This window comes from Oncorhynchus keta, chromosome 16, assembly GCF_023373465.1.
Source record: "Oncorhynchus keta strain PuntledgeMale-10-30-2019 chromosome 16, Oket_V2, whole genome shotgun sequence".
Classification (NCBI taxonomy): domain Eukaryota; kingdom Metazoa; phylum Chordata; class Actinopteri; order Salmoniformes; family Salmonidae; genus Oncorhynchus; species Oncorhynchus keta.
This window is the reverse complement of record NC_068436.1, coordinates 5,353,160-5,425,248: the sequence shown is the minus strand read 5'-3', so window position 1 is coordinate 5,425,248 and position 72,089 is coordinate 5,353,160. Positions and strand designations below refer to the sequence as shown.

General features: G+C 43.1%; 1 protein-coding gene across 38 annotated transcripts; it reads right to left on the bottom strand.

Annotated features, from left to right (window-relative positions):
- Positions 1 to 12,042: 12,042 nt before the first annotated feature.
- On the bottom strand, positions 12,043 to 49,917 carry LOC118382080 (mucin-5AC-like). 38 transcript variants are annotated; one of them, XM_052464527.1, is made up of 23 exons: positions 49,777 to 49,917; positions 49,343 to 49,428; positions 36,970 to 37,439; positions 36,304 to 36,365; positions 35,944 to 36,104; positions 33,726 to 34,027; positions 33,060 to 33,121; positions 32,700 to 32,860; positions 30,674 to 30,786; positions 27,286 to 27,537; positions 26,621 to 26,682; positions 26,262 to 26,422; positions 24,287 to 24,350; positions 20,765 to 21,065; positions 20,097 to 20,158; positions 19,737 to 19,897; positions 16,720 to 17,273; positions 16,058 to 16,119; positions 15,698 to 15,858; positions 13,489 to 13,835; positions 13,286 to 13,347; positions 12,985 to 13,139; positions 12,043 to 12,641 (listed from the first exon to the last, which is right to left on the bottom strand). In XM_052464527.1, the coding sequence occupies exons 2-23, from the start codon at positions 49,392 to 49,394 to the stop codon at positions 12,541 to 12,543; spliced, it is 3,888 nt and encodes a 1,295-aa protein (XP_052320487.1). In that variant the 5' UTR covers positions 49,395 to 49,428; positions 49,777 to 49,917; the 3' UTR covers positions 12,043 to 12,540. The 38 variants fall into 38 exon arrangements, with proteins under 38 accessions (XP_052320487.1, XP_052320488.1, XP_052320492.1 ...); XM_052464528.1 differs by having other exon boundaries at positions 49,801 to 49,818; XM_052464532.1 differs by lacking the exon at positions 24,287 to 24,350 and having other exon boundaries at positions 20,765 to 21,108; positions 49,777 to 49,883.
- Positions 49,918 to 72,089: the final 22,172 nt, after the last annotated feature.

The window sequence follows — 72,089 nt, the reverse complement described above, 5'->3', positions numbered from 1 at the left end:
TATCCCTCCCTGGCTCAGTCAGACCGGAGCAATCTCTCTCACATGAATGGAATGTGGCTGTTTGTTTTATCACCAAGGCATCGTAAATCAACCCTCAGCGAAACCTTCAGAGGCACAACTCAGATGAACAGATTGTGAAAGTACTAATATAAAAGTAATGTGATTAACATCATGTTGTAATTCAACGACATTTCCACAACTTGAGACTTAGTCTCAATTTTAAATTACAACTTTAAAAAAACATTCGCACAAAATGAAAACAAACAACTTCTAACTAAAACATATAGGAAAAAAAGCTTCCTTGCACTAGTATATTACCATTGTAAATTACCATCCGTTGGTTCATTGAGTTTTTTAACTTTGACATAGTTCATACATTCTTCATAAAACAAGACACATAAAAACGATAATGAATTGCCTTTGTCCCTGCATGTGACTTACAGCTATATCACAGACTCAGCCTCCTCCCCCCAAAATGTGCACTGTCTCCCATTTCAACCTCCAACACATAGTCTAAGCATTCTATCAACTGGTTTGAAGAGGTTATGATACCCAGTCACCTGCATGACCTGCATGAACCTTAAAGAAAAACAAAACATACATACAGTTTATACGATTTAAGGCTATATCTTCATAGACAGTGAAAATAAATTATTTAATGGACAATGCAGGGTATGCAACAATGGAGTTCATCACCTTCACCATTATAACAATTGTTTGGCTACTCATTCAAATTAGGGTCCTTATCCTCGGTTCCATCGTCCTTTGCTAGCAGGGGCATCATTAAGGATTTGTCAGGCTCTAGAGCAACCCCAACCCATTTCAGCAATACAGCTCTCATACATGTTATCAAAATAGCACAGGCACAAAACACAAGGCATAACACAATTGCTACTGGGAGGAGAACTTGTAACACCAAGGGCCTAACGTGTCAAAAAACTCCAACGATGCTGAACTACCCCTCACTATCTGAAGGGGCAAATGAATTAGTTAATGCCTCCAAACCATCCATTAATGCTGTTAAATCATCATATGGATCTGGCAACATAGTACGGCATGCACAACCCGTCAGGTTTAAAGCGCCACATACCCCACCTTGTCTTGCCAAAATATAACCTCGTATCCATCTGATGCTGTAACAGCATTATCCTGTGATTTTGCTGGGATTACTCAAGGTTTGAAACGGTGTACAGTGAGATTAGAAAACTGCCATATAGAGTAGGTTATGTTGTCGTTATGCTCAGCCAAGAATACTGTCCCATACCAGGGGAAAATACCTATAGCCCACTTCTCTTCTAGTGATGCATGCCAATGAAAATATTCAAGATTATTGAACAACATAAAGTCCCTTTCATTTCTATGATGTATTTCCCTTCTGGGAATTTAACAGAAACACGGCTATGCCAGCAGTAAGATTGGATAAATGGAAACAGCCAGCATAATCACGAGGAATAAAAGTATAAGCATTTGTACCACATACCATAATATTTCCCCACCGGCGTACCTACAGTGGGGAGAACAAGTATTTGACACACTGCCGATTTTGCAGGTTTTCCTACTTACAAAGCATGTAGTAAGTATCCATTTTCTAATAATTGCGGCAACAGTTGTTGCCTTCTCACCAAGCTGCTTGCCTATTGTCCTGTAGCCCATCCCAGCCTTGTGTAGGTCTACAATTCCATCCCTGATGTCCTTATACACAGCTCTCTGGTCTTGGCCATTGTGGAGAGGTTGGAGTCTGTTTGATTGAGTGTGTGGACAGGTGTCTTTTATAAAGGAAACAAGTTCAAACAGGTGCAGTTAATACAGGTTATGAGTGGAGAACAGGAGGGCTTCTTAAAGAAAAACTAACAGGTCTGTGAGAGCTGGAATTCTTACTGGTTGGTAGGTGATCAAATATGTATGTCATGCAATAGAATGCAAATGAATTACTTAAAAATCACAATGTGATTTTCTGGATTTTTGTTTTAGATTCCGTCTCTCACAGTTGAAGTGTAGCTATGATAAAAAATTACAGACCTCTACGTGCTTTGTAAGTAGGAAACACTGCAAAATCGGCAGTGTATCAAATACATGTTCTCCCCACTGTATACGCGGTGCTATCTTGACTACAGACATGTTTCTGTGATTGGGGTTTCTCATATTCACCTTGAAATAGCAGCTTTTGGTATTACACACCGGTTAACTGACTATTTGCTTTGCACATACAGATGTTCCCAAATATACTCTCTAATCTGAAGATGTGGTGTTACATTTAATTGCAGTCTGAATACTGCCCTTGCAGATACATAATGCTGGTAGGAATTCTTTTATCAGTGGAATTATCAGGAAATACCATTCATTGTCACACGTTTTTTAACATTCACTCTCATAATGGCCACCAACACATGAAAACACATCAGTTAAGCTTTGTACTAATTCTAAACAGGAACCGTTGTTCAGTACTGTGGGTCCTGGCAATATCCCAGCATCTGCCCAGTATGTCATCAGTAACACAACACATCTAGTATTCGCTTCACTTTCTGGGTTATCATACAGAGTGAACATAGACATTGAAGTAGTAGGGGCGGGAAGGCTTGCTATACACGTCCCGTTTTCTGACGTGAAACGTCAGCATATCATACCATACATTTTCTTTTCATGGTGTTGAAATGTTCAGTGTTTCTGGGTGATACTGCCAAGGTGCTGAACATTTATTTCTGGTTGCGTCGCTGTTAGTTAATAAGTCCCGCAGTAGGACTGCACTGGAATTAGTTAGACTGGTAGCATTCTTTTCATCACTTCCTGGGGTCTGCTCTGCTCCCTTCAGGGTCCATACAGCAGCTGCAATAAGGAGGCTAGTCAGAAAAGCTACAAACAAGATAGTCTGGTCCTGATCCTCCCATGGCCGTCTAGGTCCTCTGCGGCCATTCGTCCTCTGGTACATCTTGGACCGGTTTGTATGGCACCTTCATGCAGTGGCTGTCATGAACCCACATAGATCTCTCAGCAACCTTCACAGCAGTCTGGATTGTCAGGGGTACCTTAAATGGACCAGTCGAACGCTTCTGGTGCCATGTCTTTCTGCTAAGGCCGCAATGTGTCCGCAGGTCAACCTGCAAACTCAAACTCAAACTCAAATATTTTGAATAACACTATTTACAAAATGTGTGCCATTGTCCAACGTTAATTTGGATGGCAGACCCCACCTAGAAATGATTTCCCTCAGTAGGTTCTTGACTAAAGTCATAGGTGTAAAGGAAATGCCTCTATCCACTTTTTTAAAACGCTAAATGGCATATATATATAAAAAGCATCAATACAGTACTTACACACCTGACATGGATTGAGCTCAATAAAATCCAACATAATGTGTTCAAAAGGTCCTTCAGGCCTTGGGTGGGCTGACATGGGCATAGGAATGCCTCTGTCTGCATTGTTAGTCATACAAATCACACACTTTGCACAAAATTCCTCCGCAAAAAACAGAAAACCCAGAAGCAAACCAAATATGAAGTACAATTCCCACAAATCCCCCCTTTGACACACGATCTGGACCATGAGCAAACTTTGGATAACAAGAGGGGGCAGAACCGGCAGGCCATTAGGTCCTGTCTATAGGTTCTGACCAGCATCAAATAAACACTTTGTATTCCACATGCAAAGCTCCCCAGGACCTGCACTTGATTGCAGATCAGACACATCCTGTAAAGAAAGCATCTTTTTTCACAGAAATAGGAAATGAAACCTTCAGAAGTGTGGCGAGATAGTTGAGGTGGCTCCCGCCCTTGCAGCCAGATCGGCAGCAGCATTCCCTTTAGAAATGGGATCAGATAAATGAGTGCAATTTTGACATTTACAAACTGAAATGGAATTGGGTAACAAAATAGCCTTCAACAAGTTATCATCCAATTTACAATGTGAAATCGTCTTACCAGAGGAGGTAAGACCACCCTGCTTCCATAGAGTAACATGCACAACCCCAAATGCATACCCGCTGTCTGTGTAAATAGTCACAGTTTTATCCTTTGCCAAAATGGAATGCTCTAGTCAAAGCAAACAGTTATGCTGCTTGGGAAGATACATGAGATGGTAGCTTTGCACTTTTTAGGGTGGTGGCAGCAGTAGTTATTGCATATGCCACCAATGGCTCACCTTTATTCTGACCTCTGGGGAGAGCCATCAACAAACAGTTCCAAATCAACATTCATTGATGGCACAACAAATAAATCAGGGCGTGTCTTAAAGACCTGTTCCAACAGGGCAGCACACTCATGTGGTTCAACATCCTCCTCTGTCGGCAATATAGGATGGCTGGAATGAAAACTGTACAACGCTAAAGGGTGACATGAGACATTGTTAGTAGCACGTTCTCATAATGCAACAGTCTGGCAGGAGTACGGTGTACAGTCTTAGCCTGAGAGATACTGTGTGAGAAACATGAACGGTCAATGGGCACATAGTCACAATATCAGCACAAGCCAGCACAGCCTCATATGCAGAAGCCACAGCTCTCAGACAACATACCAATAGAATAGTAAGCAACAGCTCTTTGTTTACCACCATGATCCTGAGTAAGAACTGAGGACATAAACCCATCATTTTCAAAAACAAAAAGATTCAAAACTTTCTCACCACTTAATGAGGTCTTGCACCGCCATCTTGTGGCCGTATATTAAGATCAGCAAGTGGTTGTACTCCCTGAGCATAATCGAGCAACCATGGCCTGCAGTGCCCTGCCATCCCATTGAGGGTCATCAAATGCTGCTTAAACCTGTTAAGTCTACCCCCTACTTTTTCGAACATTCTGTTAAAAATCGCGCAACATTTCAGCGTCCTGCTACTCATGCCAGGAATATAGTATATGCATATGATTAGTATGTGTGGATAGAAAACACTCTGACGTTTCTAAAACTGGTTAAATCACGGCTGTGACTATAACATAACGTGTGTTTCATCGAAAAGCGGAAGAAAAACTGATCACCAAAATCTGAAAAATATATCAATGCGCCACTTGCATGTATTGTCTATTGGAAAGCAAATTAGATGGGGCTGAGATTGCAAGTCCTACAGCTTCCACACGATGTCGCCAGTCTTGTCAATTGCCTGCGCTTTGTTTCTTGGTCAAATGAGTAAGAGAGAGCCCATTCCTTCCGGTCTCCGACAGGATGTTTTGGAGTAGAAATTTCTGAACATGATTTCAAGACGTGGAGCTATTGAATACGCATCGCCCCGTGATCAATTTGATAGATTATTAACGTTTACTAATACCTAAAGTTGGATTACAAAAGTATTTCGAAGTGTTTTGTGAAAGTTTATCGTCAACTTTTTTAATTTAAAAAAATGACGTTGTGTTTTAAAACAGTGTTTTTTCCTTGATCACACACTCTTCATAGATCGATATTTAGGGTATATATGGACCGATTTAATCGAAAAAAAAGACCCAATACTGATGTTTATGGGACATCTAGGAGTGCCAACAAAGAAGATCGTCAAAGGTAATGAATGTTTTATATTTTATTTCTGCGTTTTGTGTAGCGCCGGCTATGCTAATTATTTTGTTTACGTCCCCTTTGGGTATTTCGGGGTGTTGCATGCTATCAGATAATAGCTTCTCATGCTTTCGCCGAAAATCATTTTAAAAATCTGACTTGTTGGCTGGATTCACAACGAGTGTAGCTTTAATTCAGTACCCTGCATGTGTGTTTTAATGAACGTTTGAGTTTTAACGAGTGCTATTAGCATTTAGCGTAGCGCATTTGCATTTCCAGATGGCTAGATGGGACGCCTGCGTGTCAGGTAGGAGCAAGAGGTTAAACAAAGTGGCATAGTTTAAAGTGGCTAGTGATACATGTATTACATAAAGATGCAGTAGATGATAGAGTACAGTATATACATATACATATGAGATGAATAATGTAGGGTATGTAAACATTATATTAAGTAGCATTGTTTAAAGTGGCTAGTGATATATTTTACATACATTTCCATTATTAAAGTGGCTGGAGTTGAGTCAGTGTGTTGGTAGCAGCCACTCAATGTTAGTGATGGCTGTTTAACAGTCTGATGGCCTTGAGATAGAAGCTGTTTTTCAGTCTCTCAGTCCCAGCTTTGATGCACCTGTACTGACCTCGCCTTCTGGATGATAGCGGGGTGAACAGGCAGTGGCTCGGGTGGTTGTTGTCCTTGATGATCTATATGGCCTTCCTGTGACATCGGGTGGTGTAGGTGTCCTGGAGGGCAGGTAGTTTGCCCCCGGTGATGCGTTGTGCAGACCTCACTACCCTCTGGAGAGCCTTACAGTTGTGGGCGGAGCAGTTGCCGTACCAGGCGGTGATACAGCCCGACAGGATGCTCTCGATTGTGCATCTGTAGAAGTTTGTGAGTGTTTTTGGTGACAAGCCAAATTTCTTCACCCTCCTGAGGTTGAAGAGGTGCTGTTGCGCCTTCTTCACAATACTGTCTGTGTGGGTGGGCCAATTCAGTTTGTCTGTGATGTGTATGCCGAGGAACTTAAAACGTACTACCCTCTCCACTACTGTCCCATCGATGTGGATAGGGGGGTGTTCCCTCTGCTGTTTCCTGAAGTCCACAATCATCTCCTTAGTTTTGTTGACGTTGAGTGTGAGGTAATTTTTTTTAGCTTACACTGTGTGTCTGTGTTTTTTGTGTGTTGGTGTGTTCCTCAGGGGTTAACCTCGCAGGTTAAAACAGCTATTTGCTCATGAAGCATTGCACAGCCACGTTTTTACCACTATTGTTGGAAATAATAAGTTATAACTTTTATTTTTTGCCTACTTGATGTTTATTGTACAGTGTATAAGGGGGATGGATATTGGACTGGAATCCATAGTCTTGTATTATATTATTCTAAATTGTTTACCCATTACAATGGGTAATGCACTTTCATATGAATCAACATTCCAACGACTTCAACACAATCCATTGCAACAAACAGAAACAGATCGAATGCTCATTGAGACCACACTAGATGCAGTCAAAATCACTGCCTCAAAACATTTCGAATGGCAACACAGCTACAGAACAAAGCCACAAACAGATGCTACTAAGTATTTAGGTAAACATAGAAAACAAAACCACACAAAAAAAACACACCTTCATTCAATTAATTGCCACTTGTGGGTGGTGTGATTTCAGGTTGAATATGACTCTACTGCCACCAGATACCAGCAGTACTTAAACACTTGGAGAAAATAGTTGGTACCTGGAGAACTTGCCCTATCTTTGCATGCAAAGTTCCTGGTTTACTTTGGGTCCAACTTAACAATAAATGTCCCTAATACCTTTGCATTTACATTGTAGGTATTTGTAACTGTACTACCGGTTTGTCGTTTGTAAGCAGTATCTAGGTTTGCAAAGGGAGGGAATATTCCTAGTTTGTTTTGCAATTCACCAGCAATTTACCTGTACTTTAGGAAAGTTTCAAGAATTGTCATAACGTGTCAAACATGTCAAAGATACTGTATACAATAAATAATAAAATATGATGTATTTTATTTCATCAAGGGTTCTTATGCTGTATATCCTATAAGGATATCAATTAAGTTGCAGGCTCACAGAAAGGGAGAGATCATAGAAAGTGAATCTCATTCTAGTTCTGTGAGAGATGCAGGTGTCCTTCTCTTCTCATCACAGCAATGGCAAGGCATTGGTCTATAGGCTACAATGTTGCACAAATCATCATCAAAACAAATACATTCTTAGAATATCAGGCACATATTCACGTTACGTTTTTTTAGAGAGAGAAATACAGAGGAGGAAACTTTTCATGCCACAAGAGGTACTGGATCCTGGCAAATAGGTTCCGGGAAACGAAACAGTCCAAAACTGAGAGGTGGCAGATCCTGTTCCAGCAGGCTCAAATGAAGAACTTGCACACCACCACAACCAGATACCAACACAGCTTCATTGTCTTGAAATGTGACAACACGTCAACCAATTAGCAGCATCCCTTCTGTGCCATCCAATATGACTACATCAAATCAAATTTATTTATATAGCCCTTCGTATATCAGCTGATATCTCAAAGTGCTGTACAGAAACCCAGCCTAAAACCCCAAACAGCAAGCAATGCAGGTGTAGAAGCACAGTGGCTGGGAAAAACTCCCTAGAAAGGCCAAAACCTAGGAAGAAACCTAGAGAGGAACCAGGCTATGTCGGGTGGCCAGTCCTCTTCTGGCTGTGCCGGGTGGAGATTATAACAGAACATGGCCAAGATGTTCATAAATGACCAGCATGGTCGAATAATAGTAAGGCAGAACAGTTGAAACTGGAGCAGCAGCATGGCCAGGTGGACTGGGGACAGCAAGGAGTCATCATGTCAGGTTGTCCTGGGGCATGGTCCTAGGGCTCAGGTCCTCCGAGAGAGAGAAAGAGAGAAGGAGAGAATTAGAGAACGCACACTTAAGATTCACACAGGACACCGAATAGGACAGAAGAAGTACTCCAGATATAACAAACTGACCCTAGCCCACCCGACACAAACTACTGCAGCATAAATACTGGAGGCTGAGACAGGAGGGGTCAGGAGACACACTACATTGCCACCAGATACGAATACTACATTAACACTGAATGTTACCGTTTCCCCACAACCACACACCGATACAACTTCATCACCTTCCAATGCAACAATTACTTTGCAACCAAACTTACATCACCCAGAAAATATACCTCTCTTGATATCACATACATTATCAAGCATTTTCACACATGTTGTCCAGATACTGACTGTCAGCACTTGGTGGTCTATAGCCGCTTCCCACCAGAATGAGCTTCATGTGAGGCAGATGAACCTGTCGGCATATTACTTCAACAGTATTTAACATGAGAGCATCTCTAACTTTTACAGGAATGTGGTTCTGAATAACAGCAACTAACTAAATGCGTGCTCTTCAACCGATCACTGCCCCCACCTGCCCACCCGTCCAGCATCACTACACTGGACGGTTCTGACTTAGAATATGTGGACAATTGCAAATACCTAGGTGTCTGGTTAGACTGTAAACTCTCCTTCCAGACTCACATTAAGCATCTCCATTTCAAAATGAAATCTAGAATCAGCTTCCTATTTCGCAACTAACATCCTTCAATCATCCTGCCAAACATACCCTCGTAAAACTGACTATCCTACCGATCCTTGACTTTGGCAATGTCATTTATAAAAAAGCCTCCAACACTTTACTCAGCAAATTGGATGCAGTCTATCACAGTGCCATCCGTTTTGTCACCAAAGCCCCATATACTACCCACCACTGCGACCTGTATGCTCTCATTGTTACGGTTTTCTTCCGTCAAAGGAGAGTCGGACCAAAATGCAGCGTGGTTAGTTCGATACAGCTTTAATGAAGAAAAAACCACGAACAATACAAAAACAACAAACGGAATGTGAAAACCTATACAGCCTATCTGGTGACAACTAACACAGAGACAGGAACAATCACCCATGAAACACTCAAAGAATATGGCTGCCTAAATATGGTTCCCAATCAGAGACAAAGAAAATCACCTGCCTCTGATTAAGAACCGCCTCAGGCAACCATAGACTTTCCTAGACAACCCTACTCAGCCACAATCCCAATACCTACTAAAACCCCAATACAAAAACACACCACAAAATAAACCCATGTCACACCCTGGCCTGACCAAATAATGAAAGAAAACACAAAATACTAAGACCAAGGCGTGACACTCGTTGGCTGGCCCTCACTTCATATTCGTCACCAAACCCACTGGCTCCAGGTCATCTATAAGTCTCTGCTAGGTAAAGCCCCACCTTATCTCAGCTCACTGGTCACCATAGCAGCACCCACCCGTAGAACACCCTCCAGCAGGTATATTTCACTGGTCACCCCCAAAGCCTATTCCTTCCTTGGCCGCCTTTGCTTCCAGTTCTCTGCTGCCAACTACTGGAATGCATTGCAAAAATCACTGAATCTGGAGACTCATATCTCCCTCATCAACTTTAAGCATAAGCCGTCAGAGCAGCTCACAGTTTACTGCACCTGCACATAGCCCATCTGTAAATAGCCCATTCAACTACCTCATCTCCATATTGATATGTATTAATTTTTTGCTCCTTTGCACCCCAGTATCTCTACTTGCACATTCATCTTCATCTTCACCACAGTGGTGAGTAGCGTGTCTTTGAACAATAATGCTGAAATTATTGATTGAAATTATTAATACTAATAGATTTATTTTTTACAGGTGAATCGTGGTTACAAAATCATTTACCTTTTAAATTACCTAAGGTGTAAGATCATTGAATTCACGTAAGTAACAATTAATTGTATTCTGTAACTGTATGAATGTCGACAGTTAAATATAATTATTTAGAAATAGCAAGTTTGAATAATACAGTAAGATTTTTTAAAAATAATTACTATAAACATTGTCATCTTTCTAAATACTTTTTGGGAAACAACTGTTTAAGTATCTGACCTCAAAAGAAATACTAAATATTTATATATTTATTTGTTTACAGTAGTAGCTCAGTTATCAACATAACCCTTATTTTCATAAGGGTTCGAGCAAGCTGACATTCTTTACTTTACAAGGGTTATAGCCAGCTGGACAGTCCTGTTAGCATAGTGAAACTGCAATCATCATGGTGATTTTCAAGGTGTTGGCGTCTGCGACTGCAGCTGCTGTAGTTGGTGCTGTGGTGGTAGTGGTTGTCAGGGTTTAACAGCGGAAGAGAATGACATAACACTAAGATGTATTCCCTTGTATAAAGCTCCATTCGTTTTCATAATAATGGTAATAATGCAACAGCTACATCGGAAACACTATAACATCTTAGAATAACAGATGGAATTACTTACTTGCTCTAATGGTGTTTGTATCAACTGTTAGGAAGGTGTGCCCCTGAGCCAGAGATAGAGCCAAACCCTGCTCTGCACTCATTGTATTGGGAACCGCTGTCTGGTTCTTGAAAAAAAGGACATTAACCGAGGAACACAACAATTGTTATGAAAGTGAGTACTGGAGGGAATAGAAAAAGAGAGGAAAACTAGGTGTGCCATATACATTCTTTCTAGAGGGGAGTGACTTTCACATTTAAAGTGGCTCAACATGTTTTATCTGCAATAATGATGAATCAGGAGAAGTTGTGAATGACAAAATTCACATGCAAACATAATCATGGCCAAAACACCAGCTAAACACTGACATTATTTCATAGGAAGAAAACAAAGTAAGCTTTTGAAAAGTTGTGCTATGTTTACATGCTATGCTACTGCAAGTCATATGGTGGGCCGGTTGCAATATGCGAAAAAATACTAGGATTAAAACAAGAATGATACATTCTGTATATAACTTATGAAGCAAAACAAATGTATTGACCTGTCTATTGTTGTTTATGCTTTAGGTCACATTATCTGACTTTTTATTTCATATTAGTATTTATGAATACATTATTAATAGGCATATACAGTATATGATCATTTGTGTTCACCCAGGACTTCTTGAAGACTTTTCAGAATTCATAATTAAATTGACAAATCATCCATCCTTGGTATGGCTAAAATTTGAAGAAAAACACTTAATAAATTACTTCGGAATTCTAAAATTTTCATTCTTTCATTACTTAATGTCAGGAAAATATACACAGTTCGTTTTTCACATGGAATGGATGCCATAATTTTCGACTTCTGTAATTGTCCCGCCCTGATCTTAGAGAGCCTTTTTATTCTCCATTTTGGTTAGTTCAGGATGTGACTAGGGTGGGTACTCTAGTTTTTATTTTCTATGTTGGCCTGGTATGGTTCCCAATTGTTGTCTCTGATTGGGGATCATATTTAGGCAGCCTTTTCCCACCTGTTGTTTGTGGAATCTTGTTTTTGGTACTGTGCCGTTTAGCCCTACTAGACGTTACGTTTCGTATTTGTTGTTTTTTCGGTGTTCATTTAATAAATTAAAATGTACGCCTACCACGCTGCACCTTGGTCCGATCCTTCCATCGACGAACGTAACAGTAATAACGAGTACATTTCTAGATTTCTCTTGGACCAGTAAAAAAAAAAGAATGACAAGTGAAAGTTCTTCCAAAGTTTCCTTTTTATTTTCATCAAATCAACAGTAAACACAAGGGATAATTGTATTAACGCAGACATATTCTCACAATAGTGATAATGGGTGATTTTGATGGTTGGGATTATCTTCAGGTCGGGTTTCATTGTTTGCCCTGCCTTCATTAACTCCATGTTGAAATTCATTCCACTAAAAAGGTTTACTCTATGAATACACTCAATGTATTATCAAACGTGCTCTACATCATATTTTACTATGGGCTATAACCAAACAAACGAAATCTGCTTACGCATCCATTCCTGTACAATAGGTTTAACATTACGTTAAAGAGCATCTAGGATTAAACAAACATAATTTCATGTGAATGACAGAGCTGGATCCTAATATGCATATGCTATAGAGATATTTCACTGGAAAAAGAGGGCTATGTGATAAAAAAAATAAAAAATAAAAGAGTTACATGTGTAGTCAGGTGCAGGGTTGCAAATGAGTTGGTTTGTCCTGGTCTTAAAGTCTGTGCATTGCAGCAGACAGCAGCAGGAAAACCAGGGTCATTCCAAAAGAGGAAAACACACTGTTTACCACTGGAGACATGGATGAGCTTAGAACTGTGGACATAAAAATGGGATTCCCGTTAAAACACTTGAAACACATGTACAATTTATAATCATCATCACTATCTGAACAAGAGTTGCCTGGGTGAGTTTAAGACAAAAGTGACGGTAAAGAACACTAGACACTAGTCCTTTCTGCCGTAATTGGTTTATTTATGTTCAACTGTGTCCCTGTCTGACTTGCTATGTGTTGCTCTGAATAGAGTGACATTGTGCCCCCTTATGTCAAGTGCATGGTATAGTGAAGTGACGCAGAATGAAGATGGGCAGCTATGATTGTGGTGAAATGTTGAGCGTGACATGTCAGAAATATCAGTAGGTGATGTGTTGAACTGACCGCTGACAACGATGGAGCTGGCATTGATACGGATATCTATATTCCCTTTGTTGACTGCTTCCACCAGAACATCTTTCACCGAATTAGCAGTGGGTGCAGTCCCGTTACCAGTAGGTCCAAACTCCATTCTGCATTCTGTGATGACGGACCCACGTCTGTGAATGCAAAACAAGGAATAGAGCTAAGGTTAAAAAAAGTGGCACAGTCCCTAAAAAGTGGCTGAAGTAAATTGGAAAAAGGACAATTTGTGCATCTATTAGAAGAACACCCAGATCATTATTGAACTCAGGCTGCCACTCACCTGAAACTCAACACAACAAGCTGAATGAAACTTCTAAAGAATTTGCGATAGAATGGCTCAATCTGAAAAGCAAAAAGAGATGGTATGAAGACTTCAGGATCAAGACAGAAATCACAGACCTTAGAAGGTTCATAGCTCGGAAATTTGAAATCAACGAACTTTACAAACTCTATTTGGTGCTTGATTGCAAAAAATGACCTTACCGCGTTTTTTATAGTAGTAGCCCGATCCCGGAAAGCTTGCGAGGTGTTGTTTGAGAGAGTTTCGGTGAAGGTCTCATCTGAACTGAACACTAGAAGCAAAACATTTGGGGCTGCGGTGGTTGTCGGGGCAACGGCAGCTGTGGTTGTTTGTAGGGCAGCTGTAGTTGTTGTTGGTGCACGTGTGGTTGTTGTTGGTGCACGTGTGGTTGTTGTTGCTGCACGTGTGGTTGTTGTTGGTGCAGCTGTGGTTGTTGTTGGTGCAGCTGTGATAGTTAAGGGGGCAGCTGTGATAGTTATGGGGGCAGCTGTGGTTGTTGTGGGAGCTGCTGTCGTTGGATTAGCTTGGACTGAAAAACAAATCAATACATTCATATAATAAATCAACATCTGTATTTAATTTGAATGTATACCATTTCTAACATCTTGTGCATAATCTTTTTCTCTGTGGATACAAATTCCTTGCGGATTACCACACACAGTTTTGCAGCACAGTAGTGCATAATTGTATGTGTTGATGTGCCGTAGTCAGGGCACAGGCCTTTCAGGGGCAGACGTCCCAAATGTAATTTGTTTTTGTTTTTGCAACGTCACACTCACTCATCATAGGAGGCATTTAGGACGTCTCCTAATGCGGATGGCTACATTATCCTAATGGCTAAAATATCCTAATGACTATTTTGTATTGTTTTAGTGAGTATTTGTATTGTGGCTGTGTAATTGTCCTTAGCTGCCTGGGTGCAAATTTGTTTTTGGCTGACACATTTACATGGATGTTACATTATTGTAATATTGATGTTGATTCATGTGCATTGTCCCCTGTAAATAAACAAATACAATTAATGTTGCTGTGATCATTATAAAAATTCAGAAAACAAAACATATTTTAAATAGGTTTAAAGATTAACTTATTGTTTAACCAACCACAGTGTCATATTTAGAAAATGCTTTTCGGGGAAAGCATACCTAGCCCAGAACATACCTAGCCCAGAACATACCTAGCCCAGAACATACCTAGCCCAGAACATACCTAGCCCAGGACATACCTAGCCCAGAACATACCTAGCCCAGAACATACCTAGCCCAGGACATACCTAGCCCAGGACATACCTAGCCCAGAACAGTAACCAGCCAAGCAGAAGCGTTACAAAACTCAGAAATAGAGATACAATTAATCCCTTACCTTTGATGATCTTCATATGGTGTTAATCAGAATACATTAATTTACTCAATAAATGTTCCTTTTGTTTGATGAAGTCTCTTTATATCCAAAAAACTAACTTTTGTTAGCGCAGTTTTCTTCAGTAATCCACAGGCTCAAACTCAGTCAAAACAATCAGACAAAAAAATCCAAACTGTAGCCGTAAAGTTCATAGCAACATGTCAAACAATGTTTATATTCAATCATCGGGTTGTTTTTTAGCCTAAATAATCTATAATATTTCAACCGGACAATAACGTCGCCAATATAAAAGGTAAACAAGAAATGTACATGCGCCTGAAAAAATGCATCAAAAATTACTTCTGGTCCAGCACTCTTGCGCATCAAAACTTCCAATTTACATATTGTCGATTAAACTGGTCAAACGATGTGCAAAATCGAGCTTTATGATGGTTTTAGCATGTAGAACAAAGAGCAGCGCTAACAGACAAACCAGCTTCAAATGCTGGATCATGGAAAAAGACGTACTCCAAATCGGCCGCGCGCAATAGAGTGCATGTTTTTCAGAGGGACACGAGCAATTTCGCCCGCCAAACGTGCAGGGCTCGTGGGATTCTCACAATGAACGTGCCATTTGAAATCTGACATCGCGCTGAACAGATAGAGACTGTTCCTGGATCGGTAGCTGCCTGGGAAGGGTGGGGGCCATGACGTCAAAGTTGACCCAACTTTTCTCTTCACAAGAGAGAGTTTGGGAGAAAGGCTGCCCTGAGAGTTCTGCTTTACATACAGACATAATTTAAACGGTTTTAGAAACTTTAGAGTGTTTTCTATTCAATAATATTTTTTTTATATGCATATATTAGCAATTTTGTGAAAAAATATTTTCAGTTTACTATGGGTATGCACTTTCTCCAACGGGGGCAGTATAGAGGGGTAGCTCTAAGAGGTTATTAAGAACAGCCCTTAGCCGTGGTATACTAGCCATATACCACACCCTCTCATGCCTTATTGCTTAAATGTATAATGTTGAAGTGTGCAAGAACTGACCAGTAATATTGAAATTGGCTGAGATGTTGATACTCAAACTTCCATTGGTGATCGCAGCCTTCAGAGTACTAGCCACGGCATCAGCAAAAGGTGTGGTCGCATTAGCAGTTGTGTTAGCGGCAGCAAACTCCAGCTGGGTGTCTGTGATGATGGAACCATTCCTGGGGTGACAAAACAAGGCATAGACCGAATATTTTATTTTTTATAATTAGTTTGGTGGTTATTGATAGCAGTACACTGTTGTACTAGATATTTAAAACTGTTTAATGGTAATACTGATTTAGAAATAAATGACACTGGGTATACAAAAGGGTTATAAATGTTACTGACTTTGTATATTGAGTGTTACAGCTTACTGACCTGAAACCCACCACAATCAGTCTTATGAAGTTTGGGAATTGTGCCTTAAACAGAGGCTCAAGCTGAAAAACAAAAATGATAAAGAGTTATTCAGTGACATGTGGCAGACAGTAAATACTGATATGAATATGAAACTATTGTTCTATTTGCTCAAAACAAATCCCAGAGCAACATTTCTCCATTATCCATAATAGCTATCATTGACTAAACAGCATTCCTCTAATTAATGGGCAACTCATCCGCCTGGTAGAGGATATTTTTCAAGAAATTCTAAAAATATAAAACAATATTTCAATAACTTCATTATTCTAAAATGCTGTTTTAGAGGTCAACCACATTTTACAGTCTTGTAATTTCCCATGTTATGCACAATTGGTACTGTTATCTGTGATAAATGATATTCTGTTTTAGCAAACTTTCACTTTCTGCTATGAATGTTTGAATGTGTGTTTAAAAAATACAGGAGCCCTATAATGAAATCCACACGATCATTTCACTAAAAGTAATTAGTTGAGATTATCAAAATATGCCAAACAAAATTGAAATTTAATTTGAAATTGGTTGTCAAAGCAAGCTCAATGGCCCAGATGAGCTGCCTTTAATTTAAATCATTACTGTGGATACCTGGTACTTTCCTTTTGCATGGTAAACGAGGATCTTACCGCTTTAATTGTCTTCGTTGCCAGACTCTGGAACAAAGGTGAAGAGGTATTTGTCAGATCAGGACTGAAAACCTCATCTGATCTGAATACCAGGTTCAAAACAAATGCGAGCGAGGGTGTTGTAGTTGGAGCGGCTGTGGTTTTTGTGGGGGCAGCTGTGGTTGCAGTGTTGGCAGCTGTGGCTGTTTTGTGGACAGCTGTGGTTGTAGTGTTGGCAGCTGTGGTGATATTGTTGGCAGCTGTGGTTGTGGTTTTGGCAGATGTGGATGTAGTGTTGGCAATTGTGGCTGTTGTGGGGACAGCTGTGGTTGTAGTGTTGGCAGCTGTGGTTGTGGTTTGGGCAGCTGTGGTTGTAGTGTTGGCAGCTGTGGTTGTAGTGTTGGTTGCTGTGGTTGTAGTGTTGGCAGCTGTGGTTGTGGTTTTGGCAGCTGTGGTTGTAGTGTTGGCAGCTGTGGTTGTTGTGGGGACAGCTGTGGTTGTTGTGGGGACAGCTGTGGTTGTCGTTGTTGCATTTCCAGTTGTGGTGGGAGATGCTGCAGATGGAGTCTGTTTTACTGAAAAACAGTGAATGCATTTATATAATGAATCAACATCTGTATTACATTTTCGTATACACCATCTCGTGCATAATATTTTCTCAGTAGAACACTAATTTCTTGCTGATTACAACACACATTGTGGCTGCATAGTGTTGCAATCTTGTGGTGCTTTCGGAAAGTATTCAGACCCCTTGACTTTTTCCAGATTTTGTTACATTTCAGCCTTATTCAAAAATGGATTACATAGTTTTCCCCCCACCCTCAATCTACACACAATACCCCATAATGACGAAGTAAAAACATGTTCTTAAAAATGTTTGCAAATGTATTTAAAAAAAATGAAATATCACATTTACAGAGGTATTCAGACCCTTACTCAGTACTTTGTTGAAGTACCTCAGGCAGAAACTACAGCTTCGCTTCTTCTTGGATATGATGCTACAAGCTTGGAACACCTGTATTTGGGGAGTTTCTCCCATTCTCCTCTGCAGATCCTCTAATGCTCTGTAAGGTTAGATGGGGAACTTCGCTCTACAGCTATTTTCAGGTCTCCCAGAGATGTTCGATCGGTTTCAAGACCGGGCTCTGGCTGGGCCACTCAAGGACATACAGAGACTTGTCCCGAAGCCACTCCTGCATTGTCTTGGCTTTGTGTTAAGGGTCGTTGTCCTGTTGGAGGGTGAACCTTCGTCCCAGTGTGAGGTCCTGAGTGCTCTGCAAAAGGTTTTCATCAAGGATCTCTCTCTAGTTTGTGTAACAGTATAACTTTAGACCGTCCCCTCGCCCATACCCGGGCGCGAACCAGGGACTCTCTGCACACATCGACAACAGTCACCCTCGAAGCATCGTTACCCATCTCTCCACAAAAACTGCGGCCCTTGCAGAGCAAGGGGAACTACTACTTCAAGGTCTCAGAGCAAGTGACGTAAATTATTGAAACGCTAGTTAGCGCGCACCGCTAACTAAGCTAGCCGTTTCACATCCATTACACTCACCCCCCTTTTGACCTTCCTCCTTTTTCCGCAGCAACCAGTAATCCGGGTCAACAGCATCAATGGCGACAGAATAACTTTACGTCCGTCCCCTCGCCCATACCCGGGCGCGAACCAGGGACCCTCTGCACACATCGACAACAGTCACCCTCGAAGCATCGTTACCCATCGCTCCACAAAAGCCGCGGCCCTTGCAGAGCAAGGGGAACTACTACTTCAAGGTCTCAGAGCAAGTGACGTAACCGATTGAAACGCTAGTTAGCGCGCACCGCTAACTAAGCTAGCCGTTTCACATCCGTTACATTTGCGGCGTTCAACTTTCTGTCGATCCTGACTAGTCTTCCAGTCCCTGTCGCTGAAAAACATCCCCACAGCATGATGCTGCCACCACCTTGCTTCACCTAAGGGATGGTGCCAGGTTTCCTCCCGACGTGACGCTTGGCATTCAGGCTCCAATGCCATCATTCAGTTTGCTGATGATACAACAGTGGTAGGCCTGATCACCGACAACGATGAGACAGCCTATAGGGAGGAGGTCAGAGACCTGACCGTGTTGTGCAATGACACAACCTCTCCCTCAACCTGATCAAGACAAAGGACATGATTATGGACGACAGGAATAGGAGGACCGAGCCCGCCACCATTCTCATCAACGGGGCTGTAGTATAAGCTGGTATAGAGCTTCAAGTTCCTTGGTGTCTACATCAGCAACAAACTAACATGGTCCAAGAACACCAAGACAGTCGTGCAGAGGGCACGACAAAACCTACTCCCCCTCAGGAGACTGACAAGATTTGGTATGGGTCCTCAGATCCTCAAAAGGTTTAACAGCTGCACCATTGAGAGCATCCTGATGGGTTGCATCACTGCCTGGTATGGCAACGGCTCTGCCTCCATCCGCAAGGCACTACAGAGGATAGTGCGTATGGCCCAGTACATCACTGTGGCCAAGCTTCCTGCCATCCAGGACCTCTATACCAGGCGGTATCAAAGGAATAACCTAAAAATTGTCAAAGACTCCAGCCACCCTAGTCATAGACGGTTCTCTTTGCTACCGCATGGCAAGCGGTATGGAGCGCCAAGTCTAGATCCAAGAGGCTCCTGAATAGCTTCTACCCCCAAGCCATAAGACTCCTGAACAGGAAATCTAATGGCTACCCAGACTGCTACCATTGCCCCCACCCCTGGAACAATGCTGCTATTCTCTGTTATTATCTATAACTCTACCTACATTTACATATTACCTCAACAACGGTGCCCCTGCACATTAACCCAGTCCCAGCGCCTTACAGCATTTCACTGTATGGCGCATGTGACAAATGCAATTTGATTTGATTTTGTTATACCACAGATAAGGGCAGTGTAAAGGCAATCCACGATGCGTTGTGCTTAAGAACAGCCCTTAGCCGTGGTATACTAGCCATATTCCACACCCCCTCGTGCCTTATTGATTAAATGTATAATGTTGAAGTGTGCAAGAACTGACCAGTAATCTTGAAATTGGCTGAGATGTTGATACTCAAACTTCCATTGGTGATCGCAGCCTTCAGAGTAGTAGCCACAGCATCAGCAAAAAGTGTGGTCGCATTAGCAGTTGTGTTAGCGGCAGCAAACTCCAGCTGGGTGTCTGTGATGATGGAACCATTCCTGGAGTGACAAAACAAGGCATAGACCGAATATTTTATTTTTTATAATTAGTTTGGTGGTTGTTGATAGCAGTAAACTGTTGTACTAGCTATTTAAAACTGTTTAATGGTAATACTGATTTAGAAATAAATGACACTGGGTATACAAAAGGGTTATAAATGTTACTGACTTTGTATATTGAGTGTTACAGCTTACTGACCTGAAACCCACCACAATCAGTCTTATGAAGTTTGCGAATTGTGCCTTAAACAGAGGCTCAAGCTGAAAAACAAAAATGATAAAGAGTGATTCAGTGACATGTGGCAGACAGTAAATACTGATATGAATTTGAAAATATTGTTCTATTTGCTCAAAACAAATCCCTGAGCAACATTTCTCCATTATCCATAATAGCTAGCATTGACTAAACAGCATTCCTCTAATTAATGGGCAACTCATCTGCCTGGTAGAGGATATTTTTCAAGAAATTCAAAAAATATAAAACAATATTTCAATAATTTAATTATTCTAAAATGCTGTTTTAGAGGTCAACAACATTTTACAGTCTTGTGATTTCCCATGTTATGCACAATTGGTACTATTATCTGTGATAAATGATATTCTGTTTAGCAAACTTTCACTTCCTGGTATGAATGTTTGAATGTGTGTTTAAAAAATACAGGGGTCCTATAATGAAATCCACATGATCATTTCACTAAAAGTAATTTGTTGAGATTATCAAAATGTGCCAAACAAAATTCCTATTTTTAATTTAATTTGAAATTGGTTGTCAAAGCATGCTCAATGGCCCAGATGAGCTGCCTTTAATTTAAATCATTACTGTGGATGCCTGGTACTTTCCTATTGCAGGGTAAATGAGGATCTTACCGCTTGAATTGTCTTCGTTTTAAGATTCTGGAACGAAGGTGAAGAGGTATTTGTCAGAGCAGGACTGAAAACCTCATCTGATCTGAATACCAGGTCAAAAACAACTGGGGGTGAGGGCGTTGTAGTTGGAGCGGCTGTGGTTGTTGTGGGGGCAGCTATTGTTGTAGTTGTTGCAGCTGTGGCTGTTTTGGGGACAGCTGTGGTTGTAGTGTTGGCAGCTGTTGTTGTGGTGTTGACAGCTGTGATTGTGGTGTTGACAGCTGTGGTTGTAGTGTTGGCAGCTGTTGTTGTGGTTTTGACATTTCCAGTTGTGGTGGGAGATGCTGTGGATGGAGTCGGTTTTACTGAAAAACAGTGAATGCATTTATATAATGAATCCACATCTGTATTACATTTTCGTGTCCACCATCTCGTGCATAATATTTTCTCAGTAGAACACTAATTTCTTGCTGATTACAACACACATTGTTGCAGCATAGTGTTGCAATCTTGTGGTGCTTTTGGAAAGTATTCAGACCCCTTGACTTTTTCCCGATTTTGTTACATTTCAGCCTTATTCTAAAATGGATTACATAGTTTTTCCCCCACCATCAATCTACACACAATACCCCAAAATGACGAAGTAAAAACATGTTCTTAAAAATGTTTGCAAATGTATTAAAAATAAAAAATTGAAATATCACATTTACAGAAGTATTCAGACCCTTACTCAATACTTTGTTGAAGTACCTCAGGCAGAAACTACAGCCTCGCTTCTTCTTGGATATGACGCTACAAGCTTGGAACACCTGTATTTGGGGAGTTTCTCCCATTCTTCTCTGCAGATCCTCTAAAGCCCTGTCAGGTTAGATGGGGAACTTTGCTCTCCAGCTATTTTCAGGTTTCCCAGAGATGTTCGATCGGGTTCAAGACCGGGCTCTGGCTGGGCCACTCAAGGACATACAGAGGCTTGTCTCGAAGCCACTCCTGCACTGTCTTGGCTTTGTGCTAAGGGTCGTTGTCCTGTTGGAGGGTGAACCTTCGTCCCAGTGTGAGGTCCTAAGTGCTCTGGAGAAGGTTTTCAACAAGGATCTCTCTCTAGTTTGCGGCGTTAAACTTTCTGTCGATCCTGACTAGTCTTCCTGTCGCTGAAAAACATCTCCACAGCATGATGCTGCCACCACCTTGCTTCACCTAAGGGACGGTGCCAGGTTTCCTCCCGACGTGACGCTTGGCATTCAGGCTCCAATGCCATCATTCAGTTTGCTGATGATACAACAGTGGTAGGCCTGATCACCGACAACGATGAGACAGCCTATAGGGAGGAGGTCAGAGACCTGACCGTGTTGTGCAATGACACAACCTCTCCCTCAACCTGATCAAGACAAAGGACATGATTATGGACGACAGGAATAGGAGGACCGAGCCCGCCACCATTCTCATCAACGGGGCTGTAGTGTAAGCTGGTATAGAGCTTCAAGTTCCTTGGTGTCCACATCAGCAACAAACTAACATGGTCCAAGAACACCAAGACAGTCATGAAGAGGGCACGACAAAACCTATTCCCCTTCAGGAGACTGACAAGATTTGGTATGGGTCCTCAGATCCTCAAAAGGTTTAACAGCTGCACCACTGAGAGCATCCTGGCAGGTTGCATCACTGCCTGGTATGGCAACGGCTCTGCCTCCATCCGCAAGGCATTACAGAGGATAGTGCGTACAGCCCAGGACATCACTGGGGCCAAGCTTCCTGCCATCCAGGACCTCTATACCAGGCGGTGTCAAAGGAATACCCTAAAAATTGTCAAAGACTCCAGCCACCCTAGTCATAGACGGTTCTCTTTGCTACCGCATGGCAAGCGGTATGGAGCGCCAAGTCTAGATCCAAGAGGCTCCTAAAATAGCTTCTACCCCAAGCCATAAGACTCCTGAACAGCAAATCTAATGGCTACCCAGACTGCTACCATTGCCCCCACCCCTGGAACAATGCTTCTATTCTCTGTTATTATCTATAACTCTACCTACATTTACATATTACCTCAACAACGGTGCCCCTGCACATTGACTCCGTACCGGCGCCTTACAGCATTTCACTGTATGGCGCATGTGACAAATACAATTTGATTTGATTTTGATATACCACAGATAAGGGCAGTGTCAAGCCACTCCACGATGCGTCGTGCTTAAGAACAGCCCTTAGCCGTGGTATACTAGCCATATACCACACCCCCTCGTGCCTTATTGACTAAATGTATAATGTAGAAGTGTGCAAGAACTGACCAGTAATCTTGAAATTGGCTGAGATGTTGATACTCAAACTTCCATTGGTGATCGCAGCCTTCAGAGTAGTAGCCACAGCCTCAGCAAAAGGTGTGGTCGCATTAGCAGTTGTGTTAGCGGCAGCAAACTCCAGCTGGGTGTCTGTGATGATGGAACCATTCCTGGGGTGACAAAACAAGGCATAGACCGAATATTTTATTTTTTATCATTAGTTTGGTGGTTGTTGATAGCAGTAAACTGTTGTACTAGATATTTAAAACTGTTTAATGGTAATACTGATTTACAAATAAATTACACTGGGTATACAAAAGGTTTATAAATGTTACTGACTTTGTATATTGAGTGTTACAGCTTACTGACCTGAAACCCACCACAATCAGTCTTATGAAGTTTGGGAATTGTGCCTTAAACAGAGGCTCAAGCTGAAAAACAAAAATGATAAAGAGTGATTCAGTGACATGTGGCAGACAGTAAATACTGATATGAATATGAAAATATTGTTCTATTTGCTCAAAACAAATCCCAGAGCAACATTTCTCCATTATCCATAATAGCTAGCATTGACTAAAAAGCATTCCTCTAATTAATGGGCAACTCATCTGCCTGGTAGAGGATATTTTTCAAGAAATTCTAAAAATATAAAACAATATTTCAATAATTTCATTATTCTAAAATGCTGTTTTAGAGGTCAACAACATTTTACAGTCTTGTGATTTCCCATGTTATGCACAATTGGTACTATTATCTGTGATAAATGATATTCTGTTTAGCAAACTTTCACTTCCTGGTATGAATGTTTGAATGTGTGTTTAAAAAATACAGGGGTCCTATAATGAAATCCACATGATCATTTCACTAAAAGTAATTTGTTGAGATTATCAAAATGTGCCAAACAAAATTCCTATTTTTAATTTAATTTGAAATTGGTTGTCAAAGCATGCTCAATGGCCCAGATGAGCTGCCTTTAATTTAAATCATTACTGTGATGCCTGGTACTTTCCTATTGCATGGTAAACGAGGATCTTACCGCTTGAATTGTCTTCGTTACAAGATTCTGGAACGAAGGTGAAGAGGTATTTGTCAGAGCAGGACTGAAAACCTCATCTGATCTGAATACCAGGTCAAAAACAACTGGGGTGAGGGCGTTGTAGTTGGAGCGGCTGTGGTTGTTGTGGGGGCAGCTATTGTTGTAGTTGTTGCAGCTGTGGCTGTTTTGGGGACAGCTGTGGTTGTAGTGTTGGCAGCTGTTGTTGTGGTTTTGACAGCTGTGGTTGTTGTCGTTTCATTTCCAGTTGTGGTGGGAGATGCTGCGGATGGAGTCGGTTTTACTGAAAAACAGTGAATGCATTTATATAATGAATCCACATCTGTATTACATTTCGTGTCCACCATCTCGTGCATAATATTTTCTCAGTAGAACACTAATTTCTTGCTGATTACAACACACATTGTTGCAAAATAGTGTTGCAATCTTGTGGTGCTTTTGGAAAGTATTCAGACCCCTTGACTTTTTCCCGATTTTGTTACATTTCAGCCTTATTCTAAAATGGATTACATAGTTTTTCCCCACCATCAATCTACACACAATACCCCAAAATGACGAAGTAAAAACATGTTCTTAAAAATGTTTGCAAATGTATTAAAAATAAAAATTGAAATATCACATTTACAGAAGTATTCAGACCCTTACTCAATACTTTGTTGAAGTACCTCAGGCAGAAACTACAGCCTCGCTTCTTCTTGGATATGACGCTACAAGCTTGGAACACCTGTATTTGGGGAGTTTCTCCCATTCTTCTCTGCAGATCCTCTAAAGCCCTGTCAGGTTAGATGGGGAACTTTGCTCTCCAGCTATTTTCAGGTTTCCCAGAGATGTTCGATCGGGTTCAAGACCGGGCTCTGGCTGGGCCACTCAAGGACATACAGAGGCTTGTCTCGAAGCCACTCCTGCACTGTCTTGGCTTTGTGCTAAGGGTCGTTGTCCTGTTGGAGGGTGAACCTTCGTCCCAGTGTGAGGTCCTGAGTGCTCTGGAGAAGGTTTTCAACAAGGATCTCTCTCTAGTTTGCGGCGTTAAACTTTCTGTCGATCCTGACTAGTCTTCCTGTCGCTGAAAAACATCTCCACAGCATGATGCTGCCACCACCTTGCTTCACCTAAGGGACGGTGCCAGGTTTCCTCCCGACGTGACGCTTGGCATTCAGGCTCCAATGCCATCATTCAGTTTGCTGATGATACAACAGTGGTAGGCCTGATCACCGACAACGATGAGACAGCCTATAGGGAGGAGGTCAGAGACCTGACCGTGTTGTGCAATGACACAACCTCTCCCTCAACCTGATCAAGACAAAGGACATGATTATGGACGACAGGAATAGGAGGACCGAGCCCGCCACCATTCTCATCAACGGGGCTGTAGTGTAAGCTGGTATAGAGCTTCAAGTTCCTTGGTGTCCACATCAGCAACAAACTAACATGGTCCAAGAACACCAAGACAGTCATGAAGAGGGCACGACAAAACCTATTCCCCTTCAGGAGACTGACAAGATTTGGTATGGGTCCTCAGATCCTCAAAAGGTTTAACAGCTGCACCACTGAGAGCATCCTGGCAGGTTGCATCACTGCCTGGTATGGCAACGGCTCTGCCTCCATCCGCAAGGCATTACAGAGGATAGTGCGTACAGCCCAGGACATCACTGGGGCCAAGCTTCCTGCCATCCAGGACCTCTATACCAGGCGGTGTCAAAGGAATACCCTAAAAATTGTCAAAGACTCCAGCCACCCTAGTCATAGACGGTTCTCTTTGCTACCGCATGGCAAGTGGTATGGAGCGCCAAGTCTAGATCCAAGAGGCTCCTAAAATAGCTTCTACCCCCAAGCCATAAGACTCCTGAACAGCAAATCTAATGGCTACCCAGACTGCTACCATTGCCCCCACCCCTGGAACAATGCTTCTATTCTCTGTTATTATCTATAACTCTACCTACATTTACATATTACCTCAACAACGGTGCCCCTGCACATTGACTCCGTACCGGCGCCTTACAGCATTTCACTGTATGGCGCATGTGACAAATACAATTTGATTTGATTTTGATATACCACAGATAAGGGCAGTGTCAAGCCACTCCACGATGCGTCGTGCTTAAGAACAGCCCTTAGCCGTGGTATACTAGCCATATACCACACCCCTCGTGCCTTATTGACTAAATGTATAATGTAGAAGTGTGCAAGAACTGACCAGTAATCTTGAAATTGGCTGAGATGTTGATACTCAAACTTCCATTGGTGATCGCAGCCTTCAGAGTAGTAGCCACAGCCTCAGCAAAAGGTGTGGTCGCATTAGCAGTTGTGTTAGCGGCAGCAAACTCCAGCTGGGTGTCTGTGATGATGGAACCATTCCTGGGGTGACAAAACAAGGCATAGACCGAATATTTTATTTTTATCATTAGTTTGGTGGTTGTTGATAGCAGTAAACTGTTGTACTAGATATTTAAAACTGTTTAATGGTAATACTGATTTACAAATAAATTACACTGGGTATACAAAAGGTTTATAAATGTTACTGACTTTGTATATTGAGTGTTACAGCTTACTGACCTGAAACCCACCACAATCAGTCTTATGAAGTTTGGGAATTGTGCCTTAAACAGAGGCTCAAGCTGAAAAACAAAAATGATAAAGAGTGATTCAGTGACATGTGGCAGACAGTAAATACTGATATGAATATGAAAATATTGTTCTATTTGCTCAAAACAAATCCCAGAGCAACATTTCTCCATTATCCATAATAGCTAGCATTGACTAAAAAGCATTCCTCTAATTAATGGGCAACTCATCTGCCTGGTAGAGGATATTTTTCAAGAAATTCTAAAAATATAAAACAATATTTCAATAATTTCATTATTCTAAAATGCTGTTTTAGAGGTCAACAACATTTTACAGTCTTGTGATTTCCCATGTTATGCACAATTGGTACTATTATCTGTGATAAATGATATTCTGTTTAGCAAACTTTCACTTCCTGGTATGAATGTTTGAATGTGTGTTTAAAAATACAGGGTCCTATAATGAAATCCACATGATCATTTCACTAAAAGTAATTTGTTGAGATTATCAAAATGTGCCAAACAAAATTCCTATTTTTAATTTAATTTGAAATTGGTTGTCAAAGCATGCTCAATGGCCCAGATGAGCTGCCTTTAATTTAAATCATTACTGTGATGCCTGGTACTTTCCTATTGCATGGTAAACGAGGATCTTACCGCTTGAATTGTCTTCGTTACAAGATTCTGGAACGAAGGTGAAGAGGTATTTGTCAGAGCAGGACTGAAAACCTCATCTGATCTGAATACCAGGTCAAAAACAACTGGGGGTGAGGGCGTTGTAGTTGGAGCGGCTGTGGTTGTTGTGGGGGCAGCTATTGTTGTAGTTGTTGCAGCTGTGGCTGTTTTGGGGACAGCTGTGGTTGTAGTGTTGGCAGCTGTTGTTGTGGTTTTGACAGCTGTGGTTGTTGTCGTTTCATTTCCAGTTGTGGTGGGAGATGCTGCGGATGGAGTCGGTTTTACTGAAAAACAGTGAATGCATTTATATAATGAATCCACATCTGTATTACATTTCCGTGTCCACCATCTCGTGCATAATATTTTCTCAGTAGAACACTAATTTCTTGCTGATTACAACACACATTGTTGCAAAATAGTGTTGCAATCTTGTGGTGCTTTTGGAAAGTATTCAGACCCCTTGACTTTTTCCCGATTTTGTTACATTTCAGCCTTATTCTAAAATGGATTACATAGTTTTTCCCCCACCATCAATCTACACACAATACCCCAAAATGACGAAGTAAAAACATGTTCTTAAAAATGTTTGCAAATGTATTAAAAATAAAAAATTGAAATATCACATTTACAGAAGTATTCAGACCCTTACTCAATACTTTGTTGAAGTACCTCAGGCAGAAACTACAGCCTCGCTTCTTCTTGGATATGACGCTACAAGCTTGGAACACCTGTATTTGGGGAGTTTCTCCCATTCTTCTCTGCAGATCCTCTAAAGCCCTGTCAGGTTAGATGGGGAACTTTGCTCTCCAGCTATTTTCAGGTTTCCCAGAGATGTTCGATCGGGTTCAAGACCGGGCTCTGGCTGGGCCACTCAAGGACATACAGAGGCTTGTCTCGAAGCCACTCCTGCACTGTCTTGGCTTTGTGCTAAGGGTCGTTGTCCTGTTGGAGGGTGAACATTCGTCCCAGTGTGAGGTCCTGAGTGCTCTGGAGAAGGTTTTCAACAAGGATCTCTCTCTAGTTTGCGGCGTTAAACTTTCTGTCGATCCTGACTAGTCTTCCTGTCGCTGAAAAACATCTCCACAGCATGATGCTGCCACCACCTTGCTTCACCTAAGGGATGGTGCCAGGTTTCCTCCCGACGTGACGCTTGGCATTCAGGCTCCAATGCCATCATTCAGTTTGCTGATGATACAACAGTGGTAGGCCTGATCACCGACAACGATGAGACAGCCTATAGGGAGGAGGTCAGAGACCTGACCGTGTTGTGCAATGACACAACCTCTCCCTCAACCTGATCAAGACAAAGGACATGATTATGGACGACAGGAATAGGAGGACCGAGCCCGCCACCATTCTCATCAACGGGGCTGTAGTGTAAGCTGGTATAGAGCTTCAAGTTCCTTGGTGTCCACATCAGCAACAAACTAACATGGTCCAAGAACACCAAGACAGTCATGAAGAGGGCACGACAAAACCTATTCCCCTTCAGGAGACTGACAAGATTTGGTATGGGTCCTCAGATCCTCAAAAGGTTTAACAGCTGCACCACTGAGAGCATCCTGGCAGGTTGCATCACTGCCTGGTATGGCAACGGCTCTGCCTCCATCCGCAAGGCATTACAGAGGATAGTGCGTACAGCCCAGGACATCACTGGGGCCAAGCTTCCTGCCATCCAGGACCTCTATACCAGGCGGTGTCAAAGGAATACCCTAAAAATTGTCAAAGACTCCAGCCACCCTAGTCATAGACGGTTCTCTTTGCTACCGCATGGCAAGCGGTATGGAGCGCCAAGTCTAGATCCAAGAGGCTCCTAAAATAGCTTCTACCCCCAAGCCATAAGACTCCTGAACAGCAAATCTAATGGCTACCCAGACTGCTACCATTGCCCCCACCCCTGGAACAATGCTTCTATTCTCTGTTATTATCTATAACTCTACCTACATTTACATATTACCTCAACAACGGTGCCCCTGCACATTGACTCCGTACCGGCGCCTTACAGCATTTCACTGTATGGCGCATGTGACAAATACAATTTGATTTGATTTTGATATACCACAGATAAGGGCAGTGTCAAGCCACTCCACGATGCGTCGTGCTTAAGAACAGCCCTTAGCCGTGGTATACTAGCCATATACCACACCCCTCGTGCCTTATTGACTAAATGTATAATGTAGAAGTGTGCAAGAACTGACCAGTAATCTTGAAATTGGCTGAGATGTTGATACTCAAACTTCCATTGGTGATCGCAGCCTTCAGAGTAGTAGCCACAGCCTCAGCAAAAGGTGTGGTCGCATTAGCAGTTGTGTTAGCGGCAGCAAACTCCAGCTGGGTGTCTGTGATGATGGAACCATTCCTGGGGTGACAAAACAAGGCATAGACCGAATATTTTATTTTTTATCATTAGTTTGGTGGTTGTTGATAGCAGTAAACTGTTGTACTAGATATTTAAAACTGTTTAATGGTAATACTGATTTACAAATAAATTACACTGGGTATACAAAAGGTTTATAAATGTTACTGACTTTGTATATTGAGTGTTACAGCTTACTGACCTGAAACCCACCACAATCAGTCTTATGAAGTTTGGGAATTGTGCCTTAAACAGAGGCTCAAGCTGAAAAACAAAAATGATAAAGAGTTATTCAGTGACATGTGGCAGACAGTAAATACTGATATGAATATGAAAATATTATTCTATTTGCTCAAAACAAATCCCAGAGCAACATTTCTCCATTATCCATAATAGCTAGCATTGACTAAAAAGCATTCCTCTAATTAATGGGCAACTCATCTGCCTGGTAGAGGATATTTTTTAAGAAATTCTAAAAATATAAAACAATATTTCAATAATTTCATTATTCTAAAATGCTGTTTTAGAGGTCAACAACATTTTACAGTCTTGTGATTTCCCATGTTATGCACAATTGGTACTATTATCTGTGATAAATGATATTCTGTTTAGCAAACTTTCACTTCCTGGTATGAATGTTTGAATGTGTGTTTAAAAATACAGGGTCCTATAATGAAATCCACATGATCATTTCACTAAAAGTAATTTGTTGAGATTATCAAAATGTGCCAAACAAAATTCCTATTTTTAATTTAATTTGAAATTGGTTGTCAAAGCATGCTCAATGGCCCAGATGAGCTGCCTTTAATTTAAATCATTACTGTGATGCCTGGTACTTTCCTATTGCATGGTAAACGAGGATCTTACCGCTTGAATTGTCTTCGTTACAAGATTCTGGAACGAAGGTGAAGAGGTATTTGTCAGAGCAGGACTGAAAACCTCATCTGATCTGAATACCAGGTCAAAAACAACTGGGGGTGAGGGCGTTGTAGTTGGAGCGGCTGTGGTTGTTTTGGGGACAGCTGTGGTTGTAGTGTTGGCAGCTGTTGTTGTGGTTTTGACAGCTGTGGTTGTTGTCGTTTCATTTCCAGTTGTGGTGGGAGATGCTGCGGATGGAGTCGGTTTTACTGAAAAACAGTGAATGCATTTATATAATGAATCCACATCTGTATTACATTTTCGTGTCCACCATCTCGTGCATAATATTTTCTCAGTAGAACACTAATTTCTTGCTGATTACAACACACATTGTTGCAGCATAGTGTTGCAATCTTGTGGTGCTTTCGGAAAGTATTCAGACCCCTTGACTTTTTCCCGGTTTTGTTACATTTCGGCCTTATTCTAAAATGGATTACATAGTTTTTCCCCCACCATCAATCTACACACAATACCCCAAAATGACGAAGTAAAAACATGTTCTTAAAAATGTTTGCAAATGTATTTAAAAAAAAAAATTGAAATATCACATTTACAGAAGTATTCAGACCTTTACTCAATACTTTGTTGAAGTACCTCAGGCAGAAACTACAGCCTCGCTTCTTCTTGGATATGACGCTACAAGCTTGGAACACCTGTATTTGGGGAGTTTCTCCCATTCTTCTCTGCAGATCCTCTAAAGCCCTGTCAGGTTAGATGGGGAACTTTGCTCTCCAGCTATTTTCAGGTTTCCCAGAGATGTTCGATCGGGTTCAAGACCGGGCTCTGGCTGGGCCACTCAAGGACATACAGAGGCTTGTCTCGAAGCCACTCCTGCACTGTCTTGGCTTTGTGCTAAGGGTCGTTGTCCTGTTGGAGGGTGAACCTTCGTCCCAGTGTGAGGTCCTGAGTGCTCTGGAGAAGGTTTTCAACAAGGATCTCTCTCTAGTTTGCGGCGTTAAACTTTCTGTCGATCCTGACTAGTCTTCCTGTCGCTGAAAAACATCTCCACAGCATGATGCTGCCACCACCTTGCTTCACCTAAGGGACGGTGCCAGGTTTCCTCCCGACGTGACGCTTGGCATTCAGGCTCCAATGCCATCATTCAGTTTGCTGATGATACAACAGTGGTAGGCCTGATCACCGACAACGATGAGACAGCCTATAGGGAGGAGGTCAGAGACCTGACCGTGTTGTGCAATGACACAACCTCTCCCTCAACCTGATCAAGACAAAGGACATGATTATGGACGACAGGAATAGGAGGACCGAGCCCGCCACCATTCTCATCAACGGGGCTGTAGTGTAAGCTGGTATAGAGCTTCAAGTTCCTTGGTGTCCACATCAGCAACAAACTAACATGGTCCAAGAACACCAAGACAGTCATGAAGAGGGCACGACAAAACCTATTCCCCTTCAGGAGACTGACAAGATTTGGTATGGGTCCTCAGATCCTCAAAAGGTTTAACAGCTGCACCACTGAGAGCATCCTGGCAGGTTGCATCACTGCCTGGTATGGCAACGGCTCTGCCTCCATCCGCAAGGCATTACAGAGGATAGTGCGTACAGCCCAGGACATCACTGGGGCCAAGCTTCCTGCCATCCAGGACCTCTATACCAGGCGGTGTCAAAGGAATACCCTAAAAATTGTCAAAGACTCCAGCCACCCTAGTCATAGACGGTTCTCTTTGCTACCGCATGGCAAGCGGTATGGAGCGCCAAGTCTAGATCCAAGAGGCTCCTAAATAGCTTCTACCCCCAAGCCATAAGACTCCTGAACAGCAAATCTAATGGCTACCCAGACTGCTACCATTGCCCCCACCCCTGGAACAATGCTTCTATTCTCTGTTATTATCTATAACTCTACCTACATTTACATATTACCTCAACAACGGTGCCCCTGCACATTGACTCCGTACCGGCGCCTTACAGCATTTCACTGTATGGCGCATGTGACAAATACAATTTGATTTGATTTTGATATACCACAGATAAGGGCAGTGTCAAGCCACTCCACGATGCGTCGTGCTTAAGAACAGCCCTTAGCCGTGGTATACTAGCCATATACCACACCCCTCGTGCCTTATTGACTAAATGTATAATGTAGAAGTGTGCAAGAACTGACCAGTAATCTTGAAATTGGCTGAGATGTTGATACTCAAACTTCCATTGGTGATCGCAGCCTTCAGAGTAGTAGCCACAGCCTCAGCAAAAGGTGTGGTCGCATTAGCAGTTGTGTTAGCGGCAGCAAACTCCAGCTGGGTGTCTGTGATGATGGAACCATTCCTGGGGTGACAAAACAAGGCATAGACCGAATATTTTATTTTTTATCATTAGTTTGGTGGTTGTTGATAGCAGTAAACTGTTGTACTAGATATTTAAAACTGTTTAATGGTAATACTGATTTACAAATAAATTACACTGGGTATACAAAAGGTTTATAAATGTTACTGACTTTGTATATTGAGTGTTACAGCTTACTGACCTGAAACCCACCACAATCAGTCTTATGAAGTTTGGGAATTGTGCCTTAAACAGAGGCTCAAGCTGAAAAACAAAAATGATAAAGAGTGATTCAGTGACATGTGGCAGACAGTAAATACTGATATGAATATGAAAATATTGTTCTATTTGCTCAAAACAAATCCCAGAGCAACATTTCTCCATTATCCATAATAGCTAGCATTGACTAAAAAGCATTCCTCTAATTAATGGGCAACTCATCTGCCTGGTAGAGGATATTTTTCAAGAAATTCTAAAAATATAAAACAATATTTCAATAATTTCATTATTCTAAAATGCTGTTTTAGAGGTCAACAACATTTTACAGTCTTGTGATTTCCCATGTTATGCATAATTGGTACTATTATCTGTGATAAATGATATTCTGTTTAGCAAACTTTCACTTCCTGGTATGAATGTTTGAATGTGTGTTTAAAAATACAGGGGTCCTATAATGAAATCCACATGATCATTTCACTAAAAGTAATTTGTTGAGATTATCAAAATGTGCCAAACAAAATTCCTATTTTTAATTTAATTTGAAATTGGTTGTCAAAGCATGCTCAATGGCCCAGATGAGCTGCCTTTAATTTAAATCATTACTGTGATGCCTGGTACTTTCCTATTGCATGGTAAACGAGGATCTTACCGCTTGAATTGTCTTCGTTACAAGATTCTGGAATGAAAGTGAAGAGGTATTTGTCAGAGCAGGACTGAAAACCTCATCTGATCTGAATACCAGGTCAAAAACAACTGGGGGTGAGGGCGTTGTAGTTGGAGCGGCTGTGGTTGTTGTGGGGGCAGCTATTGTTGTAGTTGTTGCAGCTGTGGCTGTTTTGGGGACAGCTGTGGTTGTAGTGTTGGCAGCTGTTGTTGTGGTTTTGACAGCTGTGGTTGTTGTCGTTTCATTTCCAGTTGTGGTGGGAGATGCTGCGGATGGAGTCGGTTTTACTGAAAAACAGTGAATGCATTTATATAATGAATCCACATCTGTATTACATTTTCGTGTCCACCATCTCGTGCATAATATTTTCTCAGTAGAACACTAATTTCTTGCTGATTACAACACACATTGTTGCAAAATAGTGTTGCAATCTTGTGGTGCTTTTGGAAAGTATTCAGACCCCTTGACTTTTTCCCGATTTTGTTACATTTCAGCCTTATTCTAAAATGGATTACATAGTTTTTCCCCCACCATCAATCTACACACAATACCCCAAAATGACGAAGTAAAAACATGTTCTTAAAAATGTTTACAAATGTATTTAAAAATAAAAAATTGAAATATCACATTTACAGAAGTATTCAGACCTTTACTCAATACTTTGTTGAAGTACCTCAGGCAGAAACTACAGCCTCACTTCTTCTTGGATATGACGCTACAAGCTTGGAACACCTGTATTTGGGGAGTTTCTCCCATTCTTCTCTGCAGATCCTCTAAAGCCCTGTCAGGTTAGATGGGGAACTTTGCTCTCCAGCTATTTTCAGGTTTCCCAGAGATGTTCGATCGGGTTCAAGACCGGGCTCTGGCTGGGCCACTCAAGGACATACAGAGGCTTGTCTCGAAGCCACTCCTGCACTGTCTTGGCTTTGTGCTAAGGGTCGTTGTCCTGTTGGAAGGTGAACCTTCGTCCCAGTGTGAGGTCCTGAGTGCTCTGGAGAAGGTTTTCAACAAGGATCTCTCTCTAGTTTGCGGCGTTAAACTTTCTGTCGATCCTGACTAGTCTTCCTGTCGCTGAAAAACATCTCCACAGCATGATGCTGCCACCACCTTGCTTCACCTAAGGGACGGTGCCAGGTTTCCTCCCGACGTGACGCTTGGCATTCAGGCTCCAATGCCATCATTCAGTTTGCTGATGATACAACAGTGGTAGGCCTGATCACCGACAACGATGAGACAGCCTATAGGGAGGAGGTCAGAGACCTGACCGTGTTGTGCAATGACACAACCTCTCCCTCAACCTGATCAAGACAAAGGACATGATTATGGACGACAGGAATAGGAGGACCGAGCCCGCCACCATTCTCATCAACGGGGCTGTAGTGTAAGCTGGTGTAGAGCTTCAAGTTCCTTGGTGTCCACATCAGCAACAAACTAACATGGTCCAAGAACACCAAGACAGTCATGAAGAGGGCACGACAAAACCTATTCCCCTTCAGGAGACTGACAAGATTTGGTATGGGTCCTCAGATCCTCAAAAGGTTTAACAGCTGCACCACTGAGAGCATCCTGGCAGGTTGCATCACTGCCTGGTATGGCAACGGCTCTGCCTCCATCCGCAAGGCATTACAGAGGATAGTGCGTACAGCCCAGGACATCACTGGGGCCAAGCTTCCTGCCATCCAGGACCTCTATACCAGGCGGTGTCAAAGGAATACCCTAAAAATTGTCAAAGACTCCAGCCACCCTAGTCATAGACGGTTCTCTTTGCTACCGCATGGCAAGCGGTATGGAGCGCCAAGTCTAGATCCAAGAGGCTCCTAAAATAGCTTCTACCCCCAAGCCATAAGACTCCTGAACAGCAAATCTAATGGCTACCCAGACTGCTACCATTGCCCCCACCCCTGGAACAATGCTTCTATTCTCTGTTATTATCTATAACTCTACCTACATTTACATATTACCTCAACAACGGTGACCCTGCACATTGACTCCGTACCGGCGCCTTACAGCATTTCACTGTATGGCGCATGTGACAAATACAATTTGATTTGATTTTGATATACCACAGATAAGGGCAGTGTCAAGCCACTCCACGATGCGTCGTGCTTAAGAACAGCCCTTAGCCGTGGTATACTAGCCATATACCACACCCCCTCGTGCCTTATTGACTAAATGTATAATGTAGAAGTGTGCAAGAACTGACCAGTAATCTTGAAATTGGCTGAGATGTTGATACTCAAACTTCCATTGGTGATCGCAGCCTTCAGAGTAGTAGCCACAGCCTCAGCAAAAGGTGTGGTCGCATTAGCAGTTGTGTTAGCGGCAGCAAACTCCAGCTGGGTGTCTGTGATGATGGAACCATTCCTGGGGTGACAAAACAAGGCATAGACCGAATATTTTATTTTTTATCATTAGTTTGGTGGTTGTTGATATCAGTAAACTGTTGTACTAGATATTTAAAACTGTTTAATGGTAATACTGATTTACAAATAAATTACACTGGGTATACAAAAGGTTTATAAATGTTACTGACTTTGTATATTGAGTGTTACAGCTTACTGACCTGAAACCCACCACAATCAGTCTTATGAAGTTTGGGAATTGTGCCTTAAACAGAGGCTCAAGCTGAAAAACAAAAATGATAAAGAGTTATTCAGTGACATGTGGCAGACAGTAAATACTGATATGAATATGAAAATATTATTCTATTTGCTCAAAACAAATCCCAGAGCAACATTTCTCCATTATCCATAATAGCTAGCATTGACTAAAAAGCATTCCTCTAATTAATGGGCAACTCATCTGCCTGGTAGAGGATATTTTTCAAGAAATTCTAAAAATATAAAACAATATTTCAATAATTTCATTATTCTAAAAAGCTGTTTTAGAGGTCAACAACATTTTACAGTCTTGTGATTTCCCATGTTATGCACAATTGGTACTATTATCTGTGATAAATGATATTCTGTTTAGCAAACTTTCACTTCCTGGTATGAATGTTTGAATGTGTGTTTAAAAATACAGGGGTCCTATAATGAAATCCACATGATCATTTCACTAAAAATAATTTGTTGAGATTATCAAAATGTGCCAAACAAAATTCCTATTTTTAATTTAATTTGAAATTGGTTGTCAAAGCATGCTCAATGGCCCAGATGAGCTGCCTTTAATTTAAATCATTACTGTGATGCCTGGTACTTTCCTATTGCATGGTAAACGAGGATCTTACCGCTTGAATTGTCTTCGTTACAAGATTCTGGAACGAAGGTGAAGAGGTATTTGTCAGAGCAGGACTGAAAACCTCATCTGATCTGAATACCAGGTCAAAAACAACTGGGGGTGAGGGCGTTGTAGTTGGAGCGGCTGTGGTTGTTGTGGGGTCAGCTGTTGTTGTAGTTGTTGCAGCTGTGGTGATATTGTTGGCAGCTGGGGTTGAGGTTTTGGCAGCTGTGGTTGTAGTGTTGGCAGCTTTGGCTGTTGTGTTGGTAGCTGTGGTTGTAGTGTTGGCAGATGTGGTGATATTGTTGGCATATGTGGATGTAGTGTTCGCAGCTGTGGCTGTTGTGGGGACAGCTGTGGTTGTTGTGTTGGCAGATGTGGTGATATTGTTGGCAGCTGTGATTGTGGTGTTGGCAGCTGTGGCTGTTGTTGTTGCATTTCCAGTTGTTGTGGGAGCTGCTGAGGATGCAGTAGGTTCTACTGAAAAACAGTGAATGCATTTATATAATGAACCAATATCTGTATTACATTTTCGTGTAATAATCTCGTGCATAATAATTTTTCAGTAGAAAACTAATTTCTTTCTGATTACAACACACATTGTTGCAGCATAGTGTTACAATCTTGTGGTGCTTTCAGAAAGTATTCAGACCCCTTGACTTTTTCCAGATTTTGTTACATTACAGCCTTTGTCTAAAATGGATTACATAGTTTTCCCCACACGATTTATCTACACACAATACCCCATAATGACGAAATAAAAACATGTTCTTAAAAAGGTTTGCAAATGTATCAAAAATAAAAAATTGAAATATCACATTTACAGAAGTATTCAGAACCTTACTCAGTACTTTGTTGAAGCACCTCAAGCAGAAACTACAGCCTCGCATCTTCTTGGATATGACGCTACAAGCTTGGAACACCTGTATTTTGGGAGTTTCTCCCATTCTTCTCTGCAGATCCTCTAAAGCCCTGTCGCTCTACAGCTATTTTCAGGTTTCCCAGAGATGTTCGATCGGGTTCAAGACCGGGCTCTGGCTGAGCCACTCAAGAACATACAGAGACTTGTCCCGAAGCCACTCCTGCATTGTCTTGGCTTTTTGCTTTGGGTCGATTTCCTGTTGGAGGGTGAACCTTCGTCCCAGTGTGAGGTCCTGAGTGCTCTGGAGAAGGTTTTCAACAAGGATCTCTCTCTAGTTTGCGGCGTTCAACTTTCTGTCGATTCTGACTAGTCTTCCAGTCCCTGCAACTGAAAAATATCCCCATAGCATGATGCTGCCACCACCTTGCTTCACCTAAGGGATGGTGCCAGGTTTCCTCCCGACGTGACGCTTGGCATTCAGGCTCCAATGCCATCATTCAGTTCGCTGACGATACAACAGTGGTAGGCCTGATCACCGACAGCGATGAGACAGCCTCTAGGGAGGAGGTCAGAGACCTGACCCTGTTGTGCAATGACACAACCTCTCGCTCAACGTGATCAAGACAAAGGAGATGATTATGGACAATAGGATTAGGAGGACCGAGCCCTCCCCCATTCTCATTGACAGGGCTGTAGTGTAGCAGGTTGAGATCTTCAAGTTCCTTGGTGTCCACATCAGCAACAAACTAACATGGTCCAAGCACACCAAGACAGTCGTGAAGAGGGCGCAACAAAACCTATTCCCCCTCAGGAGACTGACAAGATTTGGTATGGGTCCTCAGATCCTCAAAAGGTTTAACAGCTGCACCATTGAGAGCATCCTGACGGGTTGCATCACTGCCTGGTATGGCAACTGCTCAGCCTCCATCCGCAAGACACTACAGAGGATAGTGCGTACGACCCAGTACATCACTGGGGCCATGCTTCCTGCCATCCAGGACCCATATACTAGGCAATGTCAGAGGAAAGACCAAAAAAATGTAAAAGACTCCAGTACTTCATATACTGTTCTCTCTGCTACCGCATGGCAAGCAGTCTAGGACCAATTGGCTCCTTAACAGCTTCTACCCCCAATCCATAAGACTGCTGAACAATTAATCAAATGGCCACCCGGACTATTTATATTGACACTGATTTAATGTTGTCATAATTTACATCAACGGGGAAATTGACCCTGTCAGTACGTAACTCACTCGTAGCAGGCCTACCAATGTTCAGAGAAGGACAATCTCACTCATTAGCGCTGCAGGGTCTCTGGTCATCAGCTTGGTTTTCTGGGAGAGGAGGAGGAGGAGATGGAGAACCAGTGCTCTCACTAGATGAACTGTGACTATTCTCGTGGAGAGGAAGAGGAGCAAGTCCAGTGCCATTGCTGTCATTGCTGGCAGTGAGGTATCTGTTGGGATTGGGGGGCTGCTATCGAAAGCTGCTGCAGAAGTACTAGCTTCTTCCACATGCAATGGTGTTGCGTCAGTCGAGGACGAGGTGGCTTCGCTGACTGGTCTGAATAATCTTCGATAGTTTGGTACGAGCTTAATCAGATAATACTTTTTCTTGGCATTTTTGTGCACCACTTGGTCTTGCCTTTTATCCATCTCACTTTCCGTATCCGAGTCCGACCTGCTGATCCAATTTACTTAAAAATAAAACTTGATAGCCAATTAAGTGAGGAGGCCGGGGCTGAGCAAGAGGCCAATTAGATGCATGGCAATGATAGGCCTATTGTCTCTGACGCACCTACTACCCATGTAGATTATTGAAAAACACAACTTCCTACGTATAAAATAAAAAGGTGTATTAATTACTTTTTGTAGGGTTACTTAAAAAAATTGCTTATGTAAGTTGTTTTTTGTATGTATACATTTGTGTCTGGAGTGAAAAAAGCTGTATAAAACAAAAAAATATTTATTTATAAAAGAAAATAGACATAGATGACAGCCTTTCAGGAGTGTCCGGTCTGCTAGTGGTTAGGGCTAGGGCTGTGAGTGACATCTGCAGAATGGTTGAGACTAGAAAGACAATTCACATTTGGGATCGTTCAGCAGAAGCTCTCGATGAACGCAAGATTACAGCTGACCATGTGAAATGAACTCTTTACAGCAAGAACAAGGCCTTTCTTCCATAGAAAAGCATTACCTACATCCCTTACATATCCATGACGCCCCGCGGACTCGATTGAGCTAGCTAACTGTCTTTTCACAAAATCCATTCTGACTGTATAGGGATTGCCTGTGTTAAGGTTCAGCTTCTGTGGAAATAGGTGGTGACTTAATTCATTCTCAACATGGTTCTTCATTCTCTCCCTGAGGTTACACAAAAACACGGTCTTCCATCGTCTGTAGAACAGTCAATTCTTAACGAAAAGACAAATATTCGGTACATTTTTAAAAGGTGTCCCCAGGAAGTCATACATTCAACATCAGCTTCCTGTGATTATAGGAAGTGAGTTAATTGGGGGTCATAGGAACAGTTTTGAGGGGTTAAAAAGGTTGAACCTTCCCAAATTACCAGCATATGACAATTTAAGTCAATCAGCCCGAAAGCATTTACAGTGGGGCTAAAAATAACACATTAAACAAACTGCCTTGTTAGAATTAATTCTGAAGAGAATATCAGTCAAATATTTTGAGATGAACTGGAAACATGAAACTGCCTGTCTGTCGGGGTATTTGGTATTTGGAATTTTATTAGGATCCCCTTTAGCTGTTGCAAACGTAGCAGCTACTCTTCCTGGGGTCAGCACAAAACATGAAACATAATAAAGAATGACATAATGCAGAACATCATTAGACAAGAACAGCTCAAGGACAGAACTACGTAAAAAAAAAATGAAGGCACATGTAGCCTACATATCAATGTATACACACAAACTATCTAGGACAAATAAGGGAGAGGCGTTGTGCCCGCAAGGTGTTGCTTTATCTGTTTTTTGAAACCAGATTTGATGTATATTTGAGCAATATGAGATGGAAGGAAGTTCCATGCACGTTTCCTTGAATTTGTTCTGGATTTGGGGACTGTGAAAAGAACCCTGGTGGCATGTCTGGTGGTGGGTTAAGTGTGTGTGTGTCAGAGCTGTGTGTAAGTTGACTATGCAAAAAAAATGGGATTCTCAACATATTAATGTTTCTTATCTACAGAAGAAGTGATGCAGTCAGTCTCTCCTCAACTCTTAGCCTAGAGAGACTGGTGTGCATAGTATTTATAACAGCCCTCTGATTACAATAAAATGCACATCTCAAGCCTGCAGAACTTGCTTTTTCTAGTGTGGTGTCAAAAAAGCAGAGAATCTCTTTATTACGGCCATCTTTACAACCATTGTATCTGCAGTTGAAGTCGGAAGTTTACATACACACAGGTTGGAGTCATTTTGAAACCACTCCACAAATTTCTTGTTACCAACTAACATTTTGGCAAGTCGGTTAGGACATCTACTTTGTGCATGACACAAGTCATTTTTCCAACAATTGTTTACAGACAGATTATTTCACTTATAAATTCAAAGTATCACAATTCCAGTGGGTGAGAAGTTTACATGCACAAAGTTGACTGTGCCCTTTACAGCTTGGAAAATACTAGACAATTATTTCATGGCTTTAGAAGCTTCTTATAGGCTAATTGACATCATTTTAGTCAATTGGAGGTGTACCTGTGGATGAATTTCAAGGCCTACCTTCAAACTCAGTGCCTCTTTGCTTGACATCATGGGAAAATCAAAAGAAATCAGCCAAGACATCAGAAAAATAATTGTAGACCTCCACAATTCTGGTTCATCCTTGGAAGCAATTTCCAAATGCCTGAAGGTACCATGTTCATCTGTACAAACAATAGTATGCAAGTATAAACACCATGGGACCACGCAGCCATCATACCGCTCAGGAAGAAGATGCGTTCTGTCTCCTAGAGATGAAAGCACACTGTTGTGAAAAGTGAAAATCAATCCATCAATCCATGAACAACAGCAACAAACCTTGTGAACATGCTGGAGGAAACAAGTGCAAATGTATCTATATCCACAGTAAAACGAGGCCTATATTGACATAGCCTGAAAGGCCACTCAGCAAGGAAGATGCAACTGCTCCAAAACCGCTATAAAAAAGACAGACTACGGTATGCAACTGCACATGGGGACAAAGATCATACTATTTGGAGAAATGTCCTCTGGTCTGATGAAACAAAAATAGCACTGTTTGGCCATAATGACCACTGTTATGTTTGGAGGAAAAAGGCGGAGGCTTGCAAGCCGAAGAACACCATCCCAAACATGAAGCACAGGGGTGGCAGCATCCTGTTGTGGGTTTGCTTTGCTGCAGGAGGGACTGGTACACTTCACAAAATAGATGGCATCATGAGGCCGGAAAATTATGTGGATATATTGAAGCAATACCTCAAGACATTAGTCAGGAAGTTAAAGCTTGGTCGCAAATGGGTCTTCCAAATGGACAATGACCCCAAGCATACTTCCAAAGTTGTGGCAAAACGGCTTAATGACAACAAAGTCAATGTACAGTCGTGGCCAAAAGTTTTGAGAATGACACAATATTAATTTTCACAAAGTCTGCTGCCTCAGTTTGTGTAATGGCAATTTGCATCTACTCCAGAATGTTATGAAGAGTGATCAGATGAATTGCAATTCATTGCAAAGTCCCTCTTTGCCATGCAAAGAACTGAATCCCCAAAAAACATTTCCACTGATTTCAGCCCTGCCACAAAAGGACCAGCTGACATCATGTCAGTGATTCTCTCGTTAACACAGGTGTGAGTGTTGACGAGGACAAGGCTGAAGATCACTCTGTCATGCTGATTGAGTTCAAATAACAGAATGGCAGCTTTAAAAGGAGGGTGGTGCTTGAAAACATTGTTCTTCCTCTGTCAACCATGGTTACCTGCAAGGAAACATGTCCCGTCATCATTGCTTTGAACAAAAATGGCTTCACATGCAAGGATTTTGCTGCCAGTAAGATTGCACCTAAATCAACCAATTATCAGATCATCAAGAACTTCAAGGAGAGCGGTTCAATTGTTGTGAAGAAGGCTTCAGGGTGCCTAAGAAAGTCCAGCAAGTCCGCCAAGACCATCTCCTAAAGTTGATTCAGCTGCGGGATCGGGGCTGAGAGCTTGCTCAGGAATAGCAGCATGCAGGTGTGAGTGCATCTGCATGCACAGTGAGGTGAAGACTTTTGGATTATGGCCTGTTATCAAGAAGGGCAGCAAAGAAGCCACTTCTCTCCAGGAAAAACATCAGGGACAGACTGATATTCTACAAAAGGTACAGGGATTGGACTGCTGAGGACTGGGGTAAAGTCATTTCCTCTGATGAATCCCCTTTCCGATTGTTTGGGGCATCCGGAAAAAAGCTTGTCCGGAGAAGACAAGGTGAGCGCTACCATCAGTCCTGTGTCATGCCAATAGTAAAGCATCCTGAGACCATTCATGTGTGGGGTTGCTTCTCAGCCAAGGGAGTGGGCTCACTCACAATTTTGCCTAAGAACAGCCATGAATAAAGAATGGTATCAACACATCCTCCGAGAGCAACTTCTACCAACCATCCAGGAACAGTTTGGTGACGAACAATGCCTTATCCAACATGATGGAGCACCTTGCCATAAGGCAAAAGTGATAAGTAAGTGGCTTGGGGAAAAAAACATTGATATTTTGGGTCCATGGCCAGGAAACTCCCCAGACATTAATTCCATTGAGAACTTGTGGTCAATCCTCAAAATGCGGGTGGACAAACAAAAACCCATAAATTCTGACAAACTCCAAGCATTGATTATGCAAGAATGGGCTGCCATCAGTCAGGAAGTGGCCCAGAAGTTAATTGACAGCATGCCTGGGCGGATTGCAGAGGTCTTGAAAAAGAAGTGTCAACACTGCAAATATTGACTCTTTTTATCAACATTATGTAATTGTCAATAAAAGCCTTTGACACGTATGAAATGCTTGTAATTATACTTCAGTATTCCAAAGTAACATCTGACAAAAATATCTAAGGACACTGAAGCAGCAAACTTTGTGAAAATTAATATTTGTGTCATTATCAAAACTTTTGGCCACGACTGTATTGGAGTGGCCATCACAAAGCCCTGACCTCAATCCTATAGAAAATGTGTGTGCAGAACCTAAAACCTAAAAGAACCTAAAGTCAATGCTATCAAATACTAATTGAGTGTATGTAAACATCTGACCCACTGGGAATGTGATGAAATAAATAAAAGCTGAAATAAATCATTCTCTCTACTAGTATTCTGACATTTCACATTCTTAAAATGAAGTGGTGATCCGAACTGACCAATTGGTTTTTTTTTTCAGATAAAATGTAAGGAATTGTGAAAAACTGAGTTTAAATGTATTTGGCTAAGGTGTATATAAACTTCTGACTTCAACTGTATATGTTTTGACCATGCCAGTTTACATTCTATGATGACGTCAAGTAATTTAGTCTCCTCAACTTTGTACCAAATACAATGCTCTTAGTTTTAGAGATGTTCAGGACCCGTTTATTACTGGCCACCCATTCCAAAACAGACTACAACTAGGGTAGGGGGCCCTATTTTCACCTACGGATGAAAAGTGTGCCCAAAGTAAACTGCCTGCTACTCAGGCCCAGAAGCTAGGATATGCCTAATTAGTAGATTTGGATAGAAAATACAAAATAATGTCTGTGAGTATAACAGAACTGAAATGGTAAGCAAAAACCTGATAATTATTTTTTAAGTTGTAGTTTTCCATTGACTGCCTATACAGATTCCATTGACTTAGGACTCAAATTGCACTTCATATGGCTTCCACCAGATGCCAACATACTTTAGAAATAGTTTCAGGCTTGTATTCTGCAAATTGAGGGACTAAGACCACTCTGAATGAGTGGACACCGCAGTGTCCCAGAGGTTTTTCATGCGTGTGACCGAGAGCGCGCCTTTCTTTTATATTGACAAATCTTTTGTCCGGTTGAAATATTATTGATTATTATGACCAAAAACAACCCGCGGACATGTTTCTACGAACTTCACTGATACTTTTCGGGTTTTTCATCTGCCTGTTGTGTGGAATACTGAACAAAACGTGCGAACAAAACGGAGGTTTTTGGATAAAAAGTGGCACTTTATCGAACAAAACAAACATTTATTGAGTAAATGGGAGTATTGTGAGTGCAACCATGTGAAGATCATCAAAGGTAAGTGACTAATTGTATCGCTATTTCTGACTTGTGTCACTCCTCCACTTGTGATGTCCTTGTGATATTGTAATTCTTGTTCTTTGTTGATATGAACCTGCAACCAGTCAAAATCTATTGAGCAGTCGGTACTAAATGGAAAGCACAATGTTCAGGGCCATACAATTTGTCCATTGTACAGTATACAGCCTACAATGCACTGTACTACAGTATCCATTCTCAGACTTTCTCCTTCCCACCTTCAACAACCTGTGTGCTCTCTGAAATGGATTATATTGGTTGTGTCGCATCATTTGAAACAGGTTAAATCAATTTTGAGTGGTTGTGTTCAACCAATGACATACAGTGGGGCAAAAAAGTATTTAGTCAGCCACCAATTGTGCAAGTTCTCCCACTTAAAAATACGAGAGAGGCCTTTAATTTGTATCATAAGTCAAATGTTTTCTGTAAGTCTTCACAAGGTTTTCACACACTGTTGCTGATATTTTGGCCCATTCCTCCATGCAGATCTCCTCTAGAGCAGTGATGTTTTGGGGATGTTCCTGGGAAACACGGACTTTCAACTCCCTCGAAAGATTTTCTATGGGGTTGAGATCTGGACACTGGCTTGGCCACTCGAGGACATTGAAATGCTTCTTACGAAGCCACTCCTTCGTTGCCCGGGCGGTGTGTTTGGGATCATTGTCATTCTGAAAGACCCAGCCACATTTCATCTTCAATTGCCCTTGCTGATGGAAGGAGGTTTTCACTCAAAATCTCACGATACATGGCCCCATTCATTATTTCCTTTACACGGATCAGTCGTCCTGGTCCCTTTGCATAAAAACAGCCCCAAAGCATGATGTTTCCACCCCCATGCTTCAAAGTAGGTATGGTGTTCTTTGGATGCAACTCAGCATTCTTTGTCCTCCAAACACGACGAGTTGAGTTTTTACCAAAAGGTTCTATTTTGGTTTCATCTGACCATATGACATTCTCCCAATCTTCTTCTGGATCATCCAAATGCTCTCTAGCCAACTTCAGACAGGCCTGGACATGTACTGGCTTAAGCAGGGGGACACGTCTGGCACTGCAGGATTTGAGTCCCTGGCGGCGTAGTGTGTTACTGATGGTAGGCTTTGTTACTTTGGTCTCAGCTCTCTGCAGGTCATTCACTAGGTCCCCCCGTGTGGTTCTGGGATTTTTGCTCACCGTTCTTGTGATCATTTTGACCCCACGGGGTGAGATCTTGCGTGGAGCCCCAGATCGAGGGAGATTATCAGTGATCTTGTATGTCTTCCAATTCATAATAATTGGTCCCCCAGTTGATTTCTTCAAACCAAGCTGCTTACCTATTGCAGATTCAGTCTTCCCAGCCTGGTGCAGGTCTACAATGTTGTTTCTGGTTTCCTTTGACAGATCTTTGGTCTTGGCCATTGTGGAGTTTGGAGTGTGACTGTTTGAGGTTGTGGACAGGTGTATTTTATACTGATAACAAGTTCAAACAGGTGCCATTAATACAGGTAACGAGTGGAGGACAGAGGAGCCTCTTAAAGAAGAAGTTATAGGTCTGTGAGAGCAAGAAATCTGGCTTGTTTGTAGGTGACCAAATACTTATTTTCCACCATAATTTTCAAATAAATTAATTAGAAATCCTACAATGTGATTTTCTGGATATATTTTTTTCTCATTTTGTCTGTCATAGTTGAAGTGTACCTATGATGAAAATTACAGGCCTCTCATCTTTTTAAGTGGAAGAACTTGCACAATTGGTGGCTGACTAAATACTTTTTTGCCCCACTGTATGTTCTCTATTTGCATTTGATTGTGGCCATTTGTGTTTACCAGTATGGATGACATGTGCATTAGAGTGCAGAATGTGTTTTGAGAATGAGAATGTGTTTAGAGTTTTGCTGAAAAGTCTAAGTGAGAACTACAAATTGTGTTTTACCATGTGAAATGGTTTAAGAGAGAACAGAGAGAGAACAGATATAAAAACTGACAGACATGTCTGCCTGTCTATCTGCTTGATATATGTCTGTCTGTCTGTCTTGTTTGTTTACACTTTGCAGCATTATTACTAACGTTTTTGCGTTGAATACAATGTATTGACTTATGCAGCATACCACATGTCACACCCTGATCTATTCCACCTGTCTTGTGCTTGTCTCCACCCCCCAGCAGGTGTCTCCCATTTTCCCCCATTATCCCCACATTTTCTTGTGGTCTCTTGCCAGTTCGTCTTGTCTTGTCAAGTCTTACCAGCATGTTTTCCCGTTTTCCAGTATCTCTAGTTTCTCTTTTCTAGTCCTCCCAGTTTTGACCATTCTGCCTGCCCTGACCCTGAGCCTGCCTGCCGTCCTGTACCTGTCGGAATCTGACCTAGTTACGAATTACGAATCTCTGCCTGTCCTCAACCTGCCCTTTGCCTGCCCCGTGTTATAATAAATGATCTGAGAGCTGAACCATCCGCCTCCTGTGTCTGCATCTGGGTCATATCCTGAGTTGTGATAGTATGAACTGGCAATGACTGACCCAGCAGACTCAGACCAGCTCCACAACGCTGTGTCCGTCCAAGGAGTTGCCATTGGTGGACACAAGGAAGTACTTCAAGATCTTCTGGAAAGAACGCAGACCTTGGTGGAATGCCACAACCACGCTTTCATCACATTGCTGGAGCAATTCCAGAGGTGATCTACTAAGCAGCAAGCCACAACTGTAATCCCCCCGACTGTCAGTTACCCCTCTACCAACAGCACTTCTCCCCAATATACCCCGGCTTCCCGAGAACCCCGCTTACCTCCTCCGGAGCACTACACTGGAGATCCAGCCGGGTGTATCTCTCCTAATGTTCTCTCATCTTTGAGCTGCTGCCCTCTTCGTTTCCCTCGGTTCGCTCAAGGAAAGCGTACATGTTAATGCTGATATCTGGGAGGGCTCTCACCTGGGCAGTGGTGGTGTGGGAGCAACAATCCACCGTTTGTGGCGGAGGTTAGAAAGGTGTTCGATTCTCCGTTGTCTAGGAGAGAGGCTGCTCATCAGCTACTGCAACTGAGTCAAGACTCCCGTAGTGCGGCAGACTACGAAGTAGATTTTCGCACTTTGGCCACCGAGAGTGCCTGTAACCCGGAAGCTCTGTTCGACACGTTCATGCATGGATTATTAGAGGTGGTTAAAGACGTGCTTTCAGCCGGGGAGCTTCCCATGGATCTCAACTCGCTCATAGCATTGACCATACGGATTGATGGGCGGCTACGGGAACGTAGGAGGGAGAGGAGATCTGCTCCCGGTCATACTCGCTCATCCACAGCACCACCTCGTCTCCAAGGAATCCCGGAAGATCCTGGGAGAAGCCGATGTCACCCGCGATCCCTCGGAATTCACAGAGGGCTCTTGACTCACTTCCTCTGTAGCCCATACAACTGGGCACAGCCAGACATCCTCCTGCTGAATGCTTAACGAGAAGTTCCTCAAGAACACAGTGGCCTACATCATTCTTAAATGGAAGGAGTTTGGAACCACCAAGACTCTTCCTAGAGCTGGCTGCCCAGCCTAACAGTAATCGGGGGAGAAGGGCCTTGGTCAGGGAGGTGACCAAGAAGCCAATGTTAGCTCTGAGAGAGCTCCAGAGTTCCTCTGTGGAGATGGGAGAACCTTCCAGAAGGACAAACATCTCTGCAGCACTCCACCTTTCAGGCCTTTTTATAGTACAGTGGCCAGACGGAAGCCACTAATAAGGAAAAGGTACATAACAGCCCGCTTGGAGTATGCCACAAGGCACCTTAAAGACTCTCAGAACATGAAAAGCAAGATTATCTAGTCTGTTAAAACCAAGACTGAACTCTGTGGCCTGAATGCCAAGCTTCACGTCTGGAGGAAACCTGGCACCATCCCTACGGTGAATTATGGTGGTGGCAGCATCTTGTTGTGGGGATGTTTTTTATTGGCAGGGACTGGGAGGCTAACCAGGATTGAGGGAAAGAAGAACGGAGCAACGTACATAGAGATAGAGATACATGTTGAAAACCTACTCTAGAGCTCTCAGGACCTCAGAGTGGGGCGATAGTTCACCTTCCAACAGGACTGTGATATTTCAGTTTTTATTTTGAACAAAATCGCAAAAAAATATACAGTAATTCACCAGTAACAACTATTTAATTGACATTGACAGGGATTGGCAATATTGATGACACAGTAACTTTCAACACCATCAACTTGTTTTGATGTCATTGCCGTCACTCAGGAGACAGAGGAGATGCATTACATGGCTCCTCAAGAGAGGAGTAAATAACAGGAGAAACTTACCAGGAACAACTGCATAGAAGCAGAGAACTGCTGTCAAAATCTTCCAATACATGTCACCTTTTAATGCTATCGCTACCTGGAAACACCTACAAATGAGTAGAGAACAAATTGAAGAGTTGGAAGCAAATTATCAAATAAAATATTATAGGACTAGACAATTAAAGGGACGATTTGTGGAATTTGATCAATGAAATAACCAGCCAATATTGTATTTTAAATGTAGTTAAAAAAAAAATGTGTTATCGATGTTGGCTAATTTAACAATCTAGGTGATTTGAAATCAATCAACACATGCATCGGCAGTCAGAAGTGTTCAAATGCTTGACTGCCTATAGTCAAACCAAAGAGCAGACCAACTCTCATGCATTCAGGTGTGTGAGAAGAGACTATTAATGTTCAATCAAAGAACAGATATCATGACATCCATCACTCACCTTTAGAAATATAACTATGTTTACCATGAAGAGGAGTCCTGTTACTTTCTTTCCACAATAGAATGATAATGAATTGACTGATTTCCAGATGTAGAACTATCTGCCTCGCAGCCCAATGACAACTACCTTGGGAGTGTAGATGTGGGAGCATTTAAGGAGAGGAAGTCATTGGGTTATGACATAAGCACTCCCATCACTTCATCATTCCTAAAACCTGAATGGCCAAACAACATTTTTATGCAGAGTTTCTCAACAAACTGGCAAAACAACACGGAAACTCTGGTGAATTACAAGGACATGTCATTTGATTAATTAAAGGTCTAGACATCTGTGTGACATCAGACACCAGAAAGAGTAGCTGATTATCAGAAGCATTCCCGAACACATTTCTCCGCCCAACGTCTCAGTAAAACATTTAGGGATGGGGCTGGAGAAATGTAACCAGTCTGAAATTCATAAACAGAGCAGGATCCCATCCATGAAATCGACATGTGTGTTTTAACCATGTTCTGAGGCTATACGTTGTTTGTTAACATTTACTTTGTTTACAAACATTGGAGTAAAACAAGCTTATATTTTGTGTTCTGATTGAGTACGACAGTGGAAGTACGCTCATGAGGCATTTATATGTTATATTCTTTAAGAATCAATGGGGATACAGTGCATTCGGTCCTGAGTGCTCTTGAGCAGGTTCTCATCAAGAATCTCTCTGTACTTTGCTAAGTTAATCTTTCCCTCAGTCCTGACTAGTCTCCCAGTCCCTGCCCCTGAAAAACATCCCCACAGCATGATGCTGCCACCACCGTGCGTCACCGTAGGGATGGTGCCAGGTTTCCTCCAGATGTGACGCTTGGTATTCAGGCCACAGAGTTCAGTCATACATCAGATCAGATAACTTTGTTTCTCATGGTCTGAGATTCCTTTAAGTGCATTTTTGCAAACTCCAAGCTGGATGTCATGTGCTTTTTAATGAGGAGAAGCTAGCTTCTGGCCACTCTACCTGATTGGTGGAGTGCTGCAGAGACGGTTGTACTTATGGAAGGTTCTCCCATCTCCACAGAAGAACTCTGGAACCTGTGAGAGTGACCATCGGGTTCTCGGACACCTCCCTGACCAAGGCCCTTCTCCTCCGATTGCTCAGTTTAGGCCGACGGCAAGGTCTAGGAAGAGTCTCGGTGGTTCCAAACTTCTATTTAAGAATGATGGAGGCCACTGTCTTCTTGGGGACCTTCAATGTTGCAGACATTTTTTTTGTACCACTTACCAGATCTTTGCCTTGATACAATCCCGTCTCTGAGCTGTATTGACAATTCATTGCCTTGGTTTTTGCTCTGACATGCACTGATAACTTATAGTTGAAGTCGGAAGTTCACATACACCCATTAAAAGTCGTTTCTCAACCACTCCACAAATTTCTTGTTAACTTCTCTAGGGTAGGTGAGACGCTAACGTCCCACCAGGCCAACATCTGGTGAAACTGCAGAGAGCTAACATTTTAATTACACCATTCGTTGTATTAAACATTCGTGTAAATATATCTTACATCATTTAAAAGATGAACGTCTTATTAATCCAGCCACTGTGTCAGATTTCAAAAAGGTTTACTGCAAAAGCAAACATGAGATTTTCTGAGGACGGCGCCCCACACACACAAGTATTACGAGCATTTTCCAACCAATCATTAGCGTCACGGAAATCAGAAATAACAATAAAATTAATCACTTACCATTGAAGATCTTCCTCTGGTTGTCACGCCCTGGTCGAAGTATTTTGTGTTTTTCTTTATGTATTTGGTCAGGCCAGGGTGTGACATGGGTTTTTGTATGTGGTGTGTAGCTTAGTGGGATTGTAGCTTAGTGGGGTGTTCTAGGAGAGTCTATGGCTGTCTGAAGTGGTTCTCAATCAGAGGCAGGTGTTTATCATTGTCTCTGATTGGGAGCCATATTTAGGCAGCCATATTCTTTGGTTGTATTGTGGGTGATTGTCCTGAGTGTCTTGATGTCCTTAGTCTGTGTTAGTTTGCACCAGTTAAGGCTGTTTCGGTTTTCACTACGTTTATTGTTTTGTAGAGTTTGTGTTTATTCGTGTTTACGTTGTTTAAATAAACATGAATCGCAATCGACACGCTGCAGTTTGGTCTGACTCTCCTTCACCATATGAAAACCGTGACAGAATCACCCACCCAACTCGGACCAAGCTGCGTGGTAAACAGCAGCGACGACAGCACCAGCAGCAGCAACAACAGCGGCCAGCGTCACAGGAGGAATGGACATGGGAGGATGTATTGGAGGGCAAGGGTTGCTACACCTGGGAGGAGATCCTGGCGGGAAAGGATCGCCTTCCATGGGAACAGGTGGAGGCAGCTAGGAGAGCAGAGGCAGCCGGAGAGAGGAGCTGGCGATGTGAGGAGGCAGCACGGCAGTGCGACATGTACGAGAGGCAGCCCCAAAAAAAAATTTTGGGGGGGGCAGACGAGGTGTGGTACTAAGCCAGGTAGCAGACCTGAGCTCACGCCTCGTGCTTATTATAAGCAGCGCATTACTGGTCAGGCACCGTGTTATGCGGTTAAGCGCACAGTGCCGCCAGTGCGTGCCCATAGCCCGGTGCGCTATAGGGAAGCCCCCCGAAAGTGACATGCGAGTGTGGGCATTGAGCCAGGGCGTATGGTGCCTGCTCAGCGGGTCTAGTCGCCGGTACGCAGTTTTGGTCCAGGTTATCCTGCGCCGGCTCTGCGTGCTGTGTCTCCGGGGCGCTGGGAGGGTGCAGTGCGTCCTCTGCCTGCGCTCCGCTCGTGCCGGGCAAATGTGGGAGTGGAGCCTAAGGGAGAGGTGTGTGTAGTAAGCACTAGATCTCCCGTGCTTACCCACAGCCCGGTTCAACCTGTGCCTGCGCTCTGGAGGGTCCGGGCTAGAGTAGTTGTCCAGCCTGGGGAAGTGGTGCCAAGGTTGCTTACCAGAGCTCCAGTGCTCCCCCACAGCCCGATCCTTCAGGTGCCTCCTCCTAACACCAAGCCTCCTGAAGGTCTCCCCAGCCTGGTGGTTCCTGTGGCAGCCCCACGCACCAGGCTGTCTCTCTGTCTCCTCCCTGCAGCTGGTCCCGCCTGTCCGGCGCTGCTGCCGGAGTCTCCCGCCTGTCCGGCGCTGCTGCCGGAGTCTCCCGCCTGTCCGGCGCTGCTGCCGGAGTCTCCCGCCTGTCCGGCGCTGCTGCCGGAGTCTCCCGCCTGTCCGGCGCTGCTGCCGGAGTCTCCCGCCTGTCCGGCGCTGCTGCCGGAGTCTCCCGCCTGTCCGGCGCTGCTGCCCCTCAGCCCAGAGGCGCCAGAGCCCCTCTGTCCTGAGCTTCTTTTCACTCCTGAGCTTCTGCCCCTCTGTCCCGAGCTTCTGCCCCTCTGTCCAGAGCTTCTGCCCCTCTGTCCAGAGCTGCCACTCTGTCCAGTGGGGTCATTGATAAGGGTGGCCATGGTGAGAAAGCCATGGAGGCGGACAATAAGGCGGACTAAGACAATTGTGAAGTGGGGTCCACGTCCCCCGCCGGAGCCGCCACCATGGACAGACGCCCACCCGGACCCTCCCTATTGATTTGAGGTGCGTTCGGGAGTCCGCACCTTAGGGGGGGGTTCTGTCACGCCCTGGTCGAAGTATTTTGTGTTTTTCTTTATGTATTTGGTCAGGCCAGGGTGTGACATGGGTTTTTGTATGTGGTGTGTAGCTTAGTGGGATTGTAGCTTAGTGGGGTGTTCTAGGAGAGTCTATGGCTGTCTGAAGTGGTTCTCAATCAGAGGCAGGTGTTTATCGTTGTCTCTGATTGGGAGCCATATTTAGGCAGCCATATTCTTTGGTTGTATTGTGGGTGATTGTCCTGAGTGTCTTGTGTCCTTAGTCTGTGTTAGTTTGCACCAGTTAAGGCTGTTTCGGTTTTCACTACGTTTATTGTTTTGTAGAGTTTGTGTTTATTCGTGTTTACGTTGTTTAAATAAACATGAATCGCAATCGACACGCTGCAGTTTGGTCCGACTCTCCTTCACCATATGAAAACCGTGACACTGGTGGCAATGCAAAGTGTCCTAAATACACAGTGAATGTTCGTTTTGTTTGATAAAATCAAACACAAAACATTTGTATCCCGGTTGCGTCGTGATTTCCGTCTCATTCAACTTTGGACGAAGCGTTCATGGTAATTACACACACTAAACAAACTTCTATCCATTCATGGTTGATTTCATTGCACTCCTCTGGTTGTTACTAACACAACCATACATGAGGGTTAGTTTCCCAGGAGGTATTGAACAAAACGATTTGAAGACACCAATCAATGACCTCAATGGTAGGACCGGTCTATCGTTGATTGACTGTATTTTGGCCCAATGACCACTGATCATCTTGAAATCTAGCTTGGAAGATAGCCAATTAGTTGAGGTAAACGGCAATATGCAATGGTTATACGTTCGAAGACCAGCCTTTGTCGTAAACTCTGGCGTAAAAGAGGTTCATTCGCCATTGCAAATCCTACTTGACGGAGCCACGAGTGTTACGCATAGCAGTACATATTCAATAGCATTTTCAACAAGTTTATATATTTAAATTATGGCGAATGAATCAGGAAAAGCTAAAACAAAGTCTAGGTATACAGATTTAACCCAAATTATAGAGGAAATTGATCGAGACAGCGAGACCGAGTTTCTTCAGGAAGATGAATCTTTCAGCGAAGCTAGTTTTGACTCCCAGGCGGAATAAATGTTTCTGCATGGCGAGGATGCCATGCTGGATTGGTAAAATATAATGCTAATGTCATTGTTTGAAATTAATATGAAATATTATTCATTTGAGATTATTTTTTAGATTTTCTTATTTTATTTGCAATATCTAAAAATATCACCTGTAATAAAATGTGTAAAGTAAACATTGGCAATACTGTGTGTGTGTGTGATATTTTTTTATTTTTTTATTTTACATAAACATGGAATGGAACAGCACTTCACCAGTGATTATGTTCCCTGTACTCTATATCTGTTTATTTTACGTGTTGATACAGGGTTCATACGTGAAAGCATTGTTACTGATTTTTTAAATCTTTCACAGTGGCAGTGATTCTGATTATGAGCCGCCAATGTCTAGGTGTCCATCTCCCTCTGAAGCTGGTTCATCCAGCCGGACCCCCGCTGTCTCCGGCTCCACACCTACCCGGCCATCTAGAGTTGTGAATTCAGTGACAAAGAAGAGGAGTTGGGAAGAGAGAAACCTGCAGACAGAGGGCCAGAGGGTTGTTGGCACTCTGAGTTAGAAGATGATGTGGAACCAAATCCACCAGTTTTTAGAACCAAAAGGCAGCCAGGACCTCCACTAGACATGATTGCAAAGTACAGCCCCCTTCAACTTTTTCAACTGTTTTTCACCTCGTCAGTTTTTGATTCCCTGGTGGTGAACACCAATAAGTACGGGGCTAAGAGGCAGGCAGGAAAGAAAGAGGCATGGAAGACCATTTCCATGTCAGACCTTTTCTGCTATTTTTCAATGGTCATTTATATAGGGCTGGTGAAGTTGAAAACTCTAAGGGACTACTGGAAAATGTGCTCTCTATCAACTGCCTTTCCCCATGACTGTCAGACTTATCTTTTCAGTGACCCAGAAGTTGATGGGGAGAATGACAAGAAGAGAGGCACCCAAGGTTTGATAGGCTCTGTAAAATAAAACCTCTCTACCCCAGCATCGTTGATGCCTGCAAGACTTATTTTCAGCCCGCCCAGAACCTCTTCATCGATGAGAGGATGGTAGCCTCAAAGTCCAGAATCAGCCTCAAACAATACATGCGTAACAAACCAACCAAATGGGGCTACAAGCTGTTTGTTTTGGCTGATTCTGTGTGTGCCTACACTTGCAATTTCTTTGTTTATGAGGGGGAAAACTGTTTTGCTACCGGTAATGGACTGAGTTATGATTCCGTTATGGAGTTATTGGATTTTCAACTGCTGGGGAAGGGCTACAAACTGTTTGTGGACAACTTCTACACAATCCCTACCCTGTTTACAGAGCTGAGGAAGGGCTACAAACTGTTTGTGGACAACTTCTACACAATCCCTACCCTGTTTACAGAGCTGAGGAAGTGGGATGTGTGGGCTTGTGGCACCATTTGTACCAACAGGGTGGGATTTCCAAAGACCAAGGTGAACGACATGCCTAAGCGGGCTGAGAGGGGTACCATGCGATGGATCCGTGAAGATGGCCTGCTGTTTGTGAAGTGGATGGATACCAGAGAGGTGGTCATGATCTCCAGTATCCACAAGTCCTTCAGTGGAAATCACGTGGTCAGGCGTGTGAAGGATGGTGCCGGGGCATAGACCACAAAACATGTCCCCATTCCAGCTGCTGTGAAGGACTACAACAAGAGCATGGGAGGTGTGGACCAGTCAGATGCACTGATAGGATACTACAATGTTCTTCACAAGACCATGAAATGGTACAAAACATTTTTCTATCATTTCATTGACATTGCTGTGGTGAATTCCTTCATTCTCAAGAAGGAAATGGCCAAGAGCTGTGGACAGCCCCCCCATCTCACAGCTAGCCTTCAGGGAGCTGCTCATCCAGGAGCTTGCTAGCTACAGCAAGTCCACTGCAGCACCTTCTGCTCCAACCAGTGGTGTTCACCTGCCCAGATTCATCTCTGCAGGCATGAATGTGCCACAGGGCACAAAGGGCACACTAGGGAGACGTCATTGTGCCCTTTGTCACAGGAAATGCCCCATCACCTGCACCACCTGTTCAGTAAGCCTCTGCTTTACAGCAGAAAGAGACTGCTGTGGGCCATGGCACCAGCAGCACAATATTGTGTAGAAGACTGAGGGACTTCACAATATTGTAAATAGAAAATGTGTAAATAGTTACCCTTGTTATATGTTTGTTTATTATTATTTATTTAATTAATATTTTTTTCATATATATATATTCTTTTTTGGGGGGGTACATTTGTGTGGGACACCTGGGTGACTTCATGCTCAATGTCATGTAGCTCGCTCATTTTTGAAGTTATCTGTCTAAAACTTTGCTCAGCTATTGTTGCAATCTTATGTTCTTCATTCAAATCATCCACAGCATCCTATATGTATGTTTGGCTGTTCTTGGCCATTTGAAAGATGATGCAGCAACAATAAAAAACACATAACGTATGTTTATTTCCTTGCATTTTATTCTACCAGATCTATTGTGTTATATTCTCCTACATTCAATTCACAGTTCCACAAAATTCAGTGTTTCCTTTCAAATGATACCAATAATATGCATATCCTTGCTTCTGGCCCTGAGCTACAGGCAGATAGATTTGGGTATGTCTTTAGGCGGAAATTGAGAAGAAGGGTGGGGTACCCCAAAGAAGATAGACAAACCATAGCTTTGGCAAGTTGGTTAGGACATCTACTTTGTGCATGACACAAGTCATGTTTTCAAAAATTGATTACAGACAGATAATTTCACTTATAATTAACTGTATCACAATTCCTGTGTGTCAGAAGTTTACGTACACTAAGGTGACTGTTGCTTTAAAAAGCTTGAAGCTTCATTCCAGAAAATAATATCATGGCTTTACAAGCTTCTGATAGGCTAATTGACATAATTTGAGTCAATTGGAAGTGTACATGTGGATGTATTACAAGGCCTACCTTCAAACTCAATGCCTCTTTGATTGACATCACAGGAAAATCTAAAGAAATCAGCCAAGACCTCAGAAAGAAAATTGTAGACCTCCACAAGTCTGGTTCATCCATGGGAGCAATTTCCAAATGCCTTAACGTACCACGTTCATCTGTACAAACTATAGTACGCAAGTATAAACACCATGGGACCACGCAGCCGTCATACCGCTCAGGAAGGAGACATGTTCTGTCTCCTAGTGATGAACGTACTTTGTTCTAGAAAAGTGCAAATCAATCCCAGAACAACAGCAAAGGACCTTGTGAGGATGCTGGAGAAAACAGGTACAAAAGTATCTATATCCACAGTAAAACAAGTCCTATGTTGATATAACCTGAAAGGTCGCTCAGCAAGGAAGATGCCACTGCTACAAACCGCCATAAAAAAGCCAGACGACAGTTTGCAAATGCACATGGGGACAAAGATTGTACTTTAGGAGAAATGTCCTCTGGTCTGATGAAACAAAAATAGAATTGTTTGGCCATAATGACCATTGTTATGTTAGGAGGAAAAAGGGGGGGGCTTAAAAGCCGAAGAACACCATACCATCAGTGAAGCACGGGGGTGGCAGCATCATGTTGTGGGGTTGCTTTGCTGCACGAGGGACTGGCACACTTCAAAAATAGATGGCATCATTATGTGGATATATTGAAGCAACATATCAGTCAGTCAGGAAGTTAAAGCTTGGTCGCAAATGGGTTTCCAAATGGACAATGACCCCAAGCATACTTCCAAAGTTGTGGCAAAACGGCTTAAGGACAACGAAGTTAAGGTATTGGAGTGGCCATCACAAAGCCCTGACCTCAATACCATAGAACATTTGTGGGCAGAACTGAAAAATCTTGTGCGAGCAAGGAAACCTTCAAACCTGACTCAGTTACTGATTTGGGAAGCTTGTGGAAGGCTACCCAGAACGTTTGACCCAAGTTAAACAATTTAAAGGCAATGCTACCAAATACTAATTGAGTGTATGTAAACTCCTGACCCACTGGGAATGTGATGAAAGAAATAAAAACTGAAATAAATAATTCTCTCTACTATTATTCTTACATTTCACATTCTTAAAATAAAGTGGTGATTCTAACTGACCTAAGACAGATAATTTTTACTTGGATTAAATGTCAGGAATTTTGAAAAACTGTATTAAATGTATTTGGCTGAGGTGTACGTTAACTTCCGACTCATATATTATTGGATAGGCTGTCTTTTACATATTCACAGCTAAAGAATTGCACTTTTCCACCCCCCAAAAAAGAAAAAGAGAGAACAGTTGAAGAAAAAATGAATGGGAAGCATTAGTGCTCTAGCATCAGAGACTGTCTGCTCCTGGTGAAGGCATCCTTCTGGCAGAAAAGTTGGATGGTAGAGGCAGAATTGATGATGGTAATGGTTGTGGTGATTACAGAGTTCCATGCCAGTAATACTTTAGTAAATGTATCAAGCACAGAACTGGTTTTCCCCCCCCGTGACTTGCAGGAAAGCTACAGGAAATATTTATCGCATAAACACTGCTTTCTTATCGACTGAAACCGATCCGTTCCTCATTCCTATGGGCACGGAGTTGTTTTCAAGTTGTTGTTTTCACTGTTGTTAAGTCTCACAGAAAACAATAAGCACTTGTCTAGGAATATACAGTACCAGTATGGTGGCCAAATTGCAAGATTATGTTATAATACTTTTATTGCATCAAATGGTTGTTTTATTTCAACATAATAGAGTATTCTTAACTATTGTTTGTGTGTTCTACTGAGGATGGGCCTCTGGGAGATAACACTGGCAGGAGATTAACAATGTATTTTGGGAGATAAAACTTAAAGAGCATTACAGAGCGTGAGTCAATGTTTCTGTTCTATACCATACCAGGGAGAGATGGTTCCAGTTTGGAGTCGGAGGGCCAGACACTGGTATATACAATGAAAACTGTTGACACAGCAGATATGCTATGTATTATAGGTATCTTTCAAACAAATCTTAACCTTGTGACCCATTCTATATATTGGTTGTTTGTCATGTAGGTTGAAAGGGGTGTATCTTGGCTATAAAGACCTTTGTACCTTTGTCTCGGCGCTCTCAACGGATCATCAGAGACGGTGATTCATCAACCAGCCTTCACTATTGCAAAGATCTCACTCTTAAAGATTTAGTTTAAGTTTAACTCTGACTTGTGTGATAAGTTTGTCTCTCCTTATTTGATAGTAAAGACATGAACCACCATACCAGTCAACAGTTTGGAAACACCTACTCATTCAGGGGTTTTTCTTTATTTGTTTTACTCTTTTCTACATTGTAGAACAATAGTGAAGACATCAAAACAATGAAAAAATGCATATGGAATAATGTAGTAACCAAAAAAGTGTTAAACAAATCAGAATACATTTTATATTTTATATTCTTCAAAGTAGCCACCCTTTGCCTTGATGAGAGCATTGCACACTCTTGGTATTCTCTCAACCAGCTTCATGCGGTAGTCACTTAGAATGCTTGAAGGAGTTCCCACATATGCTGAGCACTTGTTGGCTGTTTTCCTTCACTCTGTGGACCAACATATTCCAAACCATCTCAATTGGGTTGAGGTCAGGTGATTATGGAGGCCAAGTCATCTGATGCAGCACTCCATCACTCTCCTTCTTGGTCAAGTAGCCCTTACAAAGCTGGGATGGCATGTGTTTTGTGTCATTGTCCTGTTGAAAAACAAATTATGTTCCCACTAAACGCAAACCACATGGGATGGCGTATCGCTGCACAATGCTGTAGTAGCCATGATGGTTAAGTATGCCTTGAATTCTAAATAAATCACTGACAGTGTCACCAGCAAAGCAACCTCACACCATCACACCTCCTCCTCCATGCTTCACAGTGGAAACCACACATGCAAAGATCGTCTGTTCACCTTCTTTGCATCTCACAGACACAGTGGTTGGAACCAACAATCTGAAATTTGGACTCATCAGACCAAAGGACATATTTCCACCAGTCTAATGTCCATTGCCAGTGTTTCTTGGCCTAAGAAAGTATTTTCTTCTTATTGGTGTCCTTTAGTAGGGGTTTCTTTGCAGCAACTTGACCATGAAAGCCTGATTCACGCAGTCTCCTCTGAACAGTTGATGTTGAGATCTGTCTGTGAATTGAACTCTGTGAAACATTTATTTGGGTTGCAATCTGAGGTGCAGTTAACTCTAATGAACTTATCTTCAGCAGCAGAGGTAACTCTAGGTCTTCCTTATATTTGGCGGTCCTCATGAGAGCCAATTTCATCATAGTGCTTAATGGTATTTGCCACTGCACTTGAAGGAACTTTCAAAGTTCTTGAAATTTTCCATAGTGACTGACCTTCATGTCTTAAAGTAATGATGGACTGTCATTTCTCTTTGCTTTTTGAGCTTTTCTTGCCATAATATGGACTTGGTCTTTTATCAAACAGCGCTATCTTCTGTATACCAACCCCACCTTGTCACAAAACAACTGATTGGCTCAAACATATTAAGAAAAGAGCTTCCACAAATTAACACCTGTTAATTGAAATGCATTCCAGGTGACTAATTAATGAAGCTGGTTGAGAGAATGTTTAGAGTATGCTATCACGGATGCCTCCGGAACTTTCATCAAGCACACCTGCCCCCTATTCCCAGTGATAAGCAATTGTATAAGTGTGCCCTGTGTTCACCTTTTGCTGTCGGTTATTGTTACTATGTAATAATAATAATAATAATGTCTGTTGGTGGGTGTGAGAACCTGTGCTGTGTTTTTGGGCTTTTGTTTCCTTGTGGATTGCGCAGATGATTACGTGTCTGTGTATGTATTCAAGGTACTCCTTGCTCTTTTGTTTGGGTTTCAACCCCGTGTTTTGTATATATGTTTGTTTGGTCTTCATTCCCGTGCCTACTCGGCGCGCTGTAATTTGGGAAATAAAAACCCCTATTGCGCATTCCTGCACCTGTCTCCTGAATCCCTTCATACCAGCGTGACATGTGCAGAACTGCAATCAAGGCAAATGGTGGCTACTTACATAAATAATATAAATAAGTAATATAAAATATATTTAGATTTTTAAACACTTTTTTTGGTTACTACATGATTCCATGTGTGTTATGTTATAGTTTAGATGTCTTCACTATTATTCTACAATGTAGAAAATAGTCTAAATAAAGAAAAACCCTTGAATGAGTAGGTGTGTCCAATCCTTTCACTGGTACTGTAGGTCTGAACACTCTGAATATAGGTCTGAACACTCTGGATAGGCCTAATGAACATTGATAATAAATGGGTCAGGTCCATGTAAGATTGGTTTAAACTTAGTTTTGAAGGTTTATACAGTCTAACACTTATTTTGACTGTATGGTGAAACCAGAGGATGCATTAGGCTTATGTTCATTATTATTTTACATTTTTTTAACCTTTATTTAACTAGGCAAGTCAGTTAAGACCTAATTCTTTTTTTCAATGTAGGCCTAGGAACAGTGGATAAACTGCCTGTTCAGGGGCAGGACGACAGATTTGTACCTTGTCAGCTCGGGGGTTTGAACTTGCAACCTTCCAGTTACTGGTCCAACACTCTAACCACTAGGCTACCCTGCTGCCCCATGTCGGCTCTGGCTGGGACACTCAAAGACATTCAGAGACTTGTCCCGAAGCCACTCCTGCTTTGTCTTAGCTGTGTGCGGGACTGAGTTCCTGAGTGATCTGGAGCAGGTTTTCATCAAGGATCTCTCTGTACTTTGCTACATTCATGCCTCAGTCCTGACTAATCTCCCAGTCCCTGCATCTGAAAAACATACCCAAAGCATGACACTGAATGGTGCCAGGTTTCCTCCAGAAGTGAAACTTGGCATTCAGGCAAAAGAGCTCAATCTTTGTTTCATCAGACCAGATTATCTTGTTTTTTAAGTTCTGAGAGTCTTTCGGTGCCTTTTGGAAAACTACAAGTTGGCTGTCATGTAATGAGTAGTGGCTTCCGTCTGGCCGCTCTACCATAAAGGCCTGATTGGTTGAGTGCTGCAGAGATGGTTGTCCTTCTGGAAGGTTCTCCCATCTCCACAGAGGAACTCTGGAGCTCTGTCAGAGTGGCCATCGAGTTCTTCTCCCCAGATTGCTCAGTTTGGCCGGGTGGCCAGCTCTAGGTGGTTCCAAACTTCTTCCATTGAATAATGACATAGGCCACTCTATTCTTGGGGACCAGACATTTTTTGGTACATTTCCCCAGAACTTTGCCCCAACACAATCCTGTCTCGAAGCTCTACAGACATTTCCTTCCCCCGCATGCCTTGGTTTTTGCTCTGACATGCACTGTCAACTGTGGGACCTTATATAAACAATTGTGTGCCTTTCCAAATCATGTCCTATCAATTGAAATTACCACAGGTGGACTCCGATCAAGTTGTAGAAACACCTCAAGGATGATCAATGGAAGCAGGATGCAACTGAGCTACATTTCGAGTCTCATAGCAAAGGGTCTGAATACTTATGTAATTAAGGTACTCTTAAAAACCTTTTTTTTTCGCTTCATGTAAATTGCTGAGGAAAAAAATCATATTTAATCAATTTTAGAATTATACTTTCCGAAGGCACTGTATGTCATAAAAAGAACAGGTGTCACTCCTAGTCACTCCCAGTTGCTCAATGGTACAGTAGGCCTAGATGTGTAAGTTACAACATTTACATTTACATTACATTTAAGTCATTTAGCAGACGCTCTTATCCAGAGCGACTTACAAATTGGTGCATTCACCTTATGACATCCAGTGGAACAGCCACTTTACAATAGTGCATCTAAATCTTTTAAGGGGGGTGAGAATGAATTACAATATGGTAACCTTTTAATATGTTCTTAATGCCAGTAATAGTTAGTCTTGCTGACAACTAACTTGAAATCTTCCTAACCTGAAAGTCTGGAAAGGCTCGATTATGTTGTAGGCAAGTTGTGTTGATAATGAATGGGGCCGTGCTGTTTCAGTGATGGTCTTCTCTGTATCTTTCTCACTCAGACACCCACATGGACAGACACACACACACAAGCCCCATAGCACTAACAACGGCCAGGATCTGCCAGTCGGCCAGGATCTGCCAGTCAGCCTGGATCCGCCAGTCAGCCAGGATCCGCCAGTCTGCCAGGATCCGCCAGTCAGCCAGGATCCGCCAGAACTGCCAGTCGGCCAGGATCCGCCAGAACTGCCAGTCAGCCTGGTTCCGCCAGTCAGCCAGGATCCGCCAGTCTGCCAGGATCCGCCAGTCAGCCAGGATCCGCCAGAACTGCCAGTCGGCCAGGATCCGCCAGAACTGCCAGTCAGCCAGGATCCGCCAGTCTGCCAGGATCCACCAGAACTGCCAGTCAGCCAGGATCTGCCAGTCAGCCAGGATCTGCCAGTCAGCCAGGATCCGCCAGTCTGCCAGGATCCGCCAGTCAGCCTGGATCCACCAGTCAGCCAGGATCCGCCAGTCTGCCAGGATCTGCCAGTCAGCCAGGATCCGCCAGTCTGCCAGGATCCGCCAGTCAGCCAGGATCCGCCAGTCAGCCTGGATCCGCCAGTCAGCCAGGATCCGCCAGTCAGCCAGGATCCGCCAGTCAGCCAGGATCCGCCAGTCAGCCAGGATCTGCCAGTCTGCCAGGATCCGCCAGTCAGCCAGGATCCGCCAGTCGGCCAGGATCCGCCAGTCGATCCGCCAGTCGGCCAGGATCCGCCAGTCGGCCAGGATCCGCCAGGATCCGCCAGTCAGCCAGGATCCGCCGGTCTGCCAGGATCCGCCAGAACTGCCAGTCAGCCAGGATCCGCCAGTCAGCCAGGATCTGCCAGTCAGCCAGGATCCGCCAGTCAGCCAGGATCTACCAGTCAGCCAGGATCTGCCAGTCAGCCAGGATCTGCCAGTCAGCCTGGATCCGCCAGTCAGCCAGGATCCGCCAGAACTGCCAGTCGGCCAGGATCCGCCAGTCGGCCAGGATCCGCCAGTCTGCCAGGATCCGCCAGTCAGCCAGGATCTACCAGTCAGGCTGGATCCGCCAGTCAGCCAGGATCCGCCAGTCTGCCAGGATCCGCCAGTCAGCCAGGATCCGCCAGAACTGCCAGTCGGCCAGGATCCGCCAGTCGGCCAGGATCCGCCAGTCTGCCAGGATCCACCAGAACTGCCAGTCAGCCAGGATCCGCCAGTCTGCCAGGATCCGCCAGAACTGCCAGTCAGCCAGGATCCACCAGTCAGCCAGGATCTGCCAGTCAGCCAGGATCCGCCAGTCAGCCAGGATCTACCAGTCAGCCAGGATCTGCCAGTCAGCCAGGATCCGCCAGTCAGCCTGGATCCGCCAGTCAGCCAGGATCCGCCAGTCTGCCAGGATCCGCCAGGATCCGCCAGTCTGCCAGGATCCGCCAGTCAGCCAGGATCCGCCAGTCAGCCTGGATCCGCCAGTCAGCCAGGATCCGCCAGTCTGCCAGGATCCGCCAGTCAGCCAGGATCCGCCAGAACTGCCAGTCGGCCAGGATCCGCCAGTCGGCCAGGATCCGCCAGTCTGCCAGGATCCGCCAGAACTGCCAGTCAGCCAGGATCCGTCAGTCTGCCAGGATCCGCCAGAACTGCCAGTCAGCCAGGATCCACCAGTCAGCCAGGATCTGCCAGTCAGCCAGGATCCGCCAGTCAGCCAGGATCTACCAGTCAGCCAGGATCTGCCAGTCAGCCAGGATCTGCCAGTCAGCCTGGATCCACCAGTCAGCCAGGATCCGCCAGTCTGCCAGGATCCGCCAGTCAGCCAGGATCCGCCAGAACTGCCAGTCGGCCAGAATCCGCCAGTCGGCCAGGATCCGCCAGAACTGCCAGTCAGCCAGGATCCGCCAGTCTGCCAGGATCCGCCAGTCAGCCAGGATCCGCCAGAACTGCCAGTCGGCCAGGATCCGCCAGTCTGCCAGGATCCGCCAGAACTGCCAGTCAGCCAGGATCCGCCAGTCTGCCAGGATCCGCCAGAACTGCCAGTCAGCCAGGATCCGCCAGTCAGCCAGGATCTGCCAGTCAGCGAGGATCTGCCGGAACCACCAGCCAGCCAGGATCTGGTAGATCCATCAACCTGCCTGAGCTTCCTCTCACTCCTGAGCTTCCTCTCACTCCTGAGCTTCCCCTCACTCCTGAGCTTTCTCTCACTCCTGAGCTTTCTCTCACTCCCGAGCTTTCTCTCACTCCCGAACTTTCTCTCACTCCCGAGCTTTCCCTCAGTCCCGAGCTGCCTCAGTCCCGAGCTACCCTTCAGTCCTGATCTGCTCCTCAGTCCAGTGGGGTTCTGGGTGAGGACTACTAGGCCATGGTCGGCGGCGAGGGTGGACTATCCAGGTACACGGGGAGAGGGGACTAAGACATTGACTGAGTGGGGTCCACGTCCCGCGCCGGAGCCGCCACCATGGACAGACGCCCACCCGGACCCTCCCTGTTGTTTTGAGGTGCGTTCGGGAATCTGCAACTTAGGGAGGGGGTTCTGTCACGCCCTGGTCGAAGTATTTTGTGTTTATCTTCATGTTTGGTTCAGGCCAGGGTGTGGCATGGGGTTTTTGTATTGTGGTGTGTTTTGCCTTGGGGTTTTGGTATGTATTGGGATTGTAGCTAGTGGGGTGATCTAGCAAAGTCTATGGCTGTCTGGAGTGGTTCTCAATCAGAGGCAGGTGTTTATCGTTGTCTCTGATTGGGAACCATATTTAGGCAGCCATATTCTTTGGTTGTTTTGTGGGTGATTGTCCTTAGTGTCTTTGTTCCTGTCGCTGTGTTATTGACAAGTATAGGCTGTTTCGGTTTTCGTTACGTTTAATGTTTTGTAGTGTTTGTGTTTATTCGTGTTTACGTTTGTTTCATTAAATATGGATCGCAATCTACACGCTGCGTTTTGGTCCGATTCTCCTTCACCACACCTAGAAAACCGTTACAGATGTAATGTCCTTAAAACAAGTAAAAATTAGGCTCAGTAGTGTGTGTGGCCTCCACGTGCCTTTATGACCTCCCAACAATGCCTGGGCATGCTCCTGATGAGGTGGCGGATGGTCTCCTGAGGGATCTCCTCCCAGACCTGGACTAAAGCATCCGCCAACTCCTGGACAGTCTGTGGTGCAACGTGGTGTTGGTGGATGGAGCGAGACATTATGTCCCAGATGTGCTCAATTGAATTCAGGTCTGGGGATCGGGCGGGCCAGTCCATAGCATCAATGCCTTCCTCTTGCAGGAACTGCTGACACACTCCAGCCACATGAGGTTTAGCATTGTCTTGCATTAAGAGGTACCCAGGGCCAACTGCACCAGCATATGGTCTCACAAGGGGTCTGAGGGTCTCATCTCGGTACTTAATGGCAGTCAGGCTACCTCTGGCGAGCACATGGAGGGCTGTGCGGCCCCCCAAAGAAATGCCACCCCACACCATGACTGACCCACGGCCAAATCGGTCATGCTGGAGGAGGTTGCAGTCAGCAGAACGTTCTCCACGGTGTCTCCAGACTCTGTCATGTCTGTCACGTGCTCAGTGTGAACCTGCTTTCATCTGTGAAGAGCACAGGGTGCCAGTGGCGAATTTTCAAATCTTGGTGTTCTCTGGCAAATGCCAAACGTCCTGCACGGTGTTGGGCTGTAAGCACAACCCCCACCTGTGGACGTTGGGCCCTCATACCACCCACAGGGAGTCTGTTTCTGACCATTTGAGCAGACACATGCACATTGTGGCCTGCTGGAGGTCATTTTGCAGGGCTCTGGCAGTGCTCCTCCTACTCCTCCTTGCACAAAGGCGGAGGTAGCAGTCCTGCTGCTGGGTTGTTGCCCTCCTACGGCCTCCTCCACGTCTCCTGATGTACTGGCCTGTCTCCTGGTAGCGCCTCCATGCTCTGGATACTACGCTGACAGACACAGCAAACCTTCTTGCCATAGCTCGCATTGATGTGCCATCCTGGATGAGATGCACTACCTGAGCTACTTGTGTGGGTTGTACACTCCGTCTCATGTTACCACTAGAGTGAAAGCACCGCCAGCATTCAAAAGTGACCAAAACATCAGACAGGAAGCATAGGAATGGAGGATCGGTCTGTGGTCACCCCCTGCAGAACCACTCCTTTATTGGGGGTGTCTTGCCTATAATTTCCACCTGTTGTCTATTCCATTTGCACAACAGCATGTGAAATGTATTGTCAATCAGTGTTGCTTCCAAAGTGGACAGTTTGATTTCACAGAAGTGTGATTGACTTGGAGTTACATTGTGTTGTTTAAGTGTTCCCTTTATTTTTTTTGAGCAGTGTATATATTTAACAGTGGTTTAGATGGCACAATGATTCTCTACACTAAACTTGCTTGTTTTGTCACATAAACAGGAAGCTGAATCTCCAAACAGGGCATCCCTATAAGGTCACGATTGGATGTGTGCCAGGATGGATAGCTAGTCAACGGGGAACCACAATAAACGGGGGTGATATGGTTTTTTGAGGGCTGCATGAAATGCTTTTCTATGGAGGAACGCCTTGTTGTCTGTGGGACCAAGTTTTCACTGTGAAGAGTTCATTTCCCATGTTCAGATTTAGGCTTGCGTTCATCGGGAGAGTCTGCTGAACGATCCCATGCACGTTTTGTTTCTAGCCTCAACCATTCTGCCGATGTCATTCAAAAGCACATTAGACTGAGGTCAGGCTTCAAGTGTGCCCTACCTACCTACAATGTAGTGGGTGGAGGGGCACATGAATTGTTATTTAGGTTAACACAGAGTCTAAGCCATGTCGAAGCCGGGGTGGGAGGGGGTTTCTTCTAAGCTATTTGGAAATGTTTTAAAAAGGTCATACCAAGGATCATTTGAATTTTAAGACCCCTTGGCATTTAACAAAAAAATACATACATTTTTTTATGAAAAATGATTTGGGGCCTTACTCCTATTAGTCTTGGTCTTTTTGTAAAATGTGTATAATTTTATGGAACTACCACATGTGCCAATCTCATTGAACATCAAATGATTAGAGATACACAGTTTTTTCACTCACCATGTGTCATTTGTGTAATGGTCATGTGAGGTGAAAAGTGTCATTTTTTGGGATGTTTGTTTGTTTGACCTGATGAAGTTCCGTTTCAGGTCAAAACGTTGTCAATAAAGTGGTGAATTGGGAGCTTTGACAGTGTGCGGACCTTCTTGTTCTTTACTGCTATTAGCCCATACAAACGCGTTGAATAACAGATTTACTACAAGGAACGACAGATAGGCCCAAAAATGATCTAAAGGAAGTGTCTGTCGTATATCTGGAAGCATGAGAAACATCAGTAAACATTTGTAATTAACCTCTTATTTTTGGCACTAAACAGTCTCCATATACAATGCATTCAGAAAGTATTCAGATGCCTAGAGTTTTTCCACATTTTGTTACATCACAGCATTATTCTAAATTTGATTCAAGTAAATGTTTTCCTCGTCAATCTACACACAATAGCTCAAAATGACAAAGCAAAAAAAAAATGTTGCAAATGTATTAAAAAAAAACTGAAAATCCTTATTTACATATGAATTCAGACCCTTTGCTATGAGACTAGAAATTTAGCTCAGGTGCATCCTGTTCCCATTGATCATCCTTGAGATGTTTATATCACTTGATTGGAGTCCACTTCTGTTAAATTCAATTGATAGGACTTGATTTGGAAAGGCACATGCCTGTCAGTATATGGTAACACAGTTGATTGTGCATGTCAGAGCAAAAACCAAGCCACGAGGTGGAAGGAAATGCCTGTAGAGGTCCGAGACAGGATTGTGTTGAGGCACATATCAAAAAATGTCTGCAGCACTGAAGTAACCCAAGAACACAGTGGCCTCCATCATTCTTAATTGGAAGAAGTTTGGAACCACCAAGACCATGAGAAACAAGATTCTCTGGTCTGATGAAACCAGGATTTAACTCTTTGGCCTGAATGTCACGTATCCCTATGGTGAAGCATGGCAGTGACAGCATTATGCTGTGGGACTGTTTACCAGCGTCTGGGACTGGGAGACTAGTTAGGAGCGAGGGAAAGATGAACAGAGTAAAGTACAGAGAGTTCATTGCTGAAAACCTGTTCCAGAGCGCTGTTATTCCCTTTCCAACAGGACAACAACCCTAAGCTCAAAGCCAAGACAATGCAGGAGTGGCTTATAGACAAGTCTCTGAATGTCCTTGAGTGGCCTAGACAGAGCCTGGACTTGAACCCTATCGAACATCTCTGGAGAGATCTGAAAATAGCTGTGCAGCGACAGTCCCCATCCAACCTGACAGAGCTTGAGAGGATCTGCAGAGAAGAATGGGAGAAACTCCCCCAAAACAGGTTTGACAAGCTTGTAGCGTCATACCCAAGAAGACTCGAGGCAATAATCATTGCCAAATGAGTAAATGGACTGAATACTTACTTAAATGTAATATTTCATTTTTTAAATTTTTTAAATTATAAATTCACAAAAAAAATTTAAAAAACGATTTAATCCATTTTAGAATAAGGCTGTTAGGTAACACAACTGGAAAAAGTCAAGGGGTTTGAATACTTTCCGAATGCATTGTTGTTATATAAAAGTAGAGACAGAGATCGTAAATGTTACATCATACACTGCAGTTGAGGAACAATGGGAATGACATTCCGCTTTGAATGTTGATAAACTTGTATCCCCACTTTTAAATTGCCCGTGAATGTTTTGGTAAACATACTGGAGAGCTCCTCTTCAACACCTATTCAGCATCGTTCACACCCTCTTAAGCTTTAGCCCCTCCCACCCAGAGCGAATAAGGTAGTGTTATAAACAACCAAAGATTTCAAGACTAAAAGTGGTGAAAGTAGTAGCCTACAATAAGGAACAACTCCAGGTATAAATACACCATATCTAGTCTGTGGCCTATATCCTAATCTGACTTTGGTGCAGTTCATCTTGTTCTTCACATTATCGTCTCTGGTAAACACAGACTATATAAAATAAATGTGTGTTTTATTTGTCACATGCAAATAATACAGAAGGTGTGAAATGGTTTAGTAGCAATATAAAAACTCTAAAGTGTCAAGATAAAAATATTTTGTAAATATTTTTTAATTATTAGATGATGCTTACTCAGACACAATGTAATAAATGTATGGGTCATGTCAAAGAAATGGGGCATGTGAAATAAATGCTATAACCAACCCAGAAGTAATTACCCAGAAGTCATTTTTCCAACAATTGTTTACAGACAGATTATTTCACTTAAAAATCACTGTATCACAAATCCAGTGGGTCAGTGGTTTACATACACAAAGTTGACTGTGCCTTTAAACAGCTTGGGGGAAAAAAAGGATGTCATGGCTTTAGAAGTTTCTGATAGTATAATTGACATCATTTGAGTCAATTGGAGGTGTACCTGTGGGTGTATTTCATTGCCTACCTTCAAACGCAGTGCCTCTATGCTTGACATCATGGGAAAATCTAAAGAAATCAGCCAAGACATCAGAAAATAAATTGTAGACCTCCACAAGTCTGGTTCATCCTTGGAACCAAACGCCTGAAGGTACCACGTTCATCTGTACAAATAATAGTACGCAAGTATAATCACCATTGGACCACGCAGCCATCATATCTGACTCCAAGAGATGAACGTACTTTGGTGTGAAAAGTGCAAATCAATCCCAGAACAACAGCAAAGGACCTTGTGAATATGCTGCAGGAAACAGGTATACAATTATCTATATCCACAGTAAAATGAGTCCTATATCAACATAACCTGAATGGCCACTCAGCAAGGAAGAAGCCAGTGCTCCAAAACCGCCATAAAAAAGCCAGACTACGGTATGCAACTGGAAATGGGGACAAAGATTGTACTTTTTGGCGAAATATCCTCTGGTATGATGAAACAAAAATAGAACTGTTTGGCCAAAATGACCATCGTTATGTTTGGAGGAAAAAGGGCGAGGCTTGCAAGCCGAAGAACATCATCCCAAATGTGAGGCACGGGGGTGGCAGCATCATGTTGTGGGGGTAATGTATGTAACCGACTTCAACCGTATGTTAGCGTGTATACACAGCCTTTTCAAATTTAGCGATGTATGTAAAAAACGGAGTCTGAAGTGTTTTCAGTTGTAGAGTTGTGTTAAGTTTTTTTATGGTTCCAAACATACAGTGCATTCGGAAAGTATTCAGACCCCTTGACTTTTTCAACATTTTGTTATGTTACAGCCTTTTTTCTCATAAATCAATACACAATACCACATAATGACAAAACAAAACAAATATATGTTTTGTTCTTCTCTGCAGAACCTCTCATACTCTGTCAGGTTGGATGAGGAGCATCGCCGCACAGCTATTTCCAGGTCTCTCCAGAGATGTTCGATAGGGTTCAAGTCCGGGCTCTGGCTGGGCCACTCTAGGACATTCACAGACTTGACCCGAAGCCAATGCTGCACTAACTTTTCTGTGCTAAGGTTAATGTCCTGTTGGAATATGTGCCATCGCCCCAGTCTGAGTTCTTGAGCACTCTGGAGTAGGTTATCGTCAAGCATCTTTCTGTACTTTGCTCTTTTCATCGTTCTCTCGATCCTGACTAGTCTCCTAATCCCTGCCGGTGAAAAACATCCCCACAGCATGATGCTGCTGCCACCACCATGCTTCACTGTAGGGATGGTGCCAGGTTTCCACCAGACGTGACACTTGGCTTCATCAGACCAGAGAATCTTGTT

Excerpts from the sequence above, each read along its gene's own strand:
- LOC118382080 (XM_052464527.1), bottom strand. The coding sequence starts at position 49,394 with ATGTATTGGAAGATTTTGACAGCAGTTCTCTGCTTCTATGCAGTTGTT. Across the intron at positions 32,861-33,059 it reads CTGATTGTGGTGGGTTTCAG|GAATGGTTCCATCATCACAG; the intron begins GTCAGTAAGCTG and ends TTGTCACCCCAG. Across the intron at positions 26,683-27,285 it reads TAACGAAGACAATTCAAGCG|CTTGAGCCTCTGTTTAAGGC; the intron begins GTAAGATCCTCG and ends TTTGTTTTTCAG.